The sequence below is a fragment of the Vulpes vulpes genome, chromosome 12 (genome assembly GCF_048418805.1).
Source record: "Vulpes vulpes isolate BD-2025 chromosome 12, VulVul3, whole genome shotgun sequence".
NCBI classification, from domain to species: Eukaryota; Metazoa; Chordata; class Mammalia; order Carnivora; family Canidae; genus Vulpes; species Vulpes vulpes.
The window spans coordinates 60308262-60380350 of record NC_132791.1 but is presented as its reverse complement, the minus strand read 5'-3'; positions in this window follow the sequence as shown (position 1 = coordinate 60380350).

Below are 72089 nucleotides of genomic sequence, written 5' to 3'. Positions count from 1 at the left end.
TCTTTGGTTATTTGCCCCTTGATTAAATTCGAGAACAGCAGTACTCAAATTTTAGATCATTAGAATCATCTGGAGGGTTTGCCAGATGGACTAAGGAGCACCTCCCACCACACACAGCTCTCCTATCCAATAGACCTGGAGTGGGTGAGATTATTTGCATTTTCAACAAGTCCCAGGTGAAGGCGATGCTGATGGTCTTGCCCGAAGATGGGCTGAGAACCATGGTCTTAAGAAGTCACCTGACTCCCACTTCTCTTCTCTCCGTTCTGGGGCTTATGGGTTGAAGGGCAACAGGAGAAGAGCTGAAAAGACTCTGAGAGATGATTGCTATGGTCCTAATGAGACACATCAAGGGCTCAAATCAGGGAAGTGGCCAGAGGAATGGAGAGAGGAAAGAGAAAGTAAGCATTTACTGATTAACTAGATTTGGAAATGAGAGATTAAAAATAATAATCAAATATGCTTCTACATTTCAGGCTTCAGAAACTAAGAGACACGTGTCCAAGAAAAGGTCTGTTTTATAAGCAGAAGGGACTTGGATTTAATAACTGGTGACAGGAAGGAGACCATGAAACTGAAAAGTTGGTACCAGAAGCAAGGGGGTAAATGGTGGAACAAGATCTATGAAGACTTGTGAGTGTATGTGTGAGGTGTAAGGGTCGGTTCACTACATCACAAGGGGGAAGCCCTGGCAGAAAGTGGGCTAAGGAGCAGAGCCAGGGAAGGTCATTTGTGGGCAGGAAGTTAGGAACCAGAGGAGTTCATACTTGTTATTTTCTTTGCAAATCAAATGACATTTTGGAATCTGAAAGAAACCAGTCAGGGAAACAGACAAGTCAAGTGACTAGGGATGAGGAATACTGGCTGAGTATTACTGACAGGCTGGTAGGACATCCCTCCAGTCTGGAAGGTTCATTTAAGCTGTGCAGCAACCCAGCAAGCTTCCAACTGAATGTGAGCTCAAGGTCTCACAGCTATTAAACGATAGATTCAAGTTCTGAAACCAGGCCTATTGATTTTCACAACAGGTAAATAGTTACCTTTCAAAGACAGAGCATGTCATTACTGAAGAAAAGAGAACATGCTTTTCGGAGAGGAAGACAGAGGATTTGGACTTTCTCCTGCCCTCTCTTCCCACAGGTGTTCAGAGGCTTCTATGGTGTAAATGTGTTGCCTGCCAATTCATACACTGAAATTCTAACTCACAAAGGTGGGAACTTTGGCCGGTGAATTGGTCATGGGGGTGGAACCCTGGTGAATGGGATTAATGCTCTTATAAAAGAGACCAGAGCACCGTCACGACCCCCCCTTCCCACCAGCCTGCTCCTCTCTGTCAGGATACAGTGGGAAATCTGTGACCAGGAGAAGCCCTCACTCAACCATAGTGGCCCCCTGATTTTAGACTTCCAGCCTCCAGAATTGTGAAGAGTAAATTTCTCGTGTTCATAAACTACCCAGTCTGTGTTATTTTCTTAAAGCAGCCCAAATAGACTAAGACAGAGTCCCAATGAAGGAGCTTTTCCATGGACATTTCTTGTAGCCCTCTGTATGCAACCCCGTACTTCAGTAAGTCCATTAGCAATAGCCTCACAGTTTTAATAATTAACCACCCACTGCCAGGGTGCTTCCAATTCTGTCAACAGGTATCCTAAAAGTCTCCAAACAAAATGAATTTTAGCCTATATTTAAAGTCAAAGCAACACAGTCCATATATGAAACCCTGTCCTTTCACAGAGGAAGAAGTTAAACCTCCCAGAAGGTAAAAATCACTATTTTGCTAGTCCATTTCAGATTCATGTGGATCGCATTTCAAAGCTACTTCACATAAGGCACTGCTGTCTCGAATAAAGGCTCTTTCCCCACGCACACATTCTTGGTAGCATGGATCTGCCTGCCGCAGTGGAAACAGCATATTAGAACAACTCAGAATAGGGTTACACAGCCTTGCTGTAGAAAAGCTTCCTGAACAGGTAACTTGAGAACATAACATATTTAGAAACTACTCCCCTGTTCTCAGAACCAACTGGATCGATCTGGTTTTATGCATCTGTGCAAAAGTACTGATCTGAAAAATAGATGCTTGAGACTCCCCGAAGTGGAAACCACCACCACCCCCACCCACCCACGCACACGTGCACACAGGTGGGGCCATAGGTATACACACCTCCACACACTTTTTCTCAAAACTCATCTAAGGGTGGTTAGCAAATTAAAGGCAATGTCAGTTGGGTTGACACAACCAGATATGATCCTCAATCTGGAAAGAAACTAGTATAGAAATAAACCATTTGGGGTATTTTTCCTTGAGGTCTTTAATCCACTTTTGGAACATGCGGGCCACTTCCATAACTGCCGCTAGGAGCACATCTCCTCCCCCATGCTATTTTATTATGCCAAGAACTGTGAGCCCAGCTTTGTGGGTGCTCAGAGTGTCTCACAAATAGGCACTGGTCTCCCACCCCTGCCCAGGGTCTATTTCATTTTGCAAGCGGTTCTTAGGCAATCTCACATGATGAAAGGATAGTCAGCCCGTCTTAAATTTTATGAGTAACTTCCCTTAATGCAACTGCCACCATTAGACTAGCAAATTCCGCCTTCTAACTCAATTCCTGAGCTTCAAGTCCACAGGAATATCCTTAAATATAGTGGTCTAAGAAGATTTCCAGTGACCAAATACCGCAGGAGAAAATGGTGCAGTCAAGACCCCCTCTCACTAACAACTAGCCTCTTGACTCTGGTTGCCTACCTCATCACTTTGCAAGGATCTCACTCCTTCAGCCTCTGAAGGAGGCTCACTCTGCCTCTCTCCTGCATCCTCAAACTCCCAATATCTGATGGGAAATTTCCATTATAAATGTTCCCTGGTTGAGATTAAAAACAAACAAAATACACAACAAAAGATCTCCTCTCTGCATGTCAGCCCAGTCGCTTCAAGGCAAACCATCTGTCGAAGAATCTCCACCTGCTGTCTCACTACTGCACCACCACTAGATTCTCAACACACCACTCTGTCCTCCTAGCTCCACGCCTGCTGCAACTGTCCTTGTCGGGTGGACACTGATCTCCAAGCCATCACACCCAAAGGACACCTGTCTAGACCTTTGGGCAGTGCTCCAAATACAGATATTTACTCCCTTACTCTTGCCTTCTCTCATCTTGAAATCTCTCAAGGTTTCCCTCCTTCCACACCAGATGCTCTGCTTTACTTCATTTTACTGGCTGCTTCTCCTCTGGCTGAGGCCAGGGTTTAGCCCCAGATCTTGCTTCTCTCCCTGTGCAGTGCTATCATCTTACATGTGTTTCAAAATCATCTTTACGCAGATGACTTGCAAATTTCTATCTTCAGCCTAGACCTCCCTCCTGAGCTCCAGACTTGTCATTTCACCCTCTAATTGATGTCTCCACTTGCATTTCCAACGACAATGTCAACTGAGTCTGTCAACAATGGAACTCTTGATGGTTCCCCTCAAAATTGTACTTACTCCTCGAACCCCTACCCAGTCGGCCCATTTTAGTAGTATCACTGCTAGTATTTATTCAACATATACTATGTGCCAGTAAGCAAATCAGCTGCTAATAACCTCATGGAAAGCTCACATTCTTATGAAAGAGATATTTTTATTATCCCTATTTTAAAGAGGCAAAAAAATGTAATACAAAGAAATGTAAGTTGTTGAGAGGAGCTTAGCTTAGGAGAAAAAAAAAGGGGTGGGGGGAATTTGTGGTCACCACATCTATCAGCGACCAGAGGGCATACAGGGCCCTCTTGACCTGCAAAGTAAATAAGAAATTGAATTTAATAAAAATATTCAATGTGCTGGTTAAAAGAAACAAGATTACAAACTCTCTAATGTAGGAACAGTATGGACACGTAAGTACTGTAGGATGGGGAGAAAAAGACAAATGCATCACCTAAACTGTTTGGTCCTGCTGTTTCTGAGATTCTCACTGAAAACAAGAGCAAGTGTTGCCACCTATCAAGACGTCCAGCAGCTACTTCCCAACAGGCAGCAAGGACAGCACGGTGGACTCACTGAGTTCAACAACAGCTTTGTTCCATGGAATCCTGGGGCCTGTAAATTTGGCAAAGACAGCGTCAAGACCTAACTGCATGCTCTGTTAGGGAACACCACCTACCTGAGCCACGGCCCTGGGCTCCCTTCCCCCCATGCTGCCTTCCAGCTTCTTGCTTGTGACATTGGGCTTTATACTCATCACCCAAAACACTCATTCATTCATTCTTTCACTCACTCATTCAGGGATTCAGCAAATAAATCTCCAGAGTCTCCTCCATGCCAAGCACTGTTCTAGGAGTTGGGGTTGGAGCAGGGAAGGAAAGAGACAAGGCGGTGCTGTCTCAGAGCTTTCGATGTTCAGGGGACCCAAAAGGTAAGTATGGTAATGACCCAACAAACCAGGAGGTACAGAAAGGAAAGAAAGAAAAGAGGCGAACAAAAGAAGAGAGTTAGTAGGGCCCCTTGAGATGTAGGGAGAAAATGGGTGGTGCCCAAGCAGGGGAGAGAGCCAAGGTCTCTCTGAAAAGGCAGTGTTTGGGGGGGCCTGGGTGGCATGGTCAGTATGCTCAGATCATGATCACAGGGTCTTGGGATTGAACCCTGAGTCAGGCTCCCTACTCAGCAGAGAGTCTGCTTCTCCCTCTCCCATTGTCCCTCTCTCCCCTGCTTGTGCTCTCTAATTAATCCATTAATTACAAGACAGTGTTTGACTTGAAGAAGACAATACCAGGCTATGCCACATAGCACCCACAGATTCAAATGTGAGTGGGGCTCCTGAACCTTCTTCAAGGGCCACATGTCCACTTTCTTGGTAAATCCACTCTCAGCAAGAACCCTACTCAATATTTGACCACCCTCCATATCTTACCACATTCCTCTTTCTTCCACCACCCCCCAGGAGATATTTGACCACCTGGCCTGGTGGTGAAAGTGGCCTTGACCACCTTCAGCAAGAATCCTGTTAGGTCAGTTTAGCCAGGATCTTTCTCACCTGTGAGATTTCTTCCCAGTGATTTTTCCATCCATTGATCCCACTTGCTCCTCATCCATGAATTCCCACTTGCCCATGCCGATGGTATAATCCCATCGCAATGGGGCCTATACCTAATGCAATGGTTCTGTATCAATCTGCCTTACCACCTGTACCAAGTGTCACTAATGTTTTTCTTTTTTAACAGCAGGAATGGTCAATGGCCCAAGCTCAGTGTTGCTCAGCGCAGTGAATGGTATATGAAGATACCAGGCCAGACCATGTGGTTCTGGGAGACCACAAAGGAGAAGGGTTCACCTGGATCCTATATCTACCCTCCTCCACCTTGGGTGTGCACATGAGGCCAAGCAGAAATCAGTACTCCCTTGCCCTTTGGCTTCTGCCAGGCTAAGCCACTACTCCCACCTCCTACTTTGTAGAGAGCAGAGGGTAATTGTAGAATAAGGCTCACTATGGACAGGCTATCACCCTCCAAAGAAGGTCAAATCTCCCATAAGGAGACCACCACCTACCATTCTCTCTCTGGGTTCCTGTAACTCCTCCTTCCACAGTAGCCTTCATGCATGGGGTAGTAATAGCCTTGCACTCTTAACATTCCTTGGGGTACTGTGCCATCCTTCATTGCTTTTTCAAAACCCTATCCAGGGCCAACTAGAAAATTCCCATCAAACACCCCACCAGAGAGCAATGTTCTTGCCAGAACCCTGACTGATAGATTTTAATCTAAAAACTCTATACCAACCCACTTTCTCATTTCAGCAGTTACCTTTTGCTTTCTCCTTTAGTCTTGATAAGCCACTTGCTAGAAGCTGGTTCCTTTGAGTGGCACCTAACTCCACATAACATCACCTTTGGAGTTTTCAGAAGCTTTTGGGTCGATTAAATGTCATTCAGCTCTTTGGGTTCCCTTTCTTTGCACAAAGCCTCCCTGAGATCAGAGCACTCTTTGGGGTGATGCAAGTCATACCAATAAAATGATTCAAGACAGAATCTTGAAACTGAAAGGCAGTGTGGCATAGAAAAAACACCAGGTGGATAGTTCAAGTTTAAATGTGTTACTCTTGGCCAGTCCATTTCTTCCTCTTGAAGAGTGTGATAACAATGTGCAGTGATAAACTAATTCATCAACAATTGCAGTAAGAATAGTAGATGGACTCATCAGGCCACAGTGAGCAACTCTGCTCCATTCTGGGAAACAACCACTCAATAACAGTGTTTTTTTTTTTTTTTTTTTTTTTACTCAATAACAGTGTTAATCAATCCAGCATTACTGCTTTACTTCCACAGATTCTGAGACACAGAATACATACAAAATCCATGAAGATTCTTATTTTGATCACTCCTTAATATTACAATGCCCCTACAAATGTTAAAATACAGAGGTTATAGTAGCCGGCTCGGGTTGCCATAATGAAATATCAGAAACGTTTGTTTCTCACAGTTTGGGAGACTAAAAAGTCCAAGATGAAAATGGCAGCCAATTTGGTTCTTAGTGAATGTTCTCCTCCTGGCTTGCAGATGGCTGTCTTCTCATTGTGTCCTCACATGGTAAAGGGAGATGTCTCTATCTCTTTATATAAGGACACCACTCTGTCAGATTAGGGCACGATAGCATTGACCTCACTCAACCTTTAACATCTCTTCCCTGGCCCCGTCTCTAAATCTAGTCACACTGATTAGAGTTTTAATGTATGAATTTGGGAATGGACACAAACATTCAGTCCATAACAATTATCTACACCAACTTTATGTTAACCATTCCCTAAATATTATCTATTTCTTTCAGGAATAGGAACAGAGAGGTGACTTGGAATTCTATTGGATTCTATGTGCTTTTACTCTACGATACATAAGGATACATGCTGATAATTACTTAAAACACGAAGTTGATTTAGTATAACTTACATCAATAAATTGCTTGCTTAGAATATATGTGCAAAACTAAACCAAAAAGCTGGTCGCCAATGTATGCAACTGCACAGTATCTAAAACCTAAGCACAAAGAGTAATTGTGGCTTTGGTAAAATTTTAAGTAACAATTTTGACAAGCAAGAGAAATATTTTTACCTTGTTTTCTTCCAGATGCATTCAGACTTTAGTAAGGAATTAAAAATGTTTAACTACTATAAAGAAGGCAAGAACCTTGAGAATTTATTTATACAATAGAATACCTCACAACTGTTTTCAAGTTAACCATATTTCTATGTTTCAATATAAATAAACCTCAAAAACAAATATGGAATGAAAAATAAAAAGATTTCAAAAAGAGAGATCTGTTGTTCCTGTTGCCTTCTTTGTTTTCTACTTTTGGAGAGTATGAACTAAGACAAATGTTCCAACTTAACCTCTGTGGGACCTGAATAGCATCTTCACAGAGCTTGTTACATTATTTTCTGAACTTTTATGAATTTTGGAAATATTCAAAATCAAACGCAGAACATTTTAAGAACAGCAAAAGTAATACAAGCCAAGATAATCATACATATTACAACAACAAAATAAAGAACCAAAAAGAATTATAATCGGGGAAGGCCTAATATATTTCCTTACTACATCATTTCTCAAGGATTATAAATTAGAAGGCCAGTTCCTCACCTAATAAGTTTGGAAAGAGAAGGATGGGCAGACGGTAACAGGTTTCTTTCTTGAAGTCTTCAATATGTTCATGTGCTTGTAACTTCAAAGACACTGAGAAATTGAGGATGGATACTGGGCAAGATAAGATTATGACATTTCACAGTTCACATACATTCTAGAAGTAAATGACTTTGCCCAGGATGGATCAGACCATCAGGTAGAAATTATACCTGCAAAACTCAAATATTTCTGTTAACTTTTTCTACTCTTCATAGAAAGACTATCTAGCATAGCAATTTTATTTATTTATTTTTTTTTAGCATAGCAATTTTAAATCTCTTTGGCCTCAGACTCCTTTACACTCTGAAAAAATTAAGGACCCTCTGGAAAACTTTTGCTAATGAGAGTTACGGCTGTTGACATATGCCCTATTGGAAAGGAAATAACTATTATTTTTAAATAAAAATTATATGCCCATTACATGTCAACCAATATTTTAAATGAAAATAATTAGGTTTTTCAAAAATAGAAGAGTGGCATTGTTTTATACTTTTGCAAATCTCTTTCATGCCTAGTTTGATGGACAACAAGGGAGTTTTGGGTTGAAGTATATGAAGAAAATCTGGCTTGTCCCAAATAAGAAATTAGAGAAGGGAAGAATATTTTATGGCCTTTTCAGATATTGTAAGTATTCTTTAATACTACACCAAAACTCAACAAATGGTAGTTCTTACTGATTAGTTGCAATAAGCAATTGAAAATTATATCAATCAACTTTCATACTTTGTTTCCTTAAAATCCATTGGTCTACCTTGTACTCTGAATGATCCTTAATCCATCCATCCATTTTTAATGTAAACTGATCCGCAAATGTTTTGTTTCCTAGCTTATAGAGATCTTCCAAAAGCTGACATATTTTGTTATGTCAACATTACAATATCAAGTGATCACATTTGTTAATATCACCACTGATCTCATCAAAAGCCCCCTTAAGTGTCTGAAAGTTGTCCAGCTTACCTTGGCAAATACACATCTTAAAGAGTTCTGATTTTTATTAAAAGTTCAAATTTTATCATTGGCAACTAACACTATCACTTGTTTCTCCTGAAGTAACAAGATCCCTTTGTTTTTAAAAAAATGTCTGCCAAAAGCCCAACACTGAATGTTTGTCTGACAGTCATTGTCTCAAATGAAAACAGTGCTCCAGGAAAAAAGCAGATAGGTCAGCCCACAATGCAAACAATCAAACAAGTGTTTTTCCTCAAGACAACCATTGTACTTCCATTTGCAGTAGATGCACTTTATATATATTTTTTGACACACAGAACATTAAAAGGTGTGTGCTCACATCAAAATTTCATAAAATTAATAATTTTACTGCTTCATCAAGGATATTCTCAAGAGAAATTAAGAGGAAAAATAGAGAAATTGGAGTTTTTTGTTTTATTTTGTTAATTACAAGGGGTGGCAATGAAGAATAAGTACTAGTACAATTTGCTGAACTAGTTCTATGTACTTTGATTCATACTAAGGCACTTTTATCCACACCATTGCTTGTCCAGCACTGGGGCAAATATAACACAGTGCCAAAGGCAAATAAAGTACTCGTATTATTATAAATAGTATTATTATTAAAATAATTTCAAGGCATTATTATTTCAACACCAGGAAGCAGGCAAGTAAAGTATTAGCATCATTATAAAAATGGTTTTGACCTTACAACGTTCTAAAAGGGTCTTGGGGACTCCCAGCTATCTGAAGACCTCACATTGAGAACCACTGCTGTAGAACACTACAAAGATAAGTAATTAGGCTATTTTAAATTATTTGAAAAATTAAAATGAAACAAAGGTCCATGCATTTGGCTACTGCTACTCCTTAAAAAAAAAAAAACAACTCATTTGTTTCTGCCTTTCCGAATTGAAAGGAAATTAAAAAAAAAAAAAAAAAAAAGACAGACTGCTTTGTCTGTCTGTGACCACAAAGCCTCATTTAGGCTTTTACATTTTGCCCTGCTCCTTTGATTTCAAAGGTCAAGACGGTAGATAACATTCAATATTTATAATGTTCATCCCAGAGAACCACCAGTCATAAAAACAGTATCACACAACTTTTACAAGAGAAAGTTCCCCCTTTTGGTAGTTCAATATCAAAATTGGTGTAATACCAATTATCAGATATGTACCAGACATTATAATGTGCACTTTTCTTTTCAGTTTATATGTGCCTTTTACCACAGCTCATCAGATATTGGCACATTTTAGAACCACATTTTTGCCACTGCCCTCAAACCTGGGGTGAAGGCCATAATTAATCCAGGTTCTTAGAAGAGCCTCATGAAACAGCCTCAGGGACACCTGGGTGACTCAGCAGTTGAGTGTTTGCCTTTGGCTGGGGGCATGATCCCGGGGGCCCTGGGACTCCATCCCACATCTGGCTGGCCACAGGGAGCCTGCTTCTCCCTCTGCCTATGGTTCTGCCTCTCTCTGTCTCTCACGAATGAATAAATAAAATCTTTAAAAAAAGAAAAGAGCCTCTCTGCTGTGCCCAACTTACCTTCCTGAGCTGAGTGCCACTGCCCATGAGGTGGAACGGCCAATTAAACTAGAGCCTCAGGGTGATATTTAACCAGTGAACCAACAGTCTGAACAATTATTCTTCTGTGTCCAGAAACACTAGCTTGTCCAAGAGGATGGATTCCATATGAACACCATAATCATTAGTAAGGCAAAAAAATAAAAATAAAACCAACTTTGGATATTTGCCGGGGAATAACATCAACATTTAAAAATCACTGTAGTGGAGATCGTTCCATTATGCCATCAGAAGGGAAGATGGGTACAAACCCAGCCAACCAATATCCTACATCACTCCTGAATGAATGGCTCACCATTCATCATTGGCCTCATAAAAGGTCTTTGCCATCATAAAAATGTGACTCTTACAACTCAAATTCTATCTTCCGAAGACAAAAGATCAAAGGGCTTCCTGGCACAGTCAGCACTGGGAAATCTTTCTTCCATTTGCAGGTTTTGCATCAAAACACATGCAGCAAGGAAAGCCACGTCTCAATGCATTTGGGAGCCGATGAAGGTGGACAACTCCACGTGTGTGGAGATACTGCTGATGTGTCGTGTCCCCTGCACCCGCCTCCCATCCACATCATGGGCAATAACCTGCCTGCCCAGGTAGGTGGAGCCCGAGCCGGGTGGAGGATGACAGGAGGAAGGCATATTTCTGAAGGAGGGAGAGCTAATTCACCCTGTCACCTGTCCCCTGTTGAGAAAGGCTGGCAGTTTGAGAACCTATGTCTAGACCCATTTGCTATGTGAGAAGGAAGCCTTTTGCAATAAAACAGACATTCTGTCATCTTTTAACAAGATGTCCCTTTTATTTTTAGAAACACACAAAAGATAAGTGAGGACAGGAGAACTTTTAACAGGTCCTCTTCTGTTCAGTGAGGCCTGAAAATGAGGCTTAAGATTATATGAGACACATGGGTCCCCTGTAGTTAAAAATCTACCTGGCTGTTCCTGAGGATTTTTTAAAAAAACAGCATCAAGCGGCCCTATTGCGAGTATTATCTCGTACACGACTTAGGGATAGGGAGATTCAGATATTTTTTTTAATCCTCTGCTATTTAAAGAAGCATTTATGGTGATTGCTATATGCAACAGCTTGTTTTAATTCATTCACTCCATTTTAAAAGCCACAGGAATATATCAGAAATGGCCAAATCATGAATAAGTTATTTACTTTATTCTAAATGTAACTAGACCTAGGGAGACTTTGCTAATTACTGGTATCGCAGCGAAGCAGAAATATGTTCATGTCTCATTCAAGCACTGGATTAGATACAACATTAGTTCCGTGAAGCTGATCACTCTGGAGGTTTACTCATTTGCCTTGATGCAGTAAATGCTGGCACATTAGGCTCCCGCAATATCCTGAAGCTGGCCTAATAACACATCTGCTGTATTTATTTTTGAATGTAAATGGCACTCAGAAGTATGCTTTGAAAATTAATTTCAGCCAGAAAACAATAAACATTAATAAATACAGATTTTGTTTCTGCTAACAATTACTTCATGAAATTGTTAGATGTGGTGGAAAGCTCTCGTTTACAAATACAGTTTGCAGCAATTAAATCCCTTCTGAACCAAACCACGCCAAACCGGACAGATTCCTTCTTGGATGTCGTGAGGGACAGCAATACAGACTTGCACGATTTTTGCAACTTGGTGATATGCATGTAAAGGGCAAAGGCACCCTGTAGGTCAAGGTCATTGTTGTCTTGAGAACAAAGGAAATTCGTTTCTAACAATTGGATCCAGACAAAAGAAGAGTTGCACCACGATTTCATGAGAATGCATTCTCCGTTGACCCGGCAATGAAAACAACAAACACTCTCCTTACCCTTCCGTTCTTTTTTTTTTTTTTTCTACACCTCCGTTCTAAATTAGTTTGGGAATAGGGCCAAAAGGCAGAAGTGCGTTTCTCAGCAAGTCCCAGATCTAAAAAGATCAAGCTGCAGGGCCAGTGCTCTGGCCTGCAATCTAAATCAGAGATGGTCTGCTCTTCCTAAAGGTGGAAGGTGGACAGACGGAAGCATTCGGTTGGTTCCATGAACCACGGACCATCTGTTCATGTCGTGTACTGAAAATCAACACCGGGAGCTCTCCGGTACCCCGAGTGTGGCCTGCAAACAATCACTCCTGGAATGTTTGCTTCTGTCCTGTTCCTGAGGAGGGGGAAGGTGAAATCCTGGGCTGTGCCTCCAGAGACCTCGTTTGCATCCAGCCATCACCGCTGGACCTCTCGTCTGGGGCTCCCCGGACGCAGCTTCAGTGCTGGGTAATGGGGAGACTGCATAATCATCTCATTTCTCTCGGAGGTGCTCCTTATACCTCTTACAAGCTTCTACTCTTTTAAAGGGTGACTTTAACATCGAAATCGCCATAGGTGCCATAGGTGCAGAAAATGCAGAAACAACGCAAGACGGTTCTCCTTTAATACAAAACTCAAACCGAGTAACTTTAAGAAAATGCACTATGGAATGTTACAGAAGACACCGATCTAGAGAAAACCAGGGTTACCCCAGGTAGTTATATAGCTATGACGTCTGGATTACAAGCAAGTCGAAGGACCAGGGTGAGTGCTCAGCATCTCTGTGCATCTTGCTGGCACCCAAAGCAGGGAATAGACACTCAGTGCACATTCGGTGACCAGAAAGTGGCTATGTTACATTTTGAAAGGCAAAGAGCAGGTGCACGCATGCAAATGATGATATCTGTGTGTTTACAAAGTTTGAAAGGGCTCAGGGGGCATCACACCCCTCTGGCCCTGCCCTGGTCAGAGTTAAAGCCACTCCTTGTGGACGGAAGGCACAGCACGGACACAGAAAACAGCTCTGAGGGGGTCCTCCTGGGGGAGCAAGTGCAGGACCTGGAGACAAAGGACACCCCTTGGCCGTGCTACATTTCTATGCATCTTATTCACATTTCAGATAAACAGATATAAGGTTGTGTGGTAAGTGTTCTGCTTGAACTCCTTTTTCCCAAGAAAAATGAAATCTATTATGGGCTGGGGAAGGGTGCCCTGTAAAAACAACAACAACAAAGCAACAAAACAAAAAACAAACAAGAGTTAAAGCAAGAAAGCCAGAAAAGCCACACGCCACCTTCTTGAATTTCATTCATATCACACGCCTAAAGAGTTTAAGGAGAAAAAAAAAAAAACCCAGGTCCTCTCTTGCATTGTTTATAGTTCTCCAGCAGTCCGGCCTTGGGTGTAGATCCTAGAGCTGGGTCAAGCCCAAGACCAGAATGCCCGATACGGTGTCAGTTCTCATTTCAGAAATTGGCTGGTTAATGACATCCTAATGTCGATCATCATATAGCAGGAACTATATTAATATTTTTTTCTCTCAGGCACTGTTACACAGATGTCAGCTCTAATCCCTATAGAAAGCTGCTACAAGTCAATCTTCATGGAAATATATTAGCGAAGCCTGTGAAGTTTTGAGAAATATAAGAGCTGTGAAAATTATAATTGGAAATAAAGAAACCTTTAAAAAAAATCTATGCTTCGCTCGAGCTAGGTAAGAAGTATTCAGTTTTGACAACAACTGGCCTGTAAATCCTTCAAGACTACCTAAGCCGACTGAAACGAATAATACAGAGGTTAAACTTAGTCACATCATCTAAATATATCAACTGTTTACTACGAGTCGAGCACAGCCAAGCTCCCCTGTTTGGGTTGAGAAGTAATGCCCAGCACTAATATTTCACAATTATGAATTAAATGAACAAAAAGTCAGTTTGTAAAATGTTATTGATGTTTCTCTTTCAACATAACCTTTATGCGGTGTTCAGAGAGCAGCAAGACAGATGTTTCCCAACCTGTGGGGCTGGGGCAAGCCTGCCTTTTAAGAGCTCAATTGTAAACCGATGAAAGGTGTGTAAACAGATGACAGGGGCAATTAGAATGTGGAATTGATTAGGCTCTCAATTACTAAAAGCACACTGCCTGCATTATTCTTTTTATGCTGCTCTTTGATGACAAAAAAAACATGAATAGCTCATCAGAACTACAATATGTTTGTATTTTCAGTTTCTCTCCATAAGGGAACACAACCTCCAACTGCCGTGGAGGCTATAGAAAGAGAACACACTGGCAGGATCCTCCCAGGAAAGGGAATTACGATGATCCTTCGCCCTGCAGGTATGAGTCACTTCTTAATTTTTCTGAAGGCCAACGAAGAGTCAGTGAGGCCCCTCAACAATGGGGCTCCCTTGGCATGAGAGAGGAGGAGCTGGGGAAGAGTGAGGAGGAAAGCATCCTGGGGACTTAGCCATATTGAGTCAAGAGCAGAAGTGAGAATTAGAGCAGAGTCTGTACATGAACAACTATTCATCATGAAGGACTGATCAATTGTGGGTCTGCCTCGATACGACCACGTGATGCCTAGATCTTAGGGCCTTTCTCCCTATGCATTCTTAGACTTGGTAGCCTGTCATGGAGATGCTGGAGAATCTCCCCCAAATAGTAACAGTTGGGATTTGAGTAGTAAATATCCCATGGAGAGCTAAATTCATTGGAGGCATCTCAGGACCCCCAGTCGGCCCCAGCATAGAATCAGATCTCTTGAGGTTCACTCCAAAATGATCCAGCCTCCGCGGCGGACCCCAGGATTCCCAAATATGCTGCCATTCTCAGGCTGTATGCCTCGGCCTGGTTGGAATCCAGAGGCTCAAAATGGAAAGCAGCCCATCTTTGAGGTTACAGGGAAAGGGTGTCACTCTTAAAGCTAAACACTCACCTTAAAAATATCTCTTATATCAGAGATGCTTTATGTGAGTGGCTTTCTGGTTTGGGGGGTTTTTTGGTCTTTCTTTTTCTTTTTTTCTTTTTTTTTAAGGGCAACAAAAACATCGAGCTTGTGACCAATACCAGAGCTATTAAAACAGAAGGATTAATTCTATACTTGGCCTCAAGGGCTGGCAGATGTTTTTGAGAACAGAGTTGGGGGTGTGTTTAAGGACACTGAGAACTCAAGCTTGTCATGTGCAGATGTGGTAAAGCTGGACGGAGTTCAGAGAAGTGACAGAGATGATTACAGGGACAAAGGATGGTTTCTGAGGGAAGGCTAAAGGGATTCTTCTTGCCTTTATCCCAAGAAATGAGAAAATAATGATTATTAACTTCAAAGTCTGTTTGCTCTTCATGTCTGCAACAAACCCAATGAATGGAAATGGGCTTGAAATAAAAGCAGGGAGAGAATCTGGTGAAGGAAAAGGAGGAATTTCTTGCCCTCCTGAGGGAAAGACATGGTCATCTGGTCCCCAGAGAGGGCAAAGAGTCCACATGGGTGTGTAGTTTAAAAAAAAAAAAAAAAAAAAGCCTCCAAATTAAAAAAAAAAAAAACTAAATTCATCAACTGCTTAAATTTTTTTTTTTTCCTTGATAGTCTAGACTTTCAGGAGTAGATGCTGGAAATACGTAACCATTTCATTTCCACACCACGCTTGGGTTCTCCATACCCCCACAGCCCAGTCTTACAAATGCTTCATAAGAGGAAATTCATGGCAGAATCTCTGTTCTCAGACCACAATATTTTTCTTGTTTTTTTTTTTTTTTGCCATTTTCACCACTTTGCAGAGCACATGTGGGGAAAAGGAAATGCAGGATTAGGGCTAGTCTGAGAGGCTTTAAGTAAAGAGAAATAGGCGTAGATCTGAAGGAGAGCATATGTCATTGATCTTGTCCACAAGCTAATTGAGAACATTCCCAGGCTTCACGAGGCAATACTCTTTCTAGACTCTCAGGATTTAAGAAGCACTCAATAGTTCGACACAAGGCAGTGTGCCTGCTGGATACCGAGTCCAGTTAAGCAATAACTCAATCTGTCTTCTGAGCCCCCCAATGCCTGAAGACCTCAGGATGGTGTTTCCTCCGTTTAAAGGCCCCTCTGCACCTACCACTCAAGAAATAACAGAAATAACGAAGAAAAAAAGTTGGGAACTTTGTTCCAAACGACTGGGTGCAAGCAGACTCCCGTAGCCCTAATACTCCTTTAGCCTCCCACCTACCCCTGGAGGCCAGATGAGACTCCAGCTATATGTAAAAAGAGCAAAAGCCTCTGTCGGTGACCTTGAAGCTGGCTAAAGACCCAGCCGAAAGCTGTCACCATATGGAGTTTCCATTTCCCTGTGAGAAACCACAGGGGTACATGTGTGGGGGCCCTGAATGGAGGTGCTCAGATGTAAAATGTTATTCACATGCAAGAGATCACTGTTATTGTTTCCTGTAATTATTCTGCCTAATAACAAAAGGAAAATAACTGATTTTGACACCAAGTTCTGCTGTAAATAGGCAGAATGTTGTCATGAATATGCAAAATATTATGATCATTGCCATACCTAACTAATTGCATTTGAAACATGCTGGCCATAAAATAATTAATTAGCAGTGCAGAAAGGCATCATGATACTAGCTATAAATACTAAACATAACTAATTATTTCCGTCATAAAACGGCCCTGCCAAGTAATTTATAACAAAACACGGCATGGGCCGCCAAGCCTCAACTTCTCCTCCGGCACCGTGTTCGAGGGCTGTGTCACCGGAGACTTTGCATTTTGTGATATGGTTGGAATGCGAGGCTACCAATCTGAACATAAACTAAAATGAAACTAATCTAGGATTTTCAATGTTCTTTGAGCTGTTGAGTGATTGTTGTGGAAAATTCAGGCAGATCCTTTTGTTGTTGACATCAAAAGTGGTAGGTCACTCTGGACCTGCGGAGTACATTCTGAGCTCAAGCAAAAATTGATTCCCTCTTTTAAAAAGCAGCTGGCATCACAATGAATAGCCTTCTTTCGATTTTTCTTCTCCAGTGAAGCATTCAGTGAATGCAGCAGGCATAATAGGCTGAAGTAAACAGTGTCAGGTTCTGTTATATCAGGAGCTCTTTTAAACCAAGCAGACAAGCTATCATCAGGGCCTGAAACCCCTCAAATCACGGCAGAGTCGGAAAATGAGTTTGTTTCCTGACCAGTGTGTTGATGACATTTTGAAGAATGGAAGGAGGCGCTTTGCTAATCACTACGGCTGCCGCATGCTCCATTATGATGCCATCTCGTTAATGAGCAAAAATAATGTGCCTGGATGAGGCGGTAAAACAATTAGAGCCTCCGAGAGCTGGACTCAGGACTCTGATTTTGTGTGAGGCACGCGAGAGAATCTTGGGATTCGTCTCTTAGAATCATGCATCAGAATCCTTTGGCCTCATTTTTTTTTTCCTGCTGGTTTGAAAATAGGAAATTGGCCTACATCTTAACAAAGTACCTTGCCCTAGTTTTTCGTCCTTAGGGTGAAGCCCTCATGACCGGCTGGAAGACAGCAAGTCTGTTTGTGGCTTTTTTTGTTCTTTCTTTCTTGTCTCCACCACAGTGACTGTGAGCAAAAAGTCTGTAAACAAGGATCTGGGTGATGGAAATGTTAAAATGCGTTCATTGCTGCCCTAACAGAATCAGGCTTGCTGGGATTCAGCTGCATACCAAAGGGCCTAAGGACACCAACGTTCCTCTTGTTCTGAAAAACATTTCTCTCCGAAGCACCTGGCCTTCTCACCTACATAACTGTATTGGTAGGCACGCCTGGGTGGCTCAGTGGTTGAGCGTCTGCCTTTGGCTTCAGGCATGATCCCGGGGCCCTGAGATCGAGTCCCACATTGGGGTCCCCACAGGGAACCTGCTTCTCCCTCTGCCTATGTCTCTGCCTCTCTCTGTGTGTCTCTCATGAATAAATAAATAAAATCTTAAAAAAAAAAATAACTGTATTGGTGATGCTAGGGCCCAATGAAAACTCACCTTCCTCTGCTAGGGGACAGGAGGAGAGCTAAGGGCCTTCAGTGAGCCCCTAGAATTTGATGCAAGTGCCATTTCCATGCAGCCTAGGAAGTCTTCCCCTAAGAATGTCTCTCAAGTGACTTCCTCTGCCCACTGGTCTGTGGATGAGAGGCAGCCACTGGGAGAGGAGAGACCCCCAAGGCACCCCGATGGGTAAGTGCCCGAGGGCAAAGCAGAGAAAATAAATACCTGCTGCTGGTGCTGGGGACCCCTTCTTCCTCATCCCAGCTAGAATAAAAAAAAGCCCCCTCGCCAGGAGGGTGCTTCTAAGCAACCGCACCTCTAAATAGAATGTAATTACGGAGGAAATTAACTTCACAGCTAAAGATTGTGTTGTCATGATAATTTCGAAGAGTGGGAAGGATGTTTTCTGAGCAATCCCTGATCTTTTTTTTTTTTTCTTCTCTCTTTTTGGTTATCACTTAATGGTATTCATTAAAACCGATAACAGAAATTGCTTCGCTTTAAATTTCCTACTGGGTCTCAATTGAGTTGAGTTAGACTTTTCTTGAAACAATACATTACTGTCATGCCCAATTGACTTCTGTTGTAAAAGAAATAAATCTCCCGTGTGCCTTTGTTGCTTGCATCTGGAAATGGTTAAAAAATATGCACTCTGTCAGCCCATTGTGTGAAGAACGAGACGACACGCCGGTTTCCTTGACCCCCCATCTCCGTGCCCCATCACCACTCTGTCCCCTGCTGTCGAGTCCTTCTTTTGGCTCAAAGCACCATTTACCTTTGGAGGGAACACCTGCTTAGAAGACAGTAAGGGTTTCCCTTCCGACATAAGCTCACATGTCACTGCTCTTTCGCTCAGGCTGTCCCCGTGTCCCGGCAGGCCAACACAGCAACTTCCCGCAGAGCCCTAGGCCATCCTAGAAATAGTCAGACTACAGTTTCAGGAGGCGCCCGTTGATTGAGAGCAAGCACTGATGTCGCTTAAAATTGCACTTCACTGGGACTCCTTGGTGGCCTAGCAGCTGATCATCTGCCTTCGGCTCAGGCCGTGCTCCCGGGCTCCTGAGATGGAGACTCTCATGAATAAATAAATAAATAATCTTTTTTTTTTAATTGCGCTTCATCTTCAAGCAATTAATAGAGAAAACAGATCTTTCTTCACCCTTAGGATCCTCAGCATAATTTTTGGGTTCGCTAAGTAGAGCCACCCAGACATGTGACACGGTATATACCATTTACTCAGCCTGGAGGTCATATTCAAAACAGAATGGACATGAACTTGGAGGGAAAAATATGTTAATAAATGCTACCATTGGTCTGGGCCACATCTTTACCAATGCAACTAAACCGTGACTGAATCACTGGGTTTCAGTCTTTGCTCCTCAAGGCTACAGTCCAATAGAGTATCCTGGCCCAAAGGGAGCTTCTAGATATATTTGCTAGAAGGGAGTGTGTAGGTGCCTCTACCATGAGCAAGCCATTTCAAACACCTGATACTCACATTACCTTATTTCATCTTCATAACTCTTAGGAGTGTGGCTACTACCGTCTCCCTTGTAATCTCTATTCTACAGACAAGTAAGTTAAGGCTGAGAGAGGTCAAAGTCAACCCAGCTAGGGTGTGGGAGGATCAGGACCTAAGTCCTGATCTTTTGGTCTCTTGGAGCCAACACATATGTCAAGATGCCTTGACCACTCTAAACTACCTTCAAGATGATCTGACCACCAAGTGGTCTGGCATTAACTGTGAAACAGACACTATCATTATTTTTCTACTACTTACAAATTTCAACAGACAACAGTGGAACTATCTCTCCTTCATAGGTGTGAAAAACAAGACAAAAAAAGTTATTTTATCCTAAGAGCAAAGGAATGTGGAAAGGGAAAGGACATTTACTGAGCCCCTGTTATATACACACACGCAGACAACAAGCTTTCCAAGTGAGCATTTTTATCTGTCTTTTGCATTTAATACATGAGGAAACTACTGTCCAGAGAGCATAATGACTTACTTCATACAATTCAGAAGGAGCTGAGCCTGACTCAGACCAAGATCTAGTTTGTCCCGAATCTCATGCTGAAACCTGGATGACGATGAGAACTTCAATTCTATGGAGTCTGGCGATGTGAATGAATGAGCAGAACTGTGTCAAATAAAATGGTTCAATTTAGAGATGTCGCCACTTAAAGGTTCAAATCCAAAGTCCTCCAAAGAAAAGAGAAGGAACTCACCTTAAAATCTCTGTTCTCCATTCCTTGTGTGCGAAAGCAAATATGTTGGGTTTCCCCATGTGGTCGTTGGGGGTTTCACATAAACCATTACATATCTCTGCTGGATAATAAGGAACTTAAAGTGAAAATACACGAGCAAACCAGGAAGTACAGTGATCAGATCTGGCAGTCAACTACGTTTAACACCTTTCGCGGAGGGATTTCTCGCTATTGAAGGTCAGTGTGCCCTCTCAAATCTCCCTACCTTTTCAGCAATTTAAGCAAATCTGCAAGGGTTAGATAGCTCCTCGGTGTAGCATTTTTCTTTTCCCCTCTGTCATTAGAATACTTCCCTAGAACAAAGTCAGTGCCAGATGCAAAAATGATACACTGTGCAGTTTTGCATAAACAAAAGGTGGCTGTGGAATATATATCAATACATATACGTACAATACTTACCAAAGTAAGCCAAAGAGCATTGCAGGGATGCATGAGATGAATAAATAGTGAATAGCATTTTGCATTTATAAGTTGTTTTTATTGAAGCTGAAAACAGTCACATGACCTTGTATACAGCCCTTAGGAACACAAGAGAGCCAGCTTTGACAGCAGTTCAAAAACACTCCAGTTTTAGAGAGAGAGAAAAGGGTGCTAACATTGACCAATGCCCCAGGTAGGGTTGATGAAAATTTCACATAAGAGGAAGTAACCTTTTCAATCTGAGTATCAAATGTAAAAGTTCCTGCCCTGTCCAAACTAGCTGTATTACCAAATTGAGGAGTAGATTTAGTCATGAACAGTATGCTTTTATTTTGGGATTAGTTGCAAGATGTAACATCAAGCATTATTCTCCACGTAAAACTGAGGAAACAAACTCCCCAAAGCTAGAATGCCTAGAAGCAAGGAACAAGAGTTTTACATGTACACTTGGGCTGTTCATAGCAAAGGATTTCACAAATGCCCTAGCTGTGAAAAATATATATATCACAGTCACCCCTAGTTTGCAAAGTGTGCAACATTTTAAATACATTATGCTGTTGTGGTCACATGGATGCCTGTCATATAGCCAACATGGCTGGAATTTGAATTCTTGAACCAATGTGACGTAAAAGTCTTCCAGCATTAGCAATCTCTGCCTTGTTCAAATAAATTTTATTAGCATAGATGCCCTCTAAAATGGCAGAAAAAATGTTACTGTGGTTGAACATTCTGTCTTGGATTAGCAACACTGAATGGTTGACATCTTACCACTTAAGGAATAAAATGTCACATTTACTTTCTTATGCAATCTGCTTTTTTATTCATTTGCGCTAACCTAAGACCGCATGTGAGAAAATATATTCACAAAGGACTTACATTAGCTCTTATTCAGAGAGCTGAGTAGAGCCAATTTCTAGGGCAGAGCTGCTGCCTCTTATAGAAAGCTCAATCTTATTTTAATTTTTAAAGAGTGGTCCTACTGGGCAGGAGGCTATTGAATCACCGTTGTGTGTGTGTGAATTTCATGCCTTCAAAGATACACACTAGAGCGTCTTCGGGACTGAAGTTTGTTTATTTGCAGAACAAGTACTGCCTAGACAGCAGTAAATGCATCCCCACTGGGTCCTCCAAGTACTTGCTCCTGGTCTCCCCTGTGCCTGACCTCTACAGAGAAGAAAGAGGGTGAACCCCTTGGGCATTGTCCTGATTCTCTAAACTCAACATCCCATTTGGAATGCAACACTACAAATTCCAATCCCTGGATGCCCACTCAGAAAAAAAAAAAAAAAAAGCTTTTGAAATTCAACTTCATTTCTCTGGATTGAGGCTTCCCTGCCTTTTATGATAGAGGTGATGGATAATGCTGACCTACAGAAATTAATTAGCATAATTCACTTGAAGGCTTATTGCTAACATCATTATAATTCATTCCCATAGGAGTCATTTGATTATTGCCTTTCTTGCCAATAAGAATTAAAAGAGCTGGTTACTAGTTGCAGATCATTAACCCATTCCATCTTTGACATCACACAGGAATGCCGTATGGAGGACATCAGGATCCTGACATTCCCTTATGGTCCATCCCCTCTTCCCACATGGAAATGCATTCTATAGTATCTGTGAACCCAACCCCAAGAGATATACAGGTCACAGAAGGAGGCTCACCAGATGTCGTACAAAACTGTCAGAGCCATGGAGTATTCAGGAATTACTTCCCTTATAACGTCTCTAAGTAACTTGGGAGGGATGCCCAGAACTGGGTGGGAAGACTGAGAAAGCTGCCAAATCCAAAATACTCTCAACACACAGCAGGTGGGCTGTATGGGGAGCATAGCATGCTAGCAGCAGGTAGTTTATAAATAAACAGCTTAGGGGCACCTGGGGGACTCAGCCATTGGACTCTTGGTTTCAGCTCAGGTCATAATCTCAAGGTCCTAAGACTGAGCTCTGTGCTCAACGGGGAGCCTGCTCAAGATTCTCTCTCTCCCTCCCCTTTGCCCCTCTCCTGGTTCATGCACAGACTCTCTGTCTAAATAAATAAATACAATATTTTTTTAAAAAAGATAAACAGCTTACTTAATTAATTAAACAATCAGTCTGACTTCCAAATACCTCCTTTCCAGAGGAAACAGCTTCACATCCACCATTGAACATGTTCTTCATGCAAAGTGAATTTCATAGTCTATGGCCAATGTCATACCAGTTTTTCCAAAGTATGTCATAATCACAACCTACAAGGCAATGTTTTTATAGGCTCAATCTTATCTGTACATGTGAGAAAGGCTTTTGTCTGTTGTGAATGAGAGTCAGAAGGGTGTTTTCCTGGATTAAACTGGATTTACTGACTCCACACATGCATGAACAGTGAAGGAGAAAAGCTGAATTCAAGTAGGTTTTTAAGTTGGAAAAAATAACACGTGATAACAGCATAAACCATTAAGGAGAGTTAATATTTAATGTTTATGTATTTGTCCTGACTCTAGTGGGCCCAGTTAGGGCATCGCTATTCCTGTGGCTTTCTCTTCAGCTCAGCATTTCTCTAGAACCAGTTAGGGCAGAATTCATCTCCTCAACTTTACCAAATTCCTTTCTTTTGCTCTTCTTTAAGAAATTTCTCTACATTGATATACATCTCTCCTGAAGTATACATATCATAGCTGGACTTTCATGAAGACGTTTTTCACTGTGCATTTAATTGCACAGATCTTTCTTACACAAGAAATCCAATATAAACCACCTTTAGGATGACTCTCCAATTTGTTTTCAACCATTGGGTGTCAAAAATAATACATTCAAATGAGCTAATGAATGATGAATTGGGAAAAATGACACTAAAACAATTTTTCACTCCTGTAAATATCTGTTTACTAGCCCAGCAACTAATAGTTATGGATTCAGAGAATTACTTCATAGGGAAAAATAAAATAAAATCAAGGACTGTCCTAGCAGAAATGGCACAAGTTTGAAACTTATGTAGAGTTTTCTTCTAAAATTGCAATTAGCAGGATACCTGACTGGTTCAGTCAGTTGGACATACAACTCTTGATCTCAGTAAGTTCAGGCCCCATGTTGGGTATAGAGATAACTCAAAAATAAATTCCTTAATTTAAAAAATTGCACTTAATCTTCAACTAAAACAAAAAAGAGGTATTATTATTATTATTATTATTATTACTATTACTATGTGCTAGATCTAAGATACTTTAAAAGAAAGGCATGAGTGTGTTGCAAAATCACTAGTCTTGGTGCCTGGAAACTAGCATTCCAGGCCTGACTCTGCTATTTAGAAGACCCACGGCTCTATGTTCCTCATCTGACTGAGAACTAGTGGCCCACACTTGAAAAACAGGAAGGTGAGTAAAAGCCTGAGCTATATTCAGTGGCTGGAAAAATCTACATATCACAATGCTCTTTCACTTTTTAAAGTAAAGTAGAAGTGTGCTCTGAAACTCTTGGCATAAAAGAACTGGTTTTGTGTCTCTGGTTTGGTCATGGCCAAGTATGTACAATTTTATACTCTAACATGGAAATCCATCAACTCATCTATTACATCTGAATCCCAAAGCATTCACAGTGGGTTTCTATTCCATTTGACCATTTGGTTCTTGTATGTTCATTATATTTGTTAGTTCAGAATAAAGCAGGAACAGCAGTGGGAAAAAACAAAACAAAACAAAAAAAAAACATGCTTGGCCAGAGAGAAACCTCTGAGCTACAGCCAGAGCCTGCAGGTGGTCCAGAGGAAGCCACCAGTGAGGGAGGCCATCCCACACTCCCTGAAGTTTCTGACAAGGAAGAAAGACCATTCCCTCAGACATGAAAAGCTAGGGTCTACAGAATCAGGCCTGGTCTTATCTCTTACCTTGCGGGGCACCGACAGCTGTTTGGCGGGGACCACAGGCTACATTTCTGACCTGCCTACACCAGCCTACCAGGCTCTGCTCGTCCCCCTCCTGCTCTTGGTTAAGGGCCAGGGACAGGTGCAAACCCCAAGTCTGCCACTTACATCACTTCACTGATTCATTTTTCTCATCTGTCAAGTGAGTATAATGTTAGTATTGCTTCGCAGGGATATGTATGAGGATTTTCTTTGAAGATTTATTTATTTATTTGAGAGAGAGAGAAAGTACAAGCAAGAGGGGCAGAGGGAGAGAGAATCTCAAGCAGACTCCACACTGAGTGTGAAGCCCAACTCAGGGCTCCATCTCACGACCCTATGATCATGACCTGAGCTGAAACCAAGAGTCACACACCCAACTGACTGTGTCACACAGGTGCCTCTGAATGAGGACTTTTAAAAAATTATATACTCGAGGCACATTTATACAACTCAGCTATGTAATGCTCAAAAGTGATAGCTACTATGAACAAAATAAGGCAAAGATTAAGTATGTATTTAGTAAATGAAGACCAAATCAATTGTTATGTTGATTTATGACACAGAAAGAATATGTGATGAATTCCACTTTCCAGGATCAAACAAAGGCTTTTTGACTGATAAAGTTTCCATGAATATATTGAAATTATAATATCTAGAAAACAGACTCTTTTACTAAGTATAAGCAAAGTTCTTTTAGGCAACTTAGCTAAGAAAGGAGGTAAGGATGAAAGGAAGGAAAGGAGGAAGGAAGGAAAGAGGGAGGGAAGAGAAGAAAGAGAAGAGAAGAGAAGAGAAGAGAAGAGAAGAGAAGAGAAGAGAAGAGAAGAGAAGAGAAGAGAAAAGAAGAAGAAGAGAAGAGAAGAGAAGAGAAGAGAAGAGAAGAGAAGAGAAGAGAAGAGAAGAGAAGAAGAGAAGAGAAGAGAAGAGAAAAGTATTCTGTTCCCTCCTCACTTGGCTTATTTTACTAGGAAAATGGTTGTATGCATGACAGATACAACTACTAAGATGTCCAATTTCACAGAAACCTAGCTTATTGTGCTGGGAGTTTCATAGGGGACAAGCGAAACTGCTCTGTGCCTGCGATTCACTTTGCATCTCATTTAGAGAAAAGTGAAAACAAATTAAAATCTCACACAAAATAGAAGATGAAATAACCAGGAAGGTGATGGAGTTAGACAGTGGTATAACATTAGAGGTTCAGATTGTGGGGCCTGTAGCCACTCAATCCTACCTAGGGGAACTTAAAATTTTCTGGACTCCAATTTCTTTATCTGTGAAATGTGGTCATAAAGCATATGACCTCAAAAAGCTGTATGTGAATTAACTGAGACAGTACATGGAGCGCGCCTGAAGCTTCTTGGAATCCCTTGTAACCACAATGGTTTTCGAACTGGGTGCTTTATTTTAAAAAAGGACCCAGTTGCCAAAGGGTCTCTGAAGGCCTTTGTGACTCTAATTGAATTCGTTACCCCAATGAGGCATAAAAGAAGGTCTCAGAACTTACTGGCAAAACAATAATCAGATTTTACCTCTCAGCTCTTGTGCATTATTAGGTCATTAATGATAGGCGGCTCCAGTTTAAGAGTTTCTGAGATTGGAAGGAAGATCAGCCAGGACTTTGGAAAGTTGGGACTAGGGCCATCCCAAGCTCCTACTAATGCTAGAGGAACTGCCTTCAAGACAGATCCTGGGACAGCTGGCAGATTGGCGCTGGTGGGTGGCTGGAGGTCTCAGCATCCTGGGGCATTCATGTCCTTCATGGGTGTTTGAGTGTTGGCTGATCCTAAAGAAAGCAAGCAAAAGTGGCAATGTCTTTGATAACCTAGTCTCCTAAATCACATCCTGTCACTTCACCAACTGGTCATGTGGCACAGCCTGGCTACATTGTGGGAGGGGGCTAGTCAAGAGCATGGATACCAGGAATGGGAGGATCAGGGGCTGACCATCGCACTAGTACTTTCTTGGAACTGAACCCAAATCCCTCTTTTTAAGGAATTTGTAATAAATGCCCTTAAATGTCCTCACACTGAAACATACTATTTCTCCGGTGACATGACCTATGCAGTTGACTTGTATTGTATGGAAAATAGGTATCTTTAAAAGTACTAAAATCTTGCTTAGGGTAGTGAGGTGCTTACACTGCAAGAGGCCCTAGGGAAGTGAGTTCTTATCCTCCCACCTCCAACTCTTGCTGGCATGGTCACTAACGGCATGGAAAGGCAGGTGGGTTGGTTCATGCAATGTAAAACGCTTTCCCTTCTCTGTCCATTTACACCTGCCACCCCATCTGTTTAAATCTGTAGGGGATACTAAAGGGTCAGAAAAAATACAACCCATGCTTAAAATGGAATTTGTTCTTAATGGCCAATCCAGCAACAGAACACAAACCTTTTGCCAATAGATTTCTATCCCTCCTCTGCTAAAAAAAAAAAAAAAAAAAAAAAAAAAAAATGCAGGGAGAGGGCAAGTAAACATCAGTCTTATCATAACCATCTGAGAACTTCCAGACACAAAAAGAGAAGCCAATGGATTACTGGGCAAACTTTTGATGCTCCGATGAGACTCCCTGCAGGGACATTTCCCACTGGGAAATGGAAGCTAGGGAATTCATTATTCAGGGCAGCTAAGGAAGGAATTTAATATGATTTTTAAATACCCAGCTTGTTGAAGTGTCATTTAGCTGTAATACACTTCATCCATTTTAACCATTTTAAGTATACAGTTGGATGACTTTGTCGAACACACACACACACACCCATCCCTAGCACCACCATAATCAATACTCAAGACATTTCTCTTATCCTCAAAATGTACCCTCAAACCCTGTGCAGTCAAGTCTCTCCCTCATTTCCACACCTAGACAACCACTGCTCTTTCTGTCTCCCCATAAGAGTTTGCATTTTCTACAATTTCATGTGAATGTCATTATTCAGGATTTACTCCTTGGTGCTTGGCTTCTTCCACTCAGCATAATGCACCCAGGTTTTATCCATGTTGCCTTGTGCATCAGTAGCTCCTTCCTTTTTATAGCTGAGTAGTATCCCACTGTATGAGTGTACCACATTTACCAGTTGTTCTCAACTTGGAGCAATTGTGCATAAAGTTGCTGTGAATATTATTGTGTCAGGAACATACTTGTCCATTTCTTTTGATTAAATACCCATGAATGGAAATGATGCTTGATATGGTACATAACTTTTAATGTTTAAAACACTGCTGAAAGCATTTCCAAGGTGCTTCTGCAATCTTATGCTGTCATTGGAAGAGTCTGATGATTTCATATCGACTGTAAGTTTTTGAACACTTTTTTGAGAACTGCAGTATTCTGTAGTACAGGGTTCTGTCAGTGTTCAGTTGAGAAAGTCACCATGGGTAAGGACAACACCACTATCAGAAATTCTAAAAGTCACAAGATACATGAGCCTCATTTCCTGGGTTTTGAAGATGGCCCATCTATCCCAACACAACAGCACAGCTGCATCTGCTGTGTTCAGTGCAATGGCAGCAAAAACTGGGTCAGAGATGAGTTTCACTGCACTGTCAAGGTCTCTCGGCTCAAGAACTTCCAGAAAGGGAAATCATATTAAGAATGGACCATCACTGGGACACCTGGGTGGCTCAGTGGTTGAGCGTCTTCCTTCAGCTCAGGGTGTGATCCCAGAGTCCTGGGATCGAGTCCCACATTGGGCTCCCAGCAGGGAGCCTGCTTCTGCCTCTGCCTATGTCTCTGCCTCTATCTCTGTGTCTCACATGAATAAATAAATAAAATCTTAAAAAAAAAAAAAAAGAAGGGACTCTCAGACTGACACAAACAGCTAAGCTAAGTTCAACAGATCTTAACCAAGCCCTCTCCCTCTTTCTCGAGGTGATTGTGGAGGTTGTCTTTGAGCTGACGAGTTTCATGGCTCTCTAGGACAACCTCCTATGAAGGATTAGACAGTGTAGTTTAAAAATGCATTGACATCTTGGTCTGTGCTGGACATATACTGCAGGAAGGTAGAGTACCCATTCCTTCCAGCTCTCACTCATCCACAAGTTACAGCCATGATGGTGGCCTTAATAGAGGAAATGCTAATGGCACCAGAATCCTGAAAGTAATATAAGATACACCCTTGCCCTAGTTTCATAACAGGAGTTTGAAGTCACCTCCAAACAGATTCATCTGAGCCTGTTACCTGTCCTAGGGGCAGCTGTAAGCATGGAGAGCATGAGCCAGAGGATGTTGAGGGACTTGTTTTTACTTCTTAAGCACTTGTTACTATATTAAAAGTGAACAATGATAAGCCTGGTCATGAAGAAGGAAAAGCTCCAGGGTTAGACAGATGTGAACTGTGTCAAAATCCTAGCTCCATGCTACCATTGCTATAGTGTTAGTAAGTCCCTGAACTCCTCTCAGTCTCAGCTTCTCCATGAATCAAACAGCAAGAACGAGATCTGTTCAGCAAATTGGTTGGGAAGACGAGCAAAGCTGTACCTAAGCCAACCAGCAAATTGCGAGGACAGAGCAAAAGCTCACCAACTGTGGCGAGGATTGCTCACAGCGTTTTTCCAAACATGAAATGATGTAGTTGTACCATATCTGCAAGGAAGGATATTTTTGTGAATAATTGAGAGTTTGGCTCTGCACATGTTAGCAACAACTATTAGTAGGGAAGCTTGCCAGAGGGGCCCAAACCTTCCAATGGGCTCCAGTTACATTTAGATTAAGACTGCAAGTCTTGAACTTGGCCTCCCTGGTCTATCTGATGTAGCCCCTGGCCACCTCTTTCGCTGACATCCATTTGCTTCTGTGCTCTAGCCACAATGGCCTCTTTCATTCCTAAAGCACTCCAAGCCACATGACCTCACAGCCTTTGCATTTTTTATGCCCTCTTCGAGAGCCAACTCCTTCCCCAGTTAGCTCTATGGCACTCTCTGCCCAGATGCATCCATCAAAGTTGGCCTCTACCGGCCCCTACCTAAAAAAGCAGTCATCAAAAAAATTTTAAAAATAAAAAATTAAAAAAAATAAAAAAGCAGTCATCTATCCTCTAATGTTGCCTTCCCTTACATTATTTTTTCTTCATGTCATTTCTCACCATTTAACCTTAAATTCTGTCAATTAATTAACACAGGAATCTGGTGTTTTGTTTTTTTTTTTAGATTTTTATTTATTTATTTGAGAAAGAGAGCAAGACTGGCCGGGTGCGGGGGATGGCCAGGGGCAGAGGGAAGAAGAGAAGCAGACTCCCTGCTGAGCAGGGAGTCCTCCTCAGGGCTCGATCCCAGGACCTTGAGATCATGACCTGAGCAAAAGGCAGACACTTAACCAACCAAGTCACCCAAATACCCCAAGAATGTATATTTCATGAAAGCAGCAAATTTATTTGCTCATGACTCCCCAGAACAAAGCCCGGCACATAATAAAACTGATTTGTGGGGATCTATTTTGGCAAATTTTCATGTAAATAGCAAAGCATGCTGTATGTCAGAATAAGGTCACCCCCAAGAGCATCAGTATCTGAGAGCTGTTTAATGATCATAAAGAATGTCAGAAATGCACTGGGTTTTGGTGGAAAGTGTGATGTTTAAGAAAAACATGGGAATGGATGGGAGTCACTTGAGGACCCACAGCTCTTAAATGATCACAGGATGAATCAACCACCCTCAGGGTGGCTGGACGAGAGGTCAGACTCTGCCTCTTCCCTCACTTCTCCATGGAGGAGCCACAATTTTGCCGGACAGAGGCCAGCCAATGGCCCTGGAAAAAGATCCTGTCCACTTCACAGTGAGCCTCTTTCATGCAATGTGTTGATCTGGGTATCTAAGTGCATACAGAGAGACAGAGAAAGAGAGGGCATGGGGTGGGGGGAGAGGGAGGGAGGGAGGAGGGAGGGAGGGAGAGAGAGACAGAGAGAGAGAGAGAGAGAATGAACTCTGGAGGACTATACGCTGGGCCTGCTAGCTAATAAATGTCTATATGATTGGTGGGCCCTGCTCAGAAACACACTGTCATTGCAATGTACCACCTGGTAGCGAGTCACCAGGATGGATATGCACAGGCCTCGCTGGCTTCCAGCCTTGAAGGCTGCAGCTAATCCTTAGGAGAAAGTGACATTCACTAATGTTTATGCACATCAAGCAAATCAAAGTAAGTTCAGCTCTGACAGTAACAGCACCCAATAGAGATAAAAGGGGGGGGGGGGGCGGTGGATAAAAAGAATGAATGACTATTCTTTCTTCAATCGTCCAGGGTAAATTACAGTGAAGATTTGACACCATGGTCTTTAACTTATGTTGTGTACTCAAAAACAGGCCTTTTTTTTTTTTTTTTTTAAGGGAAACCACAGTGACCTCATTTTGCTTCTGTGTGTTCATTGTTGCTCTGTTCTTTCTTCTGTGAAATAAAACTCGGTCACATTTGTCTGGCAGTTCTCCTAATCAGTCCTCAGCTGGAATGAGGCCTTGGCTTTGGTTGTGTTGTGAACCTACTGTCAGTTCTCTCCTTAACAGTCTCATCATGTCTTGGGAGAAAAAAATGCATTTCAATTCTTTATGTTGGGAGGCAGTAGCTTTCTGCTCTGCTCTAACCCATCACAGAAACGACAGTAAGTGACTTCTGCAACTTTTGCCAAATTTACCTGCCATTGATCCAGGGACACAGGAGAGAATATCCAGAAACAAATCTGTCAATGGTGGGTCATAAGGAACAGTCTCTCTCCTGATTTTATTTTTCATGGACCAAATTAGAAATCGTGCTTTATGCACAGAACCCCCTGACTTTAATAGGATCTACATTTTTCATATGAGCCTCTTCCTTGTTATACACTTATTCACTGTCATTGGGCTATGTGAGCCTCAAAAAGCACATCAGCAGCTTCACAGTTTGGGGACACACCCGGTGGTCACAAATCATACCCACTGCTCAGGGGCCTCAGTGAACCACTCACGGGGTGGAGGACACAGGCTTCCTTGGCAACCACAGGCCAGTTTCCAAATGTCTTAAGCATGTAAACATTGTCACCAGGCTGGTAAAATGACGGACACTTACAGAAAGCTCTCATTATCAACATTCTAGCTTTGTACAGAGTGGTATCACAACCCATGAACCCATCACTGATAAGCAAGTCCACGACCTGCCTTTATATCCTATCACATTAACAAAACCATATCCCCAGATTTCCATGAGAATGAAGGTCATTTCTAAGGAAAAAAATCTACAGAGAGGCAAAAGCCAGGCATTCCTTCCAGAATATGTTTGGAGCGGATGATACTCACTAAATTCGCCTATTCAGGTGACTCCTATTCAGATCCTCTCCATCATTAGATAAGGAGGGTTGGTGGCCATAATCTCCATTTATGCAACAAGCATTATAATGATAATCCAACAAAATCTGTTATATATGAACAATCTATGCTGTGTGTTAAATTGCTTCTGAGAACCAGGTATGATATCTGCACAACCTTCATTAACAGAATGACCACCTATACTCGGCCAAAAAGGTGTGTTTTAAGGCCAAGCACCTAATTCATGCCTGAATATGCACAACATATAAAAAGAAACGAAAACTTCTACATGCTTCAGAAATTTAAAAAAAAATCTCCACATGGAGATAGTGAATAAGTATCCAATGACCTCCCTATTCAACCATGCAAAGTACTTACATTTCTTTTAAAATAAATTATTTATAAAACCTTTTAAATTAGCATCAAAAAGTTTGTCAGGATGCCTGGACGGTTCAATGGTTGAGCGTCTGCCTTCAGCTCAGGTCATGATCCTGGGGTCCTGGGATCAAGTTTGCATCAGGCTCCCTCTGCAGGGAGCCTGCTTCTCCCTCTGCATATGTCTCTGACTCTCACTCTGTGTGTCTCATGAAGAAATAAAATCTTGAAAAAATAAAATAGTTTGTCATTCTTCCTCCGCATGCTGTAATTTCTCATGGCTGAGAAGGATTAGAACATTTGTTTACCATTATCTCTGTACGATGTGGGCAAGTAGCTCTTGAAAATCATGACTAAAGCTCTAGATTTGAATTAGATCTAAAATCCTGACACTGCATTCTATTTCTCTTTAAGAATGTTTTCAAGTCCAGAGGGACTTGTTGTTTTAAGATGCATATATAACAATGATCTGTCTATAGATTCTTTGAATTATCAGAGAGAGCCCCAATTCAGAATGTGCACATTTTATTGGAGATCCCTTGCTCAACACCAGTCTCTTTTGCAGCCTGAACAAATGTCCCAGCAACTAATTCTTTCTGTTACCCTCTTCTCCCCAGTAACTATAACACAAAATAATTTTTTGATCAATAACTAGGCTCAGTGAAGTATATTGGGCATTCAACATAACATTTTTTAGCACTTAAGATACATTTGGAACTACTGTCAGCAACTTAAAAGCACTGATTTTTTTTAATCCTTGTGACAACTCTGTAGATTATACTCTTACCTCACTATCTCCATTAACTGACTAGGAACTTGAGGCATAGAGAGGTTAAAGGACTTGCTGCCCAGGTCTCATTAGAGGATGACACAGAGCCAAGGGCTGAATGGAACTAGTCTGGCACCCAAACCTGATCCCATGGTCACTTTTTCAAACTGACTTTCTTCAACTGAGTTGCATACAGAGATCTACCAATGAAATAAGTATCCTAAGTATTTTATTAAAAAATGACTTTGAAAGATACATCAACAGTAGAATGAGTAAATAAATATATCCATACCATAGAATACTACACAGTAACAAATATGGACACACTACTGATGCACACAGTAACATGGATAAGTCTCATAAACAAAGGTTGAGTCAGATGCAAAGAATGCATACTTTATGATTTTATATATTTCCTACTTTTCAGACTCAGCACTGTTGACTTTTTGAGCCAGATAATTCTTTGATGTGGGGCATTGCCCTATGCATTATAGGATGTCTAACAGCATGCCCTGTCTCCACCTATCAGATGTCACTAGCAGCACCACCACATTCTCCCATCCACCACCCCTTGCCTGTTATGAAAACCAAAAATGTTTCCACATATTGCCAAATACCCTCTGGGGGACAAAAAAAAATCACCCTCTGGTAAGAGCCATTCGTTTCTAAGTAGATTAAAACCAGGCAAAACTAGTCTGTGGCATCAAAGGTTAGAATAGTGTTTGCTCTGGGAGAAACCCCACCAACTTGAGCAGGGGTATGAGGAAGCCTGGTGGGAATATTCCAGATCTTGATCTGAGGTATGATGGTTAAATATAAAATTTATCAAACTATACACCTAAGATATGTGAGTTTTATTATATGTAAGTCATACAACACTATAAAAAAAATTGTTGGCTTGGGTAGGGCAGGAAGAAAGGGACTTCAGGAACTGGGAGGAAGAAACCATTCTCACAACACATAAAAGCTCCATGAATGCTGCCAGGAGGGCATGGTCCTCAGCAGTAAGAACACAAAGAACGGAACTGGCTGAAGCAGGGAGGGCATTCCTGTCACAGGAACCAGCAAAAGACAAAGGCAGAGAGGTGGGATCCTTTTTCACTAAGAACATTTCACCAGGTGCTGTTTCCCTGTGAATATGACCAAGGGATATTCAACTGCATGCTGACACGATACCCTTCTAAGTGGTAGTGCTTAGGCCAGGGCTGTGCTCACCTGGGGATGTCAGAATTGCCATTTGATGATGGTGAAAATTAAACCTTTAAATTGAATAGGATCAAAAAGCTATTGGGCCTTTCAGCTCATTAGCTCACTCCTGGAGAATCTTCCAGCATCATCTATTCTTGCTCTTTGTCCAGCCTTGTTCTACCCAAGGTGGATGGTGCTTCTGCTACATATTCCATAGAGCAAGTCAAAACTGGGATACAGTTCTCCTGGGGAGCTCCCCACTGTTTTTTTTTCAGCTGTGATCTTCTTTCAGGCTACTAATTACTGTTAGCTGCATTACCCACCATCATCCTTTTTTTTTTTTTTCCCACCATCATCCTTAATTGAGCATGCACAACAACTCAAGACTGTAAAGTTTAGAAGAGAGTCATTTTACTGAAACCGCAGGATTCAGAGCTGACTTGAACACAGAGAATAACGAGAAATAGATATTCTACCAAAGACAAGGTGGCCTCTATATTAGAGCTCTTTGGAACGGGCGTCTTCTCTACTCAGGGGAGAAAAAGCTCAAAAGCTCATTATGTGCCACGCAATCCTGAACGCAGAAGGCTACAAGGCTCACCCCTGGCCAGACACCACTCATGCCAATAGAGACAGTGTTGGACATCATGGGTATGGGAGGAGGCGGGGTTGGGAGGGGTGACCTAGAATGTGGAAGACAGAGCAGCACTACTTTATATCCTGTTGCGTGGTCTTTTATATTTTATAGAAACATCTAAAGCCAGTAAAGAAGCTGGAAGGCAAGATCATCACTCTTGAGACCCTAAATGATCCTAGGCTTCCTTCTCCAGAACAGCTATGTGTTCATTTTCCCTGAGGAAAGGGTTACAACTGAGGTCTCTTGAATCATCACCACATCTCCCTTTCTCGAGTCCGCTGAATCAGGATAATTTTAGCTGCAATTTAAAAAATACCAAAGAAGAGTGCTTAAGGCACTAAACACACTTATCATCTCCCTTATCAGGAACTACGGGCAGGTGGTTCTGAGGTTGGCAACTGTCCACATTGTCCCACAAGGATGTCAACTACTCCCGTGTTTCTGCTAGGGCATCCTCAGAAGTTGGCAATGGTTTCTTTGTGGTTTCAAGTGGGCTGTTCCAGCTCCAAGAATCAAATCCCCAATAAGCAATATCCAAAGCTAGAAGGAGGGCAAATAAAAAGCTTTTTGCTGCACCACCCACTATTTTATGAATGTAGAAAAATTTTCCCTGAAGCCTTTTTATATCACTGACTAGAACTGCCCTGGTTCAGTCACTGGGCGAAGAAGAATGAGATTTGCATGACTGCCTTAAATTAATCATAATCCATTCAGGAGCTGGACAGGATTCATTATAGCATCATAAAATCAGAGATCTTTCACCAAGGAAGAGAGGCAAATGGCTGATGGGTGAGCAATCTGTCTTGCCCAGATCCCAACTTTCTACTTACTTTCCTTGAATAGCTCCTTTCCACCTACAGTGATGATGTGTTCCACTATATAAACCTTGGTCCTAATTTTAGATTATTAATTCAACTAGTCACAAAGTTCAGACCTCATCATAGAATGCACACTAAGTCTCTGAAATATTCAAGGTGATCTCAGGACCATTTGTACACTTAGTCATACATCCAACAAATGCCATGTTCTACAGGTCAAGCACTTCTCTGGGTGCTGAGGATCCAGGGTGTCCGATTGTGACACATGCCATGGAAAAGAGCAAGGAAAGAAAAGGCAGTTGAGGAGTGGGGAGTGCAATTTAAATTGAGTGATCAGAGAAGACATTTTGAGTAATGGGAAATAGCCATGTGGGTATCTGGGAGAGGAATCATCAAGGCCAACAGTGCAAAGGTGCATGCTTGGATGACTGCAAGGAGGCTGCAGCTGAAGAATAGTCTGAGAAGAAGAATAAGGGTAGGGATGCATGGGTGGCTCAGCGGTTGAGTATCTACCTTTGGCTCAGGGCGTGATCCCGGGGTCCCGGGATTGAGTCCCACATCGGGCTTCCTGCAGGGAGCCTGCTTCTCTCTCTGCCTATGTCTCTGCCTTTCTCTGTGTATCTCTCATGAATAAATAAAATTTAAAAATAAGAAAGTTCAGTAAGTCAATGAGATCATTAGTACATGAAGCTACAGAAAGAATAAGTGATCCCGGGACTAAGCCTCAACAGTCCAATGCTGAGATGCAACCAGAAAAGGAGATGGAAAAGAAGCAGACCCCAAGGACTAAGAATTGTAGAAGAGTATGGTGTCCTTGGACTATATCAAGAGGAATGAATGTAAGTGCCAAAAAAAAAAATACAATAGAGAAGTCAAACTATGAGTTGGCAATCTAAAAGGTGTAGCTTAAACAGGAGAGAAATATGGGCCACCTGGCTGGCTTAGTCAGTAGAGTATATGACTCTTGATCTCAGGGTAATGAGTTTGAGGCTCATGTAGAGAGCCTTTTTCTTTTTTTACAAAAAAGAAAATCATAAAAAACGTAAAAATAAATAAATAAAACCTAGCAAGGAGAGAGAAATGCAAGGTGGTTGCCAGTTGTCGCAAAGATCAAACACCCTTAAGATGTTTAGATTTTATTGACTATGATGTGAACCATTCATGATTCCCTCTAATTACCTTTTTTCCTGGTCATTCTAGTATTTTCACAGACATTTAAATTGCTTTCAGCATTATTTTCCTGCTTTACTCAAATAAAATCTGATTCAGGAAATCAAATTCATTGGGTATTGGAGACCAAATTATTGACATTACAAATGGACTCTTGGTTTCACAAAATGACGTACCACAAATAACAGGCACACTGATTTAATTTACAAAATTTTTACTTATCTTTTGTCTTTCAAAACCCACCTGGTTCATAACTGAGGCACAGAGGTCTTCCTGACAGATGACTTCAAAGTTGTAATGGGAGCCTCTGCAAACAAATTCAACAAATTCATCGCATGCCCTCATGATTGTTTGTTTTGTTACTGGTTCCATTTTTCTAAGCTCAGTGATGCTCTCAAAAGTAAATGGGTACCATTTTGCCTGAATCAAGAGCTTTAAGTTTCCAAAGAATAAAGAGAATGTTAAATGCCTGTTTCAAATTATTCACCAAAACCTATCGATTTTTAGTTCCAATTGGTACTTTTTAATATTATTATTTCTTTTTTCCTAAAATATTCAACTTAGTTTAAGTAACTATATACATCACTTAAAATTAAACTAATATCATATCGTGATCAAAATATATATATATATATACATATATATATACACACATGTTTGGCATGGCATGCTCTGGAATTATGTGAAATAATCTTCTTTTTTACGTTACCCTCTTTTTCAAGTCTGATCTCTGTGATGTAGCTATTTTTCTTCTGCAGCTGATATAACATTTATGTGGGGGGAGATTTCTAATTTTACTTTGCTGGTATATAAATGTGTCATTTCATACAACTAGCTGTTTTTCTTTGTTGTAACTTCTTTCTTTCTGTTTTAGCCTGAGGCTCTCCTCTTTATTTGATCAGTAGAGTTTATATCATATTCCAGGCAGCACTTCTTCCCAAGAGAAAAACAGGGTTTCAAATTGCTACTCATGATTCCTAAGGCAAACTGAAAGGGCGCTGCCTGAATTAATGTTTTCTTTACTGTTTTCAGTGCTTATTGGTTTTATTTCCATTACCTGATGGATACATTTAGTTTCCACCTTTTAATATCATTCTTTCCCTATGACTGCCAATTATTTCTTTTGTCTTGATTATTTATCGTGAGTAGTTGGACTGAAAAAATAATCCATGTGATAACTTGGTGGCAAATTTTGAATTAAATTCCCAATAAATAACTGAAAGGTTCTTGAGGTGTGCCGAGCTCAATTTTCTTTTGGTTGGCTTCTGAGATGAATGCTTCATTTAAGGAAAGAGAGTTGGCATCTTTGCTTTCTACCATTATTCACAGCGTACATGGATTATATTTACCATTAAAATATAGCGCCTATTTTTAAGAATGCTCCTGCACATGGCTGCCTGACAAAACAATGTATTAGCTAGACTTCAATATTCCCTATGCACGTTCCTCCCCAAATTTAAAAGAAAGTTTGTACCATTACAGAACACAGTGGAAAATATTCAACTACTTCTAATAAGACATTAGTTTCCCTTATGCCAAAAGCAAAAGAAGTACGCTAAAATATACGCCCATGATAATAATCTCTCCAACAGAAAGCATTTTAAAAATAAAACACTAAGTTCTTATCAAATGTGAATGGAAGCTGAGAGAAAGAGAAGCAATGTGAACATCCTTAGAGTCAAGAGTAGAGCCAAGAACTGGGGTCGGGATCCAGGACTCCCTTCACAAGAAACAGACAAATCTCCTGCAGCCCCTATCCTGGGGAGATGGCAAATCCAGGTGGAATCATTTCCAAAATGAGGATAAAATACAAGGCCCATTTTCACACCAGCCTTTGTTCATCTATATTTTTAATAGCAATAATTTTTTTAATGTTTTCAAGTCATTTCATGATTTTACTTTTATGTCACTTGTCTACTATTAGATAAAAAGATGCCAAAGTTCCCCCTGTTATGCTTGAGCAATTGTTTCTAGAATATTCTAGAATAATAACTAAACCACTACAGTTCAAGCAAGGCCTATTTATCATAGCTATAAATTGCCATCACTGTGTAAGGATATCTTGTGTTGAAATGCTAAGCTCACAATAACCCATTTTTGCAATATGGATTTGAATGTAACTTGTCTCAGGATCAAATACCACCCATCCACAGGTTAGAAGGTCAGATGGATACCTGTTTCAAGAGAATCCATTTAACCCTACCGCCCATGTCAATTTAAGGCTATATTTGGATGACGGATGAATCGGTCTTAACCTTTTCTCCTTAATACACCATAATTCATAACTACTCTGAGGATGTGAGTACATTTATTCTTCTTCCGCTACCTTAGAATGAAGTACATTGGTAGGGAAGTGCCATTGTGTTTCAGCAATTATAAATTAAAATAATAAAATTAATGTCAAATGTCATTTCAGCATATGCTTTATTACTATGGTAACCCATAGGTAACTGAGTTGGTAAGAGTGCAAATTACATATTCAGCGATTTAAAGACATCAATGAAAGTCATTTAATCAAGCTTCTCATTGCTTGTGCTGTGTAATCAAGGCGACCCGATTAAAGTCAAAGTCAGAAAGCCACAAGCTCCCCTCTGCTGTCTGGCATGTCTACTCTCAAGTTCAGCCTGGCTCACGGCTATAGGTTATATTTTGTAAGCATATTAATAGAAATTTGTTTCCTCGAGGAGATGGTACAGAATTAATTTTACTCACAAAATGCAAAACAGAGAAGGTTGATTTCTTCATTTAGACCTCATATGCAAACATCATAAGAACCAGAACAAATCTGCATCCCCCGAAGAGAGACTAGGAGTCTTTTGACTGTATATCCCAGCCCCTGCCCCAAGTCTGTATTGCAGACTACTCCATGGGCAGCTGGACCCAGGTTAGAATTGGATTCCTGTGCCTTATTCCCTACCAGTCTGGGGACAGGGCACAGGGTAGCCTCCACCTCCTCCCTCCCCCCATTCCCTCACCCAGTCCTCCATCCTGACGCGAGGGCAGCTTCCTGACATCAACCGCAAGGTCCCTTGGGGCCTGTCCAACCATATATATGCCCTTTCATGACCGCAACTATCAGTCTATACACAGCTAGGTACACAGGACGCTCTCTCCACCGAATCCCAAATGGATCCATGCTTCTCCAGACCATCTTCAACAGCCACTTAAACCAAACTGGACTGTATTTTCAGATGACAGGAAGCAAGTGAAGTGAATTAACCTATTTGTCTTTTGAGAGTGAGCTGCGGTAATGTAGGGGCACCAAGATAGAGAATTCTGTGTTTGGAAACACAGAAGCGCAAGCCCGAGAATTAGTTTGCCTGTGAGATTTACATGAGTAATGCTTATTAATGTGATCTTAATAAGAAACAAATTGACATAAAGCCTCTCTCTTATTCCCAAGCAGCTTCGCCAGCAGATGGGGAGAGCTCTTCAGTCAGTCCTGAAATACCTGGAAAAGCCACAGGCGGTGTTGCCCTGGCAACATTCTAGAAGAACAAATCTTGACCCAGATGAGAGGGAAAGGCAGTTAATGCGAAATTTGCAAAGCAGAATGAAGCCTGTCCAGGAAAAGATGGTATAACTGCGTGCAATTGTTAGACCCCTCGTCCTTCACTCTGGCCAGCACTGAGAGCAATTCTCAATCCCAGGCTGATTTGCTATATACTATTTTCATAAGGCTGAGCTGCCTCCACCCACCCTCCAGGGGCACAGAGATACAAGCCAACTCAGCAAGATTTCCAGTATGGGGGGAGCAGAGCTCCTGACTCCCCAGGGTCCATGCAGGTAGCACAAGGGAGCCTGCATTAGTGATGATGAAACACGAGGAGGGGTGAGAAGTATCGGGGGGGCTGTGAGAGCTACAGTCTGTATACACCTCCTTCCATAGTGAGCAAATGGGCCCAGAGGTGGTGGCCAGGCATGACCTGAAAATGCCACCTACGAACTATGACACCTCAGAGACCACCAACACAATGAGTAGGACCTTCTGGCAAGGATGCAGAGACCCTTCTTCCAAAAGCCATGAGGTCCTGCACACCCTCCAGACAGCTTCTAGGAGAAAAGTGAAAAGGAAATCTGCCAGCCCAGATTGTACCCGGATCAAAATTATCTAAACTCAGGTTATTCAGAGAAAATCTATCTTCTATTTTCTCTAACCAATCTCATCTTCCTCTTGAGACCTTACACATGGCCTGTGAGAACAAAACCTCAATTTTAGTCGAGTCGGATAAAAGTAGTCTCGTTGCTGATGCTGACATTTACAAATTCTCTTTGGATAACTCCATCATGAATCCAGCTTTAGGTAATTTTGTGATCTTGCTCTGAGTGTGTCTGTGTGCATACAAGTATCTCTCTCTCTCTAATACACACACACACAGACACACACACACACATTAGAATACAAAGAAAGAGAAAGGCAGATCTGACTACAAGGATACTAAAATTGGAAGTAATTCTTTCCAGAAAATGGGTTTCTAGAAATGTTATTCCTTTTTTTCTTTCTGCTGATTCAGATTTTCTAAATTTAGTATAATAAACCTACTTTTTAATACTCTATAATTCATCTAAAAAGAGAAACATTTTTTAAAAATAAGTTAATGAGACTGCACTGTTTCTCAAGGGGGAATCCCTCTTTATAGTCTAGATAGTTATGCAGTCTCTGGCCTGACACATTCTGTAAAGTGTGCTAAGGATAGAAGGTTAATTCCTCTGGTTTGCCTGAACCCCTGACCTGCAACTGACCACAAGTGACCAAATGAAAATAAAGGTTCCTAAACTAGCACTGGTTCAGCTCATCCACGTGTGACAATGACAGATATCTCCATTTACCATACCGGAGATTATTATCACCCAAATTATCAAACCCTGTAGGTGCAGTCTCCCAATGGGTACTATATGGCTGTGCATCTTCTAGAAATTCTCTTTACCCAAAGAAATACCTGGAGAGAGATGATTGCATTCTGACCATTATCAAAAAGATTCCCCCTTCCACCCCAGACACAACTGGCCCTAATGCTACTAGTCCTTAATATAGACAGTTAGTACCATTTTGGAGCTCAAGAGCACAGCAATCAAGATCATTTTGCACTATTTCTGCCATACCACATGACCTAGGGCTTCACCAAGCTCTCATCCTTTCCCAGATGCAGCCTTAGAATCTGATCAACCAAGAGACTGACATTCGTATTTCTGACATCCACAACTACACGTTGGTGACATAATCATGACTGTCACTGCCTGTGTAGAGATTTCACCCGAGCAGAATGAGTGACGCAGAACATGTAGGAAAAAGCACATTTTTTTTAATATGATGGTCTTACTTTCCTTTGTTCTGTCAATAGTGCCATAGCCCAAAAGACTGCAGAAAATACATATTTAAGATGAAATTCAAGCCAAGTGCTATCAATCCCTGAACATACAAACACTCTGAAAGATAACATGCAACACCTCATTCCACATAATTAAAGCTTATTGGAGCCTGCCTTGATTCTAGCAGTGGAGAATCCAATGCTCTTATCTGACAGGTTAATGAGGATGTGAAATGAATAGTATTCCTAATGAGGGCCTTTAGAAATTAATCATATCACATTATTATTAACAACTGCAAAAGCTAAACTTCCAGAGATTAGATTACATAGGATAATTTTAAAATGTGAGCAAGCCAATATTAAAGTGACAGAAGGCTATTTCCAAGTGGGAATAATAAGAAGTAAAGCATAGAATAAAAAATAAGAATGGGTAAAGCAATTAAGATGTTCCTTCATCTCAATGTCTCCATGTATTTGAAAATGTAATATTTTATTTAACAATCGTTTGTGCTGTTGTTTTTATCTTCTGCCTTATAGACTACAAGAAAGAAAAAAAAACATAAGTTGGGAGAATGTTGTGATGCTGTGAAAAAGGAAGTACAAAATGGAACAATCCTACTTACTCAGGAAATATCCCTCTAACACAAGGCATCACGTACCTTTCCAAATTCTTCAACTGGCTCCTTTTTCTTGGGTTCTCAAAACTGATAATGCCAGTTGAGAACAAGGGCTGGCAAGTTTTCAAAGGCAAAGCACCTACACAGTCACCACCTTTGTCCGAGTGCATGATCAAGGTCCAGCCACCGAGCACTTACCATCAATCCCTTACAGAGTTTTGAAATACCCTCTTCCTGGGGCACCTGGGGGTTGCAGCCGGTGAGGTGTCCAACTCTTGATTTCAGCTCAGGTCATGATCTCAGTGTTGTGAGATTGAGCCCCACATCAGGCTCCACACTCTGTGCTGAGTCTGCTTGAAATTCTCTCTCTCCCCCCTCCTTCTGCCCCTCCCACTCATGCTCCCGTACTCTCTTTCTCCCTAAAATAAATAAATCTTAAAAAAAAAAAAAAGAAGGAGGAATAGGTTCTTCCTTCCCAGCAGGGAACAAGGAAGCAGATTTTATTAAATACACATTGTCATGCAGTTGGAATCAGTGAATGAGTGCCCAGTGTATATCTGAACTGCTAGTGATAGGAACAATATTAACAAAGATAAAAAATGAGTTTCAAAGAAGTGAAAGAAGGCAAAGAGCAGTGAGACAGTCTTTACATGATGGTCACATTTAATCATCATCCTAAGATCACTATGAAGCTATCTAAGAATTGAGAGCACAGGGTGATGTGTAACACAACCAAGAGTGCATTTTGAAAATATCCCTGACTGCAACATGAACAGTGTGCAGCCCAGGGGGGACCAGGTATAGGTACAGAACATTTAAGAGGCTCTATCAGAAGTTTAAGAAGAAGGGCCTGGTACTCAGTATCTAGAACTAGAAGAGAAGAGGGAAATTGGAAAAAACTAATGAAATCCAAGAGATCTTGAAAAGGTAAACAAACAGGGCATGATGGTGAATTGAAAATGATACAAGAATGAGAGCTTTCATACCTACCCTGTAAAAAAATGTCCTGGACAGCCCTGTAAGCTAAGATTCATATCTTTGAGCCCAGATGTCCACTGGCAGATGAATGGATAAAGAAGATGCACCATCCATATACCGTGGAATATTACTCAGCCATCAAAAAAGATGAGGTCTTACCATTTACATCAACATGTTTGGAACTGGAGGGTATTATGCTGAGAAAAATAAGTCAATCAGAGAAAGACAATTAAATGGTTTCACTCATGTGGAATAGAAGAAATAGTACAGAGGATCATGGGAAGGGAGGGAAAGCTGAATGGAAAGAAATCAGGGAGACAAACCACCAGAGACTCTTAGCTCTAGGAAACGTGATGGGCATGAAGGAGGGCACGTGATGAGCACTGGGTGTCATATGCAACTGATGAATTACTAAATTCTTCCTCTGAAACCAATGATGTACTATATGTTGGTTAACTGAATTTAAATTTAAAAAAAAAAAAAAAGATTATCTTTCAAGTATAAAAGCAAAGGCTCACAAAGGCAGAAAGCCAGTAGAGGACAAAAGTCAGATCTTCTGAGTTGGAAGCCCCTGTATCTCTCCAGGGAACATGCTTCACATGAAGCAGAACATGACTTTCACCACTGTCACTCACATATATGGGAATATTCTCTTGCTATGTCGGTTCTTCTTCTCTGCTTCTAGTTTCACTCACATAACTAACCCTTATTATTACACTTCCTACTCCATCAGGCAACATAAACCCTGTGACATTCAGGTTCCCATACCACTACTTAAAAAAAAAAAAAAAAAGATCCCTCCATTGGCTTTGTAAAGGATAATCAGGATTTTTTTCCCATTGTGCTTTATACACATACCTTACTCTTCTTCCTCCCACATGAGCTAAATTTTTTTGTAGTAACCATCCACTGGTTTGCTTTTTATACACAAACAAAATTAAATGTCTCCCTTACTCTCTTGCTTTAGTCTTTTATGTTTTCTCCTCTCTTCTACTAATAACTGTTTCAGCAATGTTTCAGTTCTTTGGCATATTTCAAACCATATACAAAATCAGGACAGCCAGTTAATTATGTGGTTTTTCCCACACACTTCACTTCTCTTCCTTTTATGATTACCTGTTCTTATGTTCCCGAGATTTACTGATCTCATTCCTTGATCAGTAATGTCACATGTAATATTTTTGTGTCTCTTTTAAATTTATGACCCAGCCAAATTTCTTCAGGGATTGAAATGATTTTTTTGAAGCAATGGAGCATGTTTCCAACTGTATAGCAAGTTGTGGCAGCTATTCTCAAGTCACCAAATACAGCCAAATGACCTCCTGGATGATCATCCATCTTTTCGTGCCACGCTGACACATTAAATGTGCTAGGGTGAATGAGGGTTGGCATCAAAGGTAGTTCAGGACTGGAACAAACCATGGCCCAGCCTCTGGGAGTCTGCCCACTGTGTAAATCACATGTCTTTCTGACCTAACCACATTTTTCAGGTTTTTAAAAATGCAAATTCAAAGCCTATAAGACTATTTTTCTCATTCTCCCTTTGCATAACTGCTCCACAAGTTCTTAACTGGCAAAACAAAACACCTCATGTAATCACATCACCCATTTCTCCAGGAGACAATTCATAGGCTCCCCACTGAAGGTCATAGGGATAACTCCTTCCTTGGAAGTTTTTGGGCATTTACATTCTAGATTAAGGTTTCTCACACTTCAGTTTGTGCTTCAATCACCTGGGGATCTTGTTAAAACACAACCTGATTCAGGAAGTCTAAGATGAAGGCCAAGAGCCAGCACTTCTAACAAGTTCTCAGGGGATGCTGATATTGCTGATCTAGGGACCAACCACACTTTGAGTGGCAAAGTATCCAATGCACAGAGCATGTTCTGATTCCCACACAGGAAGGTAACATGTTTTAGAGCACATATGGCAACACTGTGTACTACTAACCACTTACCATCACCACTCAACCAGCTAATGACCTTGCCCAAGTTATTCAAGCTCTCTTCCCCAATTTTTCTCATCTATAATCTCAAAGTAAAAATATGACTTAGTTGGGGCACTAGGTGGCTCAGTGGGTCAAGCATCTGCCTTCAGCTCAGGTCATGATCTTGGGGTCCTGGAATTGAGCCCAGAGTTGGGCTCCCCACTCCATAGGGACCCTGCTTCTTCCTCTCCCTCTGCCCCTCCCAGACTCGTATTCTCTAGCTCTCTCAAACAGTAAAATCTTCTTTTTAGAAAATGACCTACTTGGGGCACTTGGGTGGCTCAGTCAGCTTTCGGCTCAGGTCATGATTCTGGGGGTCGTGGGGAGGGTCCATGCTCAGCAGGGAGTCTGCTTCTCCCTCTTCCTTTCTTTCTGTTCTCTCCCCCCTCTCTCTCAAAAAAAAAATAAAATCTTTTTAAAAATTATCTACTTGAGGGGAACCTGGGTGGCTCAGTGGTTGAACATTTGCCTTCGGCTTAGGGCGTGATCCCAGGGTTCTGGGATTGAATCTTGCAACAGGCACCCCACCGGGAATCTGTTTCTCCTTCTGCCTATGTCTCTGCCTCTGTCTGTCTGTCTGTCTCTCTCTCTATCTTTCATGATAAATAAATAAAATCTTTTTTTTAAATGACCTACTTGACAAATTATGAGGATTAAGTGTATAAATAGATGTAGGGTGTGTATCTTAGTGTAAGGTACATAATAAATCCTCAGCAAATAGCAGTTGCTACCATCATCATCACTGTCTCCACTTATTAAGGTCTGAGGTTATGTTTTGAATCTCACTGAATCCTCAGAACTTGCCATATAATATCTCTTTATAGTGATGATAAGGTATAGAGGGGTTGATGTCAATTCTGTTGGGTGACTTTTGAATTTCTTTTAATGTGAACAGTATTCTTCTATAAAGCCCTTCAACAGATAATACCCTGTCTCTGAGAACATTCTCCCCCTATTTTGGCCACCTAGAAAAGAGTGAAATATTGGGATGAGTGCATATTATTATATGTAAAAATAAAAACAACGAATCCCTTTACATTGCTTAAAAAATACATGTATAGCTTAAGTTCACCTCTGTTAACAGTACTAGGTGTTAAGTAAGCAGAGTAAGGATAAATTGGAGTCAGAGACAGCCCCCAGAGGAAATCTATTCGTGATAGTAAGTAATGAATAGCTGTGGAAACAAAGATCCCAGAGTTATGGAGAAGATGAGTGGAGTGGTCCCAGGACAGGGAGAAGATCTTCACCCTGGTCAGAGTGTCCAACAGATGAAAGAGAGAGTCCAATGCTCAGGTCATCATTTCATTCTTGACAGCCATAACCAAGTGAACAGATTCAAGTCTCTCCCACCTTCACTGAGCACTTCAGCCCCATGGAACCAGCCATCCACCAGTTTATAAGCCCCGTTTCACTCATCTACTGCTACACACAAGCTATCCTCAAACTCAGCAGCTTTGAGCAACAGTTCATTATTATGTCTCCGAGGTCTCAAGTTGACTGGATTCTGCCAAACAATTTCCCACTTGGATTCCCTCATGCAGATGCAGTCAGGTAGCAGATGGGGCCAGAGTCATCAAAAGTCGATACTGGCAATGGCCACCTTGTCTCTCACGTGCCTGGTGCCTCTGATGGCCTAGAATAACTAGGATGGCTAGAATAACCCAGACACCTCCCTCTCTCTTCCCACAGCTTCTCCACATAGGACACCCAAGGTGTGGGTGGCCCCAAGGTAGTGCAGCTTCTTGTGTGGCTGCTCACTCCCCCTAGAGCAACCATTCCAAGAGACCAAGGCATAACCTACAAGCCTTCTTAGTGTACTTCGAAAGTCAGGCAGTGGCACTTCCACCTCCTTCAATTAGCCAGCCCCAATTCAAAGGATGGGGGCTACCCAAGGGCTCGATTCTAGGAGGTTATGCTTCATCAGGGAGGAAGCTATCTTGTGAGAGTTGCTACCACAAGCCCATTAGCTTCTGAGGTACATCCCAGCCACATGTACGGGAAGGAGCAGGGCATACCATCTTTTGCCAACACTGACTCCTGCCAAAATCAGATGGGAAAAGAACTGATAAAAAAATACATTTTGTGGAGCACCTCTGTGGTTTTCAGTTGGTTAAACAGTTAAATATCTCCCTTCGGCTCATGTCAGGATCCCAGGGTCCTGGGATCAAGCCCCGCATTAGGCTTCCTGCTCCACAGGGTGTCTGTTTCTCCCTCTCCCTGCCTGCCCCCACTTGTTTTCTCTCTCTCTCCCTCTCTCTCTCTCTCTCTCTCTCTCTTTCTCTCTCTGTCAAACAATAAAATCTTTTTAAAAAATACATTTTGTGAACGCTTCTGCATGTGTTCAGCCTTCAAAATCTTTGGAGAAAACTCTCTGTTAAGAAGGAAGAAAGTTACAACTTCTTGTCAGGATATGGATGGATATTTTCAACCAAAACAAAAGACATTCTCAGGCCAGAGAGGGTATAAGACAACAATGACATGTAAGAAGTTAAAATAAGCTATCACGTCACCTGCTTTCCCTGGTCTTAGCTGAATGGAGTCTGGACACTAGAATGTCCATTTCCTCCTAAATGTTTTCCCTTAAAAAGCTATGAATAAATATTGTGCAGAAGTATGTTATCTGTTTCCTGAATAATAAAGTAAAACCAAGATACAAGCCTGACAGTTACTGGTGCCCTTCTTTAAAAGAAAAAAAAAAGCTGTATTAAACTATCTGTAAAAAGAGTCACATAGAAAAGGAGAAAACAGGGCTGTTCCTCCCTTTCTCTTCCAGACTGTCTCCCCACCCCCATCCCTCCCACCATTTCCCAGAGAAACAAACCAAGAGCCACAGATTTTCAGGTGTACACCCAAGGGCTCCCAGTTAAAGCCTGGACTGGATCTGGGCTCTGAGTCACATTGCCAAGCCAGATGTTTTCTTTTTCAGCAATGATTTTGCATCCCTTATCTTTCTCTCCCATTCATAAGTAGGATAATTAAAATTGACTAAGCACCCACTGGACATAAAGTAATATATTCACTGCTCTTTCCAAAAACCTCTTATCTTCTTTTTACCATAAAGCAAAAACTAGAAATAGAGAGTCATCTCCACTGTTATTTATTTATAAGCCCTAAGTAGGTGTCAAAGGTGGGTAGGAAGGTCAAAAAATGTGTTTAGTATAGACTGCTCATATGTTTCTTCTGTCTCCAGCACACATGGCCCTAGTGTATCAGTTCTGCATACAGTGGCAAAAATACTTCTGGGAATGGTTTAGAATTCATTAAGTGGGCATCTATTAGTTCACTTACCTCTTTCTGTCCAGTAGTATTACATCCTTTGAGAAATGACCTTTTTTTGGATTTAGTGGAACTGCACTTACCCTCTGCTCAGGCATAAGCACATGACCCAGGCAAATCAAAGACAGCATTCTATCCCGTAGCCTTCAAGATGCTACCTTCAAATCAAGCTCAAAGAGTGACAGTTTTTTTTCCAGAATCAAAAGAGAGGAAAGGGGGAAGGAAACTCTGCCTCTTTAGGGCAGTGGAAGCTGGGCACTCGCAGGTACGTCTCTGACACATGTACAAGAGTCCAGCCAAAGAAAGAAGCCAACACAGAGGAGAGAGCTGTGGTGATGAAGAGGGATAGAATGACACAGAGTTTGGTGACATCATCTGAACCTCTAGATCTAGCCATGTCTAACCCACTATAGGCCTAGGCTCTAATTTCATGAACCAGTAAATTCCCCCCTTCCACGCCTATTTTTAGCTGTTTTCGATTGCATTTCTATCATTTGCAGCTATAAAGTCCTGATGAATAGACCACTGCTCTAGGTCAAATCGGATCAAAGCATTTGACTTATGTAACAGTACGATTGGCAAAGATCTAGAAGAATCCATCATTTGGGCAGGAGCAATGGGATGAGTATGGCAAACGCGTAGAGTCAGTAAAGCTGGTGGAGCATGGCTGCCACCACTGAGTCAAGTGGCTTGGTCATTTAGGACTCTCTTTGTTCTTCCTCTTCCAGCACATGATCCATCAGAGTTGCAGGGTCCTAGGACCCAGGAGCCACATCACAGGGTTTCCAGAAATGTATTTTAATAAGGGGATTACTCACAGAAGGGTGAGCAGGATTAACAAGGGATAGGGTAACCCAGAGACTAGTTAACAATTAGGAAGGCTTTACCGCCCCTGGGTCACCGATGCCCAGAGAGCTAGAGTCCTGGAGGGACCACTCACAGGAGCTGTGACCAGAGAGGGACGCAGCACCAGGGCAGAACCAGCCCCAGGCCCCTCTCCTTTGGCCTCTGACCTCCTGCCAGTGCCTCTCACTGGCCAAACTCACCTGAAGGCCACCTGAAGGCCAGCTCCAGGGCCCAAGGATGCAGACACAGCCAGCCAGCTCCCTGGGGGCACAGAGCCCTACAGAGAAAGAACTTGAAAGAAGACAAAAGAGAATAACTAGGAAACCGAGCCACCTTTATTTTGATTGTGTTCTAGAACACCCGTAAGAAATCATAAGGAAAAGAGGTCAAAGTACTTTGTGACCTTCCCCGAATGACCACGTTTCACTTTCCAGAGTTTCTTTCCTACCTTTGTTCGCGCGAATCCGTAGCATCCCCTTTTGAGACGATTTTAAAATTTAAAGTACCCCATTCTCTCTCTTACCATTCCCACACGAACCTTTTTTGCTCAGAATTTTCTCGCTTGTTCCCCAGATAGCCTTATATGCTAAAAACACAGAAGGAAAAAAGAAAAGGACCGTGGTAGCTCTGAAGGCGGGTGAGAATGACAAAGGCCTCCCAGTGTTTGATGTTCCTCACACTCTCTGAAGAACAAATGCACCCAAGTGTACGGTTTTTAACAAGATAAACGCACACGCTAGGAGGTTTTGCTTTGTTTTCGCGCCTTCTCCACATAAATCTGCAGGCAGACATCTCTCCTTAATGCACACAGTATACAGGAAATTGTTTTTTGGCTATAAAAATGTATTAACAGCTCCAAAGGAGCAATTAGACCACGTATGGTAAATGCACATTAAGGCTAATACACCAACCACCCTTCTCGAAACCTCAACGAGTCCAGGGCTGCAGGGACTCGAGTCCAGAGGTGAGGCAGATTAGTTCCAGAAATAAGACCCCAGGGGGAGAGGGCTTTCCTCTGTCGCGTCGGTTGCAGTGATACAGGTCTAAAGCGAGAGCCTGATCCCGTGCTGTTGCTTTTTCAAGCCTCGGCGTCTAGAACGAGGCCGTGCACAAAGGAGCGTTTAGGCCAGGTCGTTGCCACCGTGAATTTCTGCAGCCCGAGGGGCAGGCGGCCTCCCCCTTCAGGGATCCTTGTGTCTCACGCAGACAGCAAGGCAATGACTGAGGCTCCACGCCCGGCTTCCGGGTAGACTTTATTTATCACCCTTGTTATGGCCCGGCTGTGGAGGACCCTAACCATGATGTGTGAAATCAGATTCTTCTACTGTTGCATTACAAATCTCATCGGCCACAGTGAATTTGCTTTATTCAGGTCCATTCTGGATTAAGGGGAAGGGAAATATGGATTTTTTTTTCCATCCGTATAAACAATGAAGACTTGTTAGAGACTTGTTTCTGATGTTTATGGATTTCTCTTTAGTGCATACTGCCTATGGAAAATTGTTTTTAAGCAATAAACAATAATTGTATTTGGGGACACAGAGGTACCAGTGCCATATTGCATTCAGCCTGCTGATAAATTTCTCTGGTCTATTTTTTTTTCTTATGCAGACATAAAAATACAAAGACAAACGATAAAATTTCCTCCCTCCACAGCAACCTTTTCCTCTTCCACTTTATTTTCCACTACATTTCTCGATTGATATTACCTTTTTAAATTGCTAAATATAAATATTCCACAATGAATGTCTGTAATTAGGATGTCTGCTCCTCTTCAAGGACTTGTTAGAAAGAGAAAGGGCTTTCATCTAAAGCAAACGAACAGAGCTAGAAGTTAATTAGAAATTAACCATATATCCTGGCTAAATCATTTATGCTAAGCCATGTGTTACTGTAAAAATAATATACATTTACACTGACTATTGTAAACATAAAATAATTAACAATAAAAGGGAAGATATTATCCCTTAATAGAATCCTTTGGCAAAGACCAGTTTAATTTTCTCTCTCATAATACTGAATGATAACCCGGGGTTCTCTGCTTTATATATAAAGCCCAGAGGTTCTTTTACAGCACCCCTCCCCCCCGACCGCCCCCATCATTCTTGCCTTCTTCTTGCTCTCAACTTCTCCTTCTTCTGCACACAGTCTTGTTCCCTGGTTTACCTATCTGTTTAACATGATTTTTCCTGCTCCTTCCATTTTTCTCCTGTTCTTATCTTTTTCCCTCTCTTCCCCTTCTAAGTTTTTTCTTTTAATAGGAAAAAAATTGGATCAACATCTAAATCTCACAAAACGTTTTTCGTTTCCCCCACCCCCAGCCTGGTCTCTGGCCTCCCTCTCCTTTTATTCCTTTACCAGGCTTTTTACAAAATCTTGCTTGCACTGCTCGGGAAAAAAGCCCTGAAACATACACAGAAAACGCACAGTATTCTAATTTTTCCTCACTCCCCTCCCTGTCCTATTAGCAAGGACATAAAGGTCAAAATGGGCCAAGCTTGGAGCACTCTCTCAACCTACTCAGGGCTTAGGGACCCCTGAACTCAACTTGAACGCTGAAACATTAGGTTTGGTTTCTGTGGTGAACACATATATGTAGTAGAATTTGACAACATCCCTTTCAGGACTAGGATATTTGTATTCATATACTTCTGTCTGCATAATCAGTATTAAATATAATCTAATGAAGTGTCTTTTGTGTCTAAAACGCAGTTACCTGAGGACTCTCCTTACAAAACATTCATTGAATTTTTTTCCCATTCATGTCTGCCAGCCACAAACACTGTGCAGCTTTTACACGGTTGGTGTAGGTGTTGTTAATGTACTCTTCACATCCATTTAAATGCAAATCTCCATGCAAATAATCACTCGGAGGAGGGAAAAAAAAGGGGAATGTGTTTAGCTGAAGACAAAGCCTGAGGGATAATTGAAAGCATGAATAGGGTGTCATTGGAGGGCTACACAATAAAAACCTCCTCTGCACGCAAATGAAAACACATTAACGACAGCGCAGAGGATTTCTCAATAGGTTCTTACAGTATTGTTGTATGTAAACATGATTCCCAGCAGGTGAAACAAAATGAATGACTCTGGAAGAAATGCGCACATGTGTCTAGGAGAAGTCAAAGGTCAAACGGGTGGTACAGAGTAGGCATGTGATGGATGCCCAAAATACCAACTGTCGTCGAAAAGTCAGGCTTCCTCCAGCAATGTACAATTTGGAAGCAAACAGCTCACTGTCCAAATGACTTGATTATTAAATAATGCTGTGGGGCTAATGTTTCAACAGAAAAGTAGGAAATGAGCTGGGACTGAATAAATATCATTCTACTAGAGAACAGTAACCTTTGAGGCTGAGTTTGGCTCTGGGGAGGGCCGGATTGTGATCCCAGGGAAATTTCCAATTTGCACTATTTGCAAAGAAAACGTTACATCAACAAAGGTTAAGTGCTGGCATTAAGAAACACAGAATGGCCTAGAGCTTCCCAGTTATTTCTATTTTAAGTACTCCTCCAAGTTTCCCTTGGACGCAATCAAAGGAGTTGACAAGAAACCAAGGAAGTTGCAAAATAACAAGGCCAGAGGGCTGGTAATGGTGTATGAAGGGAAAAAATGATCTGCTCCTGTCATGTATTTCCAAATGAATAAACCTATTTGTGACACATGTTGTTATATTTGAAAAAAACACTCCAGTTTCCTTATAAGTCCCATGATTTGCAATTGCTCTGTTTGACAGCGCCAATAGAGCAATGGAACTTGGATCACTTAATTTGGGCATATTCTGGAAGGGTTTCAATAGACTTCAGGCAGTATTATGTGCTCTTTAACTTGGAGTGATTTCACATTTCTTGGAGAGTACAACTGGCTAGAATTATCACTTTTGATTTCCTTGGCTGTATATAGTCCAACAATCTCCCCATCGCCACATTGCCAGAAGGAAAAAAAGGAGTAAAAGGAAATAAAAAAACCTTGCAAAAGCTAACTCTGTGAACTTTCATCTTCCCATAATGAAAATGTTTTATCATTTAAGTGAATATTCTTTTCAACAGCAGTTTCTTCATTGTTTTCATTTGCTCATTCTTCATTCATTCATTCAGACATTTCTTGTTCTCTGATGCAGCGCTAAGAATCCTGAAACTATTCCCTAATTCTCCACTCACTCAACCTGAACTTCTTGTATTTGCATGCTTTGTACCCATTGATTTCAAACTCTTAAACTATAAACAGAGTTGGGTGAATTCTGTAAAAGGCTCAGCTCTGTGCAAGAATATCAGGTGGTATTAGAAATGGGAAAAATTGTACAGATATTTTTCCTGAATGTATAGAAACAGGTAAGGTTACCGGAAGGAGAGAAACAGAAACAACTTGGACTTTGAACAGATTCTTGTTTTCTCAGCATTAAATTGCAAACTGTAATAAATAATACATGGCTATAATACATATATGCAAATATATATGTGTATGCATATAAAGATATATATATATTTAAACTGACTTGTATTTAAACCATTATATATATTTAAATTATTTATTATAATAATTAATAAAATACTGTTTATATCATTAAATGTATTCGTCATTAGATATATAATTATTTATATTTATATATTTGTGTACACGGCATATTTTCCATAAAGAATAGGCCAGGATGAAGTTACATTAGTTGATATAAACTAGATGATACCACTACAATAAAGTCCAAAATTCTCAGCGATACAACCCAACAAAGGTTTATTCTTGCTCATAAAAATATCCACTGTGGGTCTGGGAGAGTTTCTGGGGCAAACAACCTCCATATACCGACTTAGTCACCCAGACCCTTGAATTCACTTACAGCTGTACCATCTGAGGCTGCTGGCCTCTCTGTTAACACAGTGGGAAAAGAGCTATAACTACAGTTAAATGCTTTGCCTTGGTAATGGCACACACGATTTTGACTCATAGCCCATTGGCCAGAATGAGACCCATGGCTCCAAGGACAAGATGTGAGTTCCCCCATGCTCAGAGGGTCTAGAGAACCAGATATGGGTAAGTAGAAGTCTCCAGCACAAAAGAATATAGTGATATTAGGTGTAATTGTTCTTCTTAGAAAATTCATAGCTTATAATTAGTATATTGCCTATCATATTCAAAATCCATTTTGTATTATATTTGTAGACTTGTCTATTTTACTCAATGGCTTGTGCAATCTTCAAGATTAGGAAACACATTTTGCTCATTTTAATACCCAACTGACGTTGCAAGTAGTGGGTATGCGAGAAGTACTGATCTAATTAAATGAAACCATTCTTCCTAAAATAATCATGAAAGTTTCCTTGCAATTTCTTGGTCCAGATATCAGGCCACAATGCTTGAAAAATTATCCAATGCCTAGACACACAGAAGTCATGGGCAAGTGTCAAATTAAGTACCCATCTAGAATGGATCAGTAAAAAGTGCTGGGTGTATTATTTGCTATTTAAGATATTTTATATTTCTGTTTCCACCAGAAAAATAAAAAGAAAAAAGTCAGCTTTAAATAAGAGATGCTATGTGGTGCTATGAAAATAATATTAAACTCAAGCCTGGAAAACTGAGTTCTTGTCCTAAATCTGCCCTTAACTTGTTTATTCATATCAGCTCACTCAGTCCTGGCTTCTTCATATGCAGAGTGACAGATTTAGACACATGCCATAATCTAAGAATTGTGCAACCCAAAGGAAGTTCTAGATAATGTTTTCAGAAATTGTCCAGTATTTGTGAAATAGATACAGTAATCTTTAGCATCCTCTTACCCCTCCTTCCTGAGCATTCTGTCAGCTGTTCACTGTGACCCCTGATTATTCAGCATCTCTTCCTCCCCCATTAGTACTTAGCTAATATTTCATTATCCTGAATTCACACTAAAGTTTTTTGTTCCTATTTTCTCTTGATGCAGGAATGAGCTAAGTTCTAAGAAAACAGATTTGACTAAAAAGCGGTGATCCCTAGCGTATGGAGCCCTTATGACAGCAGTTCCTCTGCATCCTTTTGTAGAAGCTAAAGGTACCAGATATTCCTCTCACTGAACAGGGGAAGCTAGCCTACTGAGTATGTAACCTAGAGACAGCAAATAAGATGCTCCTACCCAAGGCTTTGAATTCCAGCCTTGTAGCACCAAATCACAAGAACTGCACGGACTCATTGATAGCAGCAGATATCATAGAACATCCTCATTAATGGCAGAGGATAGGTCACTTGTCATTTCAGTAGCAGAGTCTCTGTCCCTTTGTACTAGTGATAGCTACATCCGACCAGGCTGCCTCTGTCAAAACATGGATGCAATGCCTTCCTGACCTTCTTGATTTATGTCCATTTTCCTGAGCCTAGTTTCCTCAATCTTGTATCACTTCTGAAACCTCAAGGAACTCTGAAAGAAAATCTGTTTGCTTAAGACCACAGGAGATGACTTTTGTTCTAACAGTGAAGATTCCAAGCTGACTCAGGGAAATGAGGAACTAAGTAAAGATGTTCCCTCTCCCTACTCCTTTTCCACATCATGCTAGAAGTCTGCAAATACAACTAAACAAGAAAAGGAAATAAAAGGTATACAGCAATAAAAATGTCTTTGTTCACAGATGATATGTCTACATAGAAAATCCAGAAGAGTCAACAATAAAAACAAAAACAACAAAAAACTCCTGGAATTACTAAGCAACTATAACAAGATTGCAAGATACAAGATTAATTTACAGAAGTTGAGTGCTTGCCTATCACCAATGAACAAGTAAAATTTCAAATTAAAAACACAATACCATTTATATTAGCACCAAAAAAAAGCGGGGGGGAAGAAATACCTAGGTACTTTATACTTAGGTAAAAATCTAACAAAATATCTATAAGATAAGGAAAACCACAAAACTATGATAGATAATGCACCTCTGATGAAGAGGTGGTCATGTTCATGGATAGGGTAAGTCAATATTGTCAAGATGTCAGTTCCTTCCATCTCAAGTAATCCAATCCCAGTCAAAATCCCAGTAAGCTATTTTGTGGATATTGACAAAAGATTCTAAAATTTATATGGAGAGGTTAAAGACCTAGAATAGCCAACACAATATTAGAGGAAAAAAACAGAGTCAGAAGACTGACATTACACAATTTCAAGACTTACTGAAAAGCTAACTGATTCAGAGATTATAGTTGAAAATGAGTTTGTTACTCTGACCGGAAAATATTGTTGTTTTTTAACCAAGATTGTTCAATTTGACCACCATATGTTAAAGTACCTTGTTATTTGCATAGTGTCAACAAATATACTACTAGGTCATTTGATCCTCCCATTAACCCTAGAAAGTCACTATATATAAAATATAATTATTTCCAACTTAAGAGTAGTGAATCAAAGTTCTAAGAGAGTAACTAATTTAACCAAGATCAACACACTATTAAGTAATAGACCAGGATTCATCAACAGAAGTAATCACTCCAAAGCCATGCCCTTTTAAAAAAAAAAAAAAAAAAAAAAACTGTACCACCCTGTGCTCTTTCAAAAGAGTCACTTTAATTGCCATAGCCCAACATAAAGAGGTATTTTATTTTTATCATGAAGTATAAGGTGATGGTCCTGAAATTTCCCTCAAAGTATAGTTCCTTGCTTGCACAGATATAAGTAACTATGAGCATTATGTAATCCTGGCTCTGCCACATTGCCAATGGTTCTCTGGTAGTGTATAGATAGAAGAAAAATAAGTCTGTGATTATTAGCAGAGTCTATGTGGTGTAGTTTCAGCAACCAAACAGATACACTGATTTTGTCTGCTAAAAAAGATATAAAACCTCCTCTTCTATTTTAACCTGTAACCTCTCCTTTGACAATGTGCTACCCCCTCCCTTTTCCCACTGTTTGGACTTCCATTGAATCTATATGAACTATGAATTCTAGGAGTCTAAAGACTTCAAAAGGAAAAGAAAGAGTCTTAATCTGTTTTCTAAATTCCCATGGGTCCAAAGTCTGCATGCACACCCTCTTCATTTCTAAACACTTGTTTGAAACTTTGCTTCCTAAAAGATTGAACAGGTCTTGAGAACTCCAGAATCTTAGAAAAGAGAGGGTACACAAAAAGTTATCTAAATAACACACCTCTGAGGGATGAGCTCAAAAGCCCATACCCTAATTGCAAGCAGCTTGTGAGGAGCAGATCAAATGTGGGACCAGAAGTCTGGTTAAGCTAGTCAGTGAGTATCAGAGTGACTGGAGGTGACTGTGTCATAAGGTGGGATGAAGGAGGCAAAGGTGACAACAACCACACCAGGATTACATGCATATTCCTCTACCTCTTTTTTTTTTAATTAATTTATTTTTTCATGAGAGAGAGAGAGAGAGGTAGAGAGGTGGGCAGAGACACCAGAAGGAGAAGCAGGCTCTGTGCAGGGAGCCCAATGTGGGACTCAATCCAGGGACCCCAGGATCATGCCCTGGGCCAAAGGCAGGCGCCAAACCACTGACCCACCCAGGCGTCCCCCTCTACCTCTTTATATGTAACTGAACCTCTAGAATCCAAAGGCACAGGTGTAACTGCTGGGGCACTTCATTTGTTAGCAGAGATAATCTTAAGGAAGATCATCCTTAGGAATTAAAGAGGACATAAGAACTAAGTGGAGCTCACCTAAGAAGTATGTGAAAAAAGAGACAAGCGTTGTACACCTCTAGTTCTTATGACCAATTCATTGCGGCCAGAGAACAGCTCCTGCAAAATCTCATGAAGGAAACCTAACATCTGTCACCCATGTGGTTTCACAAGCAGCACCACTTTGCTGTCTATCATGGCTAGCGACAAGAAACTTAAAATGGATATGAGTTGAGTGGGTCAAAGGGGTGTAAACATTCACATTCTTTTCTCAAAGATGATATCATAAGAGTGAGATCCCAGAATTCAAAGGAAAGATAATGACAGCCACAGAGAAAAGGGGTACGGGCCAGCTGTATGAATGGAAGAGAGACAGAGGTAAGAACTTGAAGTGTGACTCTGTAAGAAGCCTGGAAGGATTCTTCCATTAAGACTTTCCAAAAAGATTGCCTCTCTATCAACTAATGTGTCCTGTTGCAGACAACAGAATCCATTATAGATAGTAGAAAGAGAAAGAGGATTATTACAGGATGTAAGAGAGTTCACAAAATCATTGGGGGATTTGAAAACACAGGCTCTAAATGGAACTTTCAAGGAGCAGCTTCCAGAACTACTTCAGTGAAGTGATATGTAACAGGATTTGGTTACAGCATGGGCCTCCGTTTTTATCAGAAAACACTGACCCAAGGATCTGTCTTTGCAGCCACCTGCCCTAGAACTGCACTGCTCTGTCCTACCTGGTTAGATCTCCATGCATGGAGCCCCCACCTCTTTCTCTTTTCCTCCTTCCCAATCTCACACGAGTGAGTGTTCCCTGGCAGAATGGAGGACAGAAGCACACCTAACTGAAAAGGAATGTGTCGGGTGTCGTTTCCAGCTTTCCAGGTGAACACTTCTGGAGGAGCACACTCTAGAAGGAGGAGGTGTCAAGGGAATAGTCAGCAGGACCTGCCATATTGACCTCTGTTCCTCATGGTCACTGGGCTCTAAACCGAAGGCAAGGCTGCAAGGGTATGTGCTCGTCACAAAGTAATGTGCTTGTTCTTGGGAAACTGCAAGCCAGATTTTATCTTAAATACATCAGTCATGCTCCCAATGGAACTCCCTTCCTCTTCAGGCAAAGATCATCAGGAACACTGGCAAGAAATTTGTCTCTGGAAGACAACAGGAAGCCTTACCCAGGAAGTGCCCTTCTCCTGAATTTTCTGGAGATATGGACTGGCGTAAAGGAAGGAACAGAAGAATCTCTCATGTTCATAAAATTTTGTTAAATATTCAAGGCAGAGCCAAAGCCTTGATCCCAGAGGCAGGACTTTTAACTAAGTGCTATGAGAGTTTAGGAACAAAGCCACCTGATTGGCAAGATTCCTTTTAAATCCCTAAAAATGCACGCGGAATATGCCAGGTTTGCAAATGGGAGGAAAGCTTTGTGTCAGGAGACCAAGAAGAGGAGGAAAGAAAGAAGCTGAGCTTATGCGATTTGTTCCTAATCTCGACTGGGGTATCTGTCTTCCACTTTGAGATACTCTTCAAGATACAAAACTGTCACAACATTATACCTACGCACAGCTAACCGGTTATGTGACTCTTCCTGCCCCACCTCACATGCTCCAGTTTTCCCGTGATTAACAGGATGTGATAAACTTAAGAGTTTTCCCACATGAAGCTTCAAGAGCTATTTGTTTGCTTGCTTATGTTACTTCAATCCTCAAAGACCTTCAGCAAAGACACAAATCCCAGCATTAATTCTCATGAAAATTCATAACAAGAGTGGATATTGTTATCTCTAAGGAAGCAGGACACGTGACTCTGAGCATCGCCCTGCCCTTTCAAATACAGTTGACCCTCTGCTAATCATAGTTGTTAGTCATTAAGCCAGAGTTATCGTAAAGTAATATGTTTGTTAATTGGAAATTAGAATCCTAAACTAAAGCTGCCTTCATCTTCAAAATCACGAGAATCCGGATGTAAATCAAGCTTCCACCGAAGCTGCTGCGGGTAACCATGAAATTCAAAATGACATTGCCATGCTAGAGACATCTTTGGCCTACTTTCTGCTAAGAGTGATCAGAAGAGGGCTAATTTCCCATTTGAAAGGGCGAGCTCTCCTGCTCACAGGAAGATTCCAGGAACCTAACTGCAGTTTGGAAATGAGAATCATCTACCGTACATTGTAATCATCTCTTCCTGGAATGCAATTCATCTAGAAATTCAAGGAACTTGAGAAAAACAGTCTAGGTGGGTCCGCCAAGGGCTGTCAAGGGTCACTTGCATTGTTACATGCTTCTTTTCATTTAACCTCAGCGTGACTTCTGTGTTTCGAAAAAGCATCGGACTTTGGATGTGGGCTGACGCTGAAGGGCCCTTGGGTCCTGAAAGCCACACACCATTACTACTGTGCTCATAAGATAGCACACACCTTCCTTATTGTAGGAATGCTGGGGGGATCACCTTCCCTTATGGCCTCCCATCAGCCGTCATCTTCTCTGGTGACCAGCTCCGTGACCAGGACTGTTGACTGGGCCACCATTCTACCTTCATGTTGGTTTCCCTTCTCAGCGGCCCTCATGAGTGTCCGTCTTTCTGGTTCTTGGATGGATCAATGGGAATGGGGTTTATTCTGTGCCTTATGCTTCTTTCACCTTGACTCTTGTTTCTAAGGACCTGTCATGATAGTGCCCAGAGATGGGCTCACCTGTCTCTGCATTGGTCATGTAGACACCACAGTGCATGTGTAGGACTCGCCACACATACCTAGGTCTATGCCCTTGGGAAGGGGAAGAAGAGGGAGAGGATGGAGCAACTATTTTCTGGTACATTCTCACAAGTGTAAAAGGGATAAGAACAAAATGAATTTTTTTCCTTAAAAAAAAAACAAAAAACGGAGAACTCTTGGAGCTTCACTCCTGCCATAATTCCTTCCACAGGAGATGACAAAGGCAGGAGAGATGCAACAGCCAAGGTGACTCCCTTGGCAAGGCTGGAACTGCCCTAGCTGAAGGGGGCTGCCTCCAGCTGAGCCTCTCCTGTCAGTCTTGCCTGGGCATCACTCTTGGGTTCTTCATCTTAGCTCTTTCGTTTTCATGGCCCTCTGTGCTGCTTACCACCTGCTCTGACTCTGCAGCCACCTGCGTTGCTTTGCCTTTGACATCTACTTCCTCCAAGTGCCAATCTGCTAGATTCTTCCCAAAGACCTCTGTTCTAAGCCCTGTTGCCTATTGATACTGATCTTTGCACCTGTAACTCTGGCCTTCCAGTTCTTTTTTGACTATAAGCCTTCTCCTGTCTATGTCCAGGTCACCTCTGACTATTCCACCACCATGCCAACCCTCCAACCCATGCCAGGGAGACATGTCCTGACCTTGGTCGTTCGCTATCAATTAAAATCTCCGACTATCTGCACTATTTCTCAGAGTGGTTTCTCACCTACCTTAACTCATACATTTTTCAGTGACTTAAGGATATGATCATTCCTTAAAAAGAGTTTCTACTATTCTGGATTGAGTACCTGGTGTAAATATAAGTAAAATAAAATATAGTTTTAAGCTGGATGTTCACCCCATCCACACATGCTGTTACATTTTGATAGATAAGATGTCTTTCTAAGAATACCTGTGTTTTAAAGATTTCATGATTCAAGGAAATGATAAAACTTCAGATTGCTTTTCCTTGTTTATATTAGTACCAAAATAGAAAATCCATTCTGAGGTCCTGGCATGAGACTAAACACTACCACTTTTATGTTACCTGGCCTCATCTTACAGCAAGGAGAGCTAGGAAAGAGAATGCATCTGGACAGCCATTGGCCAGCTTCCAGATCTAGGAAAGAGACAGAAAAGTGATTTCAATGGGTGGCTACAAGTGTTCTCCACAACTTCTTAACTAGGTGGTACCAGATGTGTCAGTAATACTGATTTCCCATATGCCTTCCACAGGGCTACAAATTAGAAATCTTCTTGAATGAAATCAACTCCTTTCTTGTGCAATTGTTAGGATTTTAAAATTTTCTGATACTTATTCATTATTTTTTCCTCAATGAATTTGTCCATGGGATTTGTATAGTCTCACATCTTCCCTACACCACCTCACATTTTCTATGGAGAAATGGCTTTTGAAACCAGTGTGATTTCAGAGTGGCCTACAGGTGGTAAGGCTTTTAAAAAGCCTTCCCATCAAAAAAAAAAAAAAAAAAAAAAAAAAGCCTTCCCGTCTATGATGACACACAAGCAGGCAGCTTCCAAGATGGCGACCCAAACTCACCACAAGTGATGATTACATTCAACACCTAAAGCTCTGCTGAGTCTCAGCAGGCTAGACTTCAAAGTTTACCTTTTGCATAAACTTCAATCTGTTTATCTCTAACTCTAAAAATAAAGTCTTCTGAAAGGAAATCTAGAGAATCAGGAAGGCTTTTTTGTCTTTCTAGCTCACACCAGCCCAAGTGTTTTATGGCATCCCATGTGCTAACTCAGCCATCCAAGTATTGGAACAAGCTAAGGATTAAGAAATCAGGTTGGAGGCAATCTGTAGCACCATGCAGTATTTACTGCCAGGCAGCTTATATTAAATGTGCCAGTAAAAAAAAGAGCCAGCACATCTATTATAGAAAACAAATCCTGGAAGAGAGATGTGGGGGGCAGGGAGGAACTGTGATATTGCCAATATTTTAAATAGCTCTGCATGATACACAGTGCCTTGTACCAAGAGAAAAGGAGAAATCATGAGGCTAGGTAAAAGCAGCAACATTCCAAAATGAGTCAGAAATGAAGGAACCACTGAGGCAAAAATGGTCTCATGATGCTTTGGTCAAAACCCCAAGCACCCATTACAGAAGGTCTCATCATTTAGTAGAGGATGCCTATAGCCATCCCCGGGGAACCTTGGAGTGGTAGCATCATCAACTCCCTGAAAACCCACCCTGAGTTGGATAAACTCTAGGAACATGCAGCATTCTTGCCTCCAGAAAGTTGTAGAAGCAGCACTACAAATTCCATAGATTTTGAAATTCAGTCCTAGAACATTAGCAATTCACCTATAACCAGGACAACTGTACCACATGATCTGCTCACCCCAAAACTCTTGGAACTTTCCCATGACCCTGGGACAGCAGTGAATTAGAATTCAGGCAACAGCTGTACTGAATTGTCTGCTTGTCCAATGAGATATGACCTCAGAGATACATTTAATTTAGAAGAGCAAGGTAGGGTGACATTTCTGTTTAGAAATAAGATTCATACCCACTAAGACAGAAGCCCAACAGTAGAATCTCACTGGTGCCTCTATGAATTCCCTCTGCTTTGAATTTATTTAACCCGTTTACATTTTCAGAATAAGGCAATTTTTCCATGTGACTTTGGCACAAGAATTTGCCTGAATGTGCCAAGCTAGACCTAAGAAGAACCATGGCTGGCCTGAGAGAGCACACCACCTTTTAAGGTGAACAAAGGCAATTTTTAAAACCTACATCCAGACAAATATTACCATGAGAATTGCCAATTCCAGATTGAAATTGTACCTTCTATGATGTGGAAGATCATGGCCATCTTTTCTCTTCTTCATCAATGGTTTTCAAAATATTCTCTGAGTAGTCCTATACATTCCATTAGTCTCCTTGGGAAAGGTACTGGGGGCTTGGATGGGGGCCCAGAGCTTGACTCTCCTTCCCCACCCAGGCTCTAAGTGCCACAGTCTACTCTCCTCTGTTGGATTCTGGATATAACTCATGGTTTGTGTGGTTTTATTTCAAAAAACAGTCCTGCTGCTCTAACAGTATTGAAAACCACTTTTAGTGACTGTTATTTTTTTTTCTAAGTTTCTTCCAAACCTCTTCATCTCTGGTGGCCCATAGTGCAATAAATCAAGTCACTAGACAATCACTTCTGAGCCTGCCAAGTAAGTGTGTTTATACTAAATGGTGTTAACACTTTCAGCTTAACTCGGTTCATTTTTACCTGCCTTTCTATTCAGATTTCCATTCTAGTTTCATACCCAAATGTCAAACAGTAATAAGGATTTCATCTGAAAGGATATATGGTTTGTTTGAAAATCCATACAATGCTTTGACAGCACGAGAATGTAGCATATACCAATTTAGTGAGAATCTAATGTGTTCTATACATTTATCTTTAGCATGTGCCTAAGCTTTGAAAAGAAGAGAATCCCATCTGCCTGTTGAGCAGAGATTAGAGGAGATAAATTTAAATGCTGGTGTTCATCATTTTATTTAATAAGCAAGAACACACCGTAGAAACATCTAAGGCACTTTCTATATTACAGAGAGGTCAGTGGTCTCTCTTTTAGCCACAAGGCCCTCTGCTTTCAATATGTCGTCAAACAAATGCACTGAAATATAGTCACCTACCTCTAAATGTAGTACTTGTTCATTTTTGCCAAAATGTCAGGCTATTCTGCAAGGTTTCATTTAAACACCAGTGGAGAACACAGTCTATAAAAACTCCAGTTTAGAAGAGCCGGAGCTTCCTAATTTTCTCAAAATAAAAACTAAACAGAAAGGTAGTAAGCTGTTTAGACTCTAGCAGTAGTTGAGAGCCAAAAGGTTGTGCTGGAAAGTAGCAGTCCCTTTCTGGACATAATGGCATCAGGCATAACAGGAAAGCATTATCCTCAGTTTATGGACTTCCTCAGCACCCTCTTGGGACACATACGGCTCCTTCTTCATCTATCTATCTTGTGGCCTGAGAAATGGCTCCATCAGACCCCTGATTTCTCAAACTATGGAACTCAGCATGCCTCATACTCCTGCTCTTCTCACCCCACTCCTTCATTCAACTAGTCACTAAGCCCTATTCCATTCTCCTGCCTAAATGTCTCCCCAATCATCTTATGTCCCAGGTTACCTCCTGCCCAGGGCTACTGCCCTCATTGAGGCTTGTGTCACATATTAAACAAACCACTAGGACAGTTCCTAATGAGTCTTTCTACTTCTCAGCTCCATTCCTTTTAATTCACTGGCCACATTTACCAAAATATGATCTTTCTAAATCACAAATCCAATCAGGCCTCTACTTATAATCTTTTCCTGGTTTTCCACTGCCTTCAGAATAAGAGCCAAATTCCTTAACAATGCATAAAAAGTAGGGTGACTCTTTCCTGCCTTTCCAGTCTAACCTTCCATAACCTCTAGATATATTCCCTGTGGCCAGTCTGCCACCTGGCTCCATGATTATGCCTCACCTTTCATACATCTGGGCATGCTCACTTCTCTCCCATGAGGAAGGACTTTATCAGCTCTTCCACTGAGCAGAAAGTTTACTTACCCGGCAAGACTCACTTCAAATTTCACCTCCCCTAAGAAATCCCTTTACATTCTGGCATATACTTCTTTTTGGATGTTTGTCTCTCTATATTTGAATTGTTCGTTAACATCCCCGTCTTCCCACTACCACATGATTTTCTCCAGGACAGGCACTATGACATCACCAGTACTTCCTGTGTAGTATGGTGTCTGGCATAAAACAAAGATCCCCCAAATGCTGACATACTGACAGCTTGTCTACAGAAAATTTCATTAGTTTAGGTGCCAGGAGTCCAGCCTCCTAGTCTCAGCCTTGCAACATTCAACTCAACCTCACTGAGGTCCAGAATCTTTAAAAAATAAAACTATGACACTAAATGGTTAGGTGGGTGAGTCTCTTCCCAGCTTTAAAAAAAATTCTACAATTCTATGGACTCTAGAGCTGTGGTGATAACCATTCCTACCTTCAAGGACTCCTGTGCAACAAAAGTGGTTGTTAGAGGCAAGTTCAGAGTGATATACCTCAAGAAACAAGAAAAATCTCAAATAAACAACCTAACTTTGCACCTCAAGGAACTAGGAAAAAAATGGAACCCAGAGTTAGTAGAAGAAAAAAAGTAACAAAGATCAAAGCAGACATAAATAAAAGAGAAACTGAGCAGACAGCAGAAAAAAAAAATCAATGAAACCAAGAGCTGAAATAGAACAAACAATTCTAAAATCTATATGGAACCATGAAAGACTTTCAATAGCAAATGCAGTTTTGCTACTGCATGATGCGGGGAGGCATCATACTCCCTGAATTCCAGCTATATTACAAAGCTTTAATTATCAAAAGAGTATGGTAATGGTGTAGAAACAAACACATACATCAATGGAATGGAATAGAGGGCCAAGAAATAAACCCGTGCACAAGGGTCAATTAATTTATGACAAAGGAGCCAAGAACATACAAAGAGGAAATGACAGTCTCTTCAATAAATGGTGTTGAGAGAACTAGATAGTCACATGCAAAAGAATCTTACATCTTGGGGTACCTGGGTGACTCAGTCAGTTGGTTCAACTCTTGATTTTGGCTCAGGTCACGATCTCAGGGTCATGGGAACAGGCGGGCTCCACGCTCTGCAGAGAGTCTGATTGTCACTCTCCCTCTGCTTCCTGCCCCTACTCTCACACACACTCTCTCTGTCAAATAAATAATTAAAATCTTAAAAAAAAAAAATCATATATCTTACAACATATACAAAATTGACTCAAAGGGATTAAAGACTTGAACGTAAGACTCAAACACCTTGAAATTTCCAGTAGAAAACAAACATCATAGGCTCCTTGATTTCAATCCTGGTGATGATATTTTGGACCTGAGTCCAGAAAGCAAAGGCAACAAAAGCAAAAAATAAACAAGTAAGACCACATCAAACTAAAAAGCTTCTGCATATCGCTTCTCAGCTTTTTGGCTAAGATCAAGTGTAGAAAGCTTCTGCATGGTAAAGAAAACGATCACCAAAATGAAAATCAGCCTCCAGGTGGAAGAAAGTATTTGTAAATCATATTATCTGATAAAGGGTTAATATCATACATATAAAAATCACCAAAAAAAATCTAATGTAATAGCAAAAAACAAATCAGCAAACAAATCATTCAATTAAAAAATGGGCAGAGAATCTGATTTTAGTCATTTTTCTAGAGAATACAGAGAGGGCAAACAGGTATGGAGAAAAAATACTTAACACCATTCATCATCAGGGAAACACAAATTAATACCACAAGAAGATAATACCTCACACCTGTCAGAATGGGTAAAATGAAAAACTCAAGAAAAAACAAGTGTTGGTGAGGTTGCCGAGAAAGGGGAACTCTCGTGTACTATTGATGGGAGTGCAAATAGTGCAGCCACTGCAGAAAACAGCATGTAGTTTCCTCAAGAAACTGAAAATTAGAAACACTGTCCAGCAATGTCATTTCTGGATATTTGTCCGAAGAAAATGAAAATACTAAATATATATATATATATATATATACACTACATATTCACTGCAAAATTATTTATAATAAATGTGTAAACAACCTAAGTGTCCATCAATTGATGAAAGGATCAAAAATGCAATATGTATATACATACATAAAGTGTGTATATTAAAAAATACATGTATGCATACTGTACACACACGCATGCATGTATAGAATAGAATATTATTCAGCCATAAAAAAAGAATAAATCTTGCCATGAGTGAACCTTGAGGACAGTATTCTCAGTGACATAAATCAGACAGGAAAAGACAAATACCACTTACACGTGCAATCTTAAAGAGAAAAAGAAAAAATCACGCTCACAGATACCAAGAACAGATTGGTGCTCACCAAAGACAGGGTGGGCAAAATGGGTGGAGAGGGTCAAAAGGTACAAGCTTTCAGTTACAAAATAAATGTCACAGGGATATAATACATAGTATGGCAACCATGATTAAAAATACTGTATTGCATATTTGAAAGTCGCTAAAAGAGTAGATTTTAACATTTCTCCTAACAAGAGAAAATCTGTTAACTAAAGTGATAGCTATTAACTAGACTTAACGTGAGAATCATTTATGTATTCAAAAATGTATTCAAAAATCATTTTGTATATTTGTAAAATATACAAATATGGAATCATTGTTATCTGCCTAAAACTGATATAATAGTCAATTTTCAATTATATCTCAATTTTAAAAAGAAACAAAATTTCAATTAAAAAAAAAAAAGGACTCCTAAAGTTGTAAACGCGAGAACACACACCTAAAACCAGTTGGAACCTCTAAGTTCCCTAGATGTCAGGTTATCAAGGCCATCCCATGCCGACAAAAATGAGATCCCTTAAGGAATGAACATATCAGTGAATGGAATCTTTTTTTCATACATTCTACTTTGGTTTATAAGTCTAGATTTTGGGATTGCTTCTCAATTTCTAATGGCCTTTTTTTTCCCATCAAAGTAGACTGATTTAATGGGGAGAAGCTATTGTTAATTACACACACATCTACATCTCCCAGGAACAGAGCAGAAATTATATAGCAATATTGGAATCGGTCCAAGGCATTCTTATTTTGACAATAGGAGAGGATTAGTTTCTAAAGACTCCAAAGCCAATGACACCTTCCTAATTTGACAGTTTCCGTTTTACTGAGAAAAGAAAAACATGTCATTGGCACCATGTTTTTAATGCTTAATCATGTACAACAGGTGACATGCAAAGCTAAAAGAGATCCTAGTTAGCCTCTTTCAAAGTCAAATGTCTAATGGAACAGTACTGTCAGAGCAGAGGGAAAAATTAACATTAATTAGCCAGTCTAGAGGAAATATCTTGAAGCACAATGAAATAATACCCATACAAGCATCAAACTTTTCTGTTATAGCTTTAAAATGTGTACCCACACATTTCCAACTGGCTGTTTTTGCCAGAGATACGAAAGAAAGCTTGACAGTAATGAAGTTGTGGAGGTACTTGATGCAATTTTTCCCAGGCAGACCAATTAGTAATTGTAGCCTTGAAAAGAATCATTTTGTAACTTTCTGTCAAGGGAAATACAGGCAAACTTAGCAGGAAAGGGGGAAAAAGGCATTTCACTTGCCTCTGCTGTGACAGCTTTCCTTTCTCTGGAGAAGATACTGGCCTTCCTCACACCACGGCCCCGAAAGCTTGGTTTGAGGTTCTTTTCCTCAATACATAATCCTGAGTGTGCTGACGTGCAGCATTTTCACTGCTCAAGAAATCCACTCTGGCCCCAGCAGCTAGCGGAGACCTATATATTACTGGTGTGTTAATCAGTACCCTTTTCAGTCGCAAAAGAAATGCTACCTCATACTGGCTTCAGGCAAAAGGAGATTGGGAGGCTCAAAGCCATCAGGAACCTCCCTGTTCATCTCTCAGGTCTGCTTTCTTCTGTGTCCCCTTCAATCTCTGGAAAGATCTCCTGTGTCATGGCTCAGATGCCCTCCTACACCTCCAGTTACATGCTATCAGCTGAACAGCGCACCTACTACATGGATCTCTTTCATGCTAACTCCAGGAAAATGCCCCACCCAGAACTGTCACTGCCTTATCTCAGGTCACATGACCTTCACAAACTAGTCACTGTAGCCAGCAAGGTTCCAATGCTCTGATTGACAGACTGTGGTGATCCCGGGGCTCCTGGCATGGGGTGATAGGGGGTGAGAAGAGACCAAGTAATTCTACAACAAAAAATTGGGGTGCTGTGGTCAGAGAAAGTGAAGAGAGGCTAAGGAGGCAAAAGTAACCAATGCTGCCTACAAAACGGAGTCATACTTTTCCCCCCAAGGTATGTGCTTGTTTCCTACACAATTAAAAGTAGAATGAAAAGCAAAAGAAAAACGAGAAGCACATTGCTTTTCTCAACAGAAATACACCCCCAGGCTAATGGCTCAACCATCCTTCCGGTATCACCTTAGAGCCTTTCCTCTGATAGCCTTTCAAAATCTCCAAGGAAGATGGATGGATGGATGGTTGGATGGATGGATGGGTGGATGGGTGGATGGGTGGATGGGTGGGTGGATAGATGAAAGGAAGAAAGAAAGAGCAGGCTTACTAGTCTTGTGTGTGCCTATGGCCCACTGGCACTTCAAGGTCAATATGTCAACAATGGACCCTCTCATATTTCTTCCTGAACCTACTTCTCCTACAGTTTCTGTTTCTGAAGGTGTGACTGTCATTGCCATCATCCCAGAGAGGCTAACATCACAGATCTTGGCCTTCTTCTGCTCTCTCACCACCTTCCACCCTCAGTGGCACCCATCACAGAGTCGTCACCAAGCCCTGCCAATATTTCCTCCTACACATAAGGCTCTATCTCTGGTGGCACCGTCAGGGACCACACCAACTCTCATCTGGACTCCCATGGTGACTCCCATGGTGACTGCCTGCTTCCTTCCAGAATAGCAGCTGAAGGGATGGCACCTCCAGTTTAGCCCATCTCTCCCTACTCCACAACCTTCCCATGCTTCTCCCTCACCTACCACGGCAGTTTCCCAAGGAATCTTATATGAAAGCCCAGTGTGTGGTGGCTTGAACAACCTGATGGTTTAACCAACAGAGACGTGTCTCTCACTGTCCTGCAGGCCAGAAGTCAAGGTGTTGCCTCACTTCTGGTGGCTCCAGAAGTCCTAGGTGTTCCCCAGCTTGTAGGGAGCTCACCTGATTCTCTGCTCAGCCTTCTCCCCTGTGTTTCTCTTTAGGGTGTGTATGTCTCCATTCTCCCATTCTTGTCTCTTATAAGGACATTAGTCATTGGATTCAAGACCCACCTAGTCAAGCCAAGATGATCTCATTTTGAGACTCTTAATTAAATTTCATCTGCAAAGACCTTGTTTCCAAATAAGATCACATTCACAGGTACCAGGGGTTAGGATTTAGACGTCTGTTTGTGAAGGGCACAGTCCAAGCCTCTATGCCAACTATATGCAACCATGCTCCTAAGATACAGCCCAAGGTCTTACACGACATGATCCTAAGATTATCATGACTTGGGCCCCATCCTCCCTTGGGTGGTGTTCTCACCATCTGACACCTCTGCTGTCACCAGCTCCCATGCCTCCTCTGTGCTTCTGTCCTGCCTGGGGTTCCTTCCGGTCTTTGGCAGTGCTGATGCCTCTAACTGGGAGCTCCCTCCCTCGTTCCTGTGTCACCTGAGACCTTGCCAGAGCTAAGCCACCAAGGCACAGGCACCAGCGATAATCACAAGTAAAACTGAACTCCACCGCTTTACTTGGCTTTAGCAACATTTAAGAAAACTTTTAACCAACTGCTGACTTTCAGTGATCAAGAGACTGACATAAAAATCCTCACCTGCAGCTGGCGCGCGGCAGCAAAGCCTGCCTTCCGGTACAACAGGAGCCTGGCACTGAGTGGTGGCGGAAAACACTTCAGTCCTATGGTGTTTCTCTGTTCATCCACAAGCTGTGGCACTCACCTCCATTTCTGCTAGACCCTGGAGATCATTCCCTGCCCTAAGGCCTAGCTCCCAAACTGAGCTCTCTGCTCTCCAGGGAAATCCATGTCCTCCTTCCCAATGTCCTGTTCCTGTCCCACCGCCTGCCCCTGAGGAGGGAGTCACCTCATGCAGACACTCGCAGTCTTTGCTTGAGATGGGAGGCTTCAACAAGTGAAATGTGTTTCTCCCAGTTTTGGAGATTGACAAGTTAAAGATCAAGGCGCCAGCTGATTCAGACTCTAGGACTCTCTTCCTGGCTTGCACATAGGAATGTGTCCTCACATGGCAGAGAGGGATCACTCCAGAGCCCCTCCTTACTAGGGCACCCATCTCACCACACGCCCTCATGACTCTTCAAAATCTAATCACCTCCCATAAGCCCTACTTCCACACCCCATCACATTGGGGGGATAGTGTTTCAACATATGGATTTGGAGATGGGGGATGCCTTTAGACCATAACACATACACACACACACCCTCACTAGCTGGCACTCTT